Below are 72,089 nucleotides of genomic sequence, written 5' to 3' on the forward strand. Positions count from 1 at the left end.
GCTAAATCTTTCTGAAGGTTTTTTGCATTCAAACAGGGGTTCTGATTTGTCTGTTTTGCTTTTGTTTTTGTTTCTTTTTTTTGGGGGGGCAAACATTTAGATCAAAAAGGGGTTGTTCTAGCAATGGACAACCCCTTTAAGGGAACCTAATCATTAGATCTAAGTTGTATGAAATGGCTATCGGCTTGTTAGGGGAAACGAATGACCGTTTGTTTTGACCAACAATTGACCTACGAATATTTGTAATCATTCAAAAGTCTAGTTGGCTGTGTTGGATTCTTTGGACTGATGATCTGCAATGGCTGCATCATTAGCCACAAAAATCCAGCAAGTCCCGATGTGATCTGGAGTGAGTTTGTCGCCAATCGTTTATTGGCCAATTTTCATCTACCGTGTATGAGGGTCTTAGAGGTGGTACTGTCTTTGTTACCCATAGCAACCAATCAGTAGTTGCTTTCATTTTACCAGCGTTATTTCAAAAAGGAAAGCTCCCTTATGATTGGTTGCTATGGGTAACACAGTTTTTCTTTTAGACAGATTTGATAAATGAGGCCCATCGTCTGCGAAATATGACACTATAAGCAAGATGAATGTAAGCTAAATGTGGTCCGTGGAGTGGACTACCTACATGATTCTACCTCATGACTGCAATTCCTTTCTCTATGTCATGTGTCAGCGCTGCATGTTATGTGTAATGGCCATGTGTGTATCCATACTAGGCAGATATGTCACTATCAATGGGTCAACACTCCTATTCATTAGGAAAGAATGAGAAGAGAGGCTGAGAGGGAGGAGGACAAGGAGGGCTGCACACCAGGGAGGAGGACAAGGAGGGCTGCACACCAGGGAGGAGGACAAGGAGGGCTGCACACCAGGGAGGATGACAAGGAGGGCTGCACACCAGGGAGGAGGACAAGGAGGGCTTCACACCAGGGAGGAGGAGAAGGAGGGCTGCACACCAGGGAGGAGGACAAGGAGGGCTGCACACCAGGGAGGATGACAAGGAGGGCTGCACACCAGGGAGGAGGACAAGGAGGGCTGCACACCAGGGAGGAGAACAAAGAGGGCTGCACACCAGGGAGGAGGACAAGGAGGGCTGCACACCAGGGAGGACAAGGAGGGCTGCACACCAGGAAGGAGGACAAAGAGGGCTGCACACCAGGGAGGAGGACTGCACACCAGGGAGGAGGACAAGGAGGGCTGCACACCAGGGAGGAGGACAAGGAGGGCTGCAAACCAGGGAGGAGGAAAAGGAGGAATGCACACCAGGGAGGAGGACTGCACATCAGGAAGGAGAAGTAGTGCTGCACATCATGAAGGACTGCACATCAGGAAGGAGAATGAGGAGGGCTGCACACAAGGGAGGAGGAGAAAGAGGGCTGCACACCAGGGAGGAGAAGAAAGAGGGCTGCACACCAGGGAGGAGGAGAGGGTTGCACAACAGGGAGAAGAGAGTTGTACAAAAGGGAGGAAGAGAAAAAGGGCTGCACAACAGGGAGGAGAAGGATGGATGCACACTAGGGGGGAGAAGGAGGAGGGATGCACACTAGGGGGGAGGAGTGCTGCACACCAGGGAGGAGTGCTGCACACCAGGGAGGAGGAGGAGGGATGCACACTAGGGGGGAAAAGGAGTGCTACACACCAGGGAGGAGGAGGAGGGATGCACAGCAGGGAGGAGGTCTGCACTCCAGGGAGGAGGAGAAGGAGGGCTGCACACCAGGGAGGAGGAGAAGGAGGGATGCACACTAGGGAGGAGAAAGAGGGCTTCGCACCAGTGAGAAGGATGAGTGCTGCTCACCAGGGCGGAGAAAGAGGGCTGTGCACCAGGAAGGAGAAGGAGGAGGGCTTCACACCAGGGAGGAGGGCTGCACACAAGGGAGCAAGAAATGGAGGGCTGCACATCAGGAAGGAGGAGTGCTGCACACCACTGAGAAGGATGGATGCACACTGGGGAGGAGAAGAATTGCTGTACACCAGGGAGGAGGAGAAGGAGTGCTGTACACCAGGGAAGAGGAGTGCTGTACACCAGGGAAGAGGAGGGCTGCCACCAGGGGGGAGGACAAGGAGGGCTGCCCTCCAGGGAGGAGGACAAGGAAGGCTGTACACCAGGGAGGAGGAGGGCTGCCACCAGGGGGGAGGACAAGGAGGGCTGCCCTCCAGGGAGGAGGACAAGGAAGGCTGTACACCAGGGAGGAGGAGGGCTGCCACCAGGGAGGAGAAGGAGGGCTGCCACCAGGGGGGAGGACAAGGAGGGCTGTACTCCAGGGAGGAGGACAAGGAAGGCTGTACACCAGGGAGGAGGGCTGACACCAGGGAGGAGGGCTGCCACCAGGGAGGAGGAGGAGGGCTGCCACCAGGGAGGAGGAGGAGGGCTGCACACCAGGGACGAGGAAGAGGGCTGCCACCAGGGAGGAGGAGAAGGAGGGCTGCACACCAGGGAGGAGGACAAGGAGGGCTGTACTCCAGGGAGGAAGAGTAGGAGAGCTGCACACCAGGGAGGAGGTCTGCACTCCAGGGAGGAGGACAAGGAGGGCTGCACACCAGGGAGGACAAGGAGGGATGAACACCAGGGAGGAAGAGTAGGAGAGCTGCACACCAGGGAGGAGGTCTGCACTCCAGGGAGGAGGACAAGGAGGGCTGCACACCAGGGAGGACAAGGAGGGATGAACACCAGGGAGGAGGAGAAGAAGGGCTGCAAGTACAAGTAGGAGGAGGGCTGCACACTAGGGAAGGAAAAGGAGAGCTGAACACTAGGGCTGAGGAGAGCGGCACACCAAGGAGGAGCAGAAGGAGGGCTGCATTATCAGGCAGGAGAAGGAGGAGGAAGGCTGCACAATAGGGAGGAACAGGACAACATGAAGAAAGGACTGGATACAAGGAGAGGCGGGGACGTAGTCTGAATGACACGCAGTGCAGGAGATGACCACCAGGGGGCGCAGGAGACACTGAGTCATGCACACACATGGAGGGACGGACTGGCTCATCTCCGCCTCCCGGGGGTGGCTTGAATGCAGTCGGTCGGTAGGAGGGAGTCATCACCGGCCGGGCGTGAACCTCAATCGAAGGAGAGGCACAAACTTCTCGGCCGGAGCATCAGGGGCTTAATGGGAAAGTGATAAGAACGCAGGCGGAGACTGAGCCCGTGGAAGCTCCCCTCGCCCCCCTCTATTTGAGGGGGGTCCCCGGAGACTACACTACCCCCTTGTGGGACACAACAAGGTGAGCACTGGGGGTCGGTGGTGGGCGGCTCTGTGTATCCTTGTGTGTGTGTGCTGTGTATTGTAGTCATTGATGAGGGGCTCAGCACAGGGTAGGGTGGGATTCTCATGTTCCCGTGAGCACTTAGTCACCGGGGCTACATGTATGGCCTCACCTGTACACATGGGCACAGGGCGTCAGGAAACTTCATGCCCCATTGTATGGTGATGCCAGGCCGTGCTGTGGTCCTTTATGGCCAGGAGCCCTAGAGGTGTGAGAGCCATGTGCTCCTATAAGGCTTTGGCCACTATATATAAACACAATGGCAGTGAAAGTGGTCACGACTTTGCTCCTTTCAAATCGATGGTGGTCACCAAAAACCCCAAACCTTCTGGATCTCACCCACATTTCCTACCATTGGTTGTGATGCCAGCAGTGTCATATTGAGACTGTCACGCGGCCATAGACTACTATGGGCAAAAACTGCCGAAAGCCCCTTTATAGGTCAAGCCATGTTCCCATCTAATGTGTACGGGGGCCTGAGGTCAGCGGTGTCTGGCTGCGCCTTGCTACCCTTCTAGTGTAAACCACATGAACGCACGGGAAAATCGAGCATCCATGTGTACGTGCAAAAAGTGGTCTAGCCCCAGTCTGCCCAGGGCTGAAAAACCAGTAAAGTAAATGAGATTTTACCAAAATCACCCACACATTGCCGCAAAGTATCCTCTTGGTAACTCTATGTGCCGATCAATGCGAGGGTGAAATCTGCCCCAAAATCTGCATGAATTCACAGCAAAATCCGCAACAGACTTTTGCTTCTCGCCCTTATGCTTCCATAGAAGTGCAGAATTTGTGATTTATTATTTTATTTATTATTGCACCTAAGTTGATGTCACTTGTCCCAGTGCGTGCGACTTCCTCATGTGAGACAGAAATGCGTGACCTGTGGCACCTAAAGACGCACAATAAAGTAGTGTCTTTCACAGCACTGGTAGGATCCATAGTATAAATCATCCAGACTGCTAGTAGTGCCGCCACTCCTGATGTCAGCGCCATTTATCCTTGATGTACAGTCTTTCACGCTCCATCTCTGTAGAAGAGCTGACAATCCGCTTGTAGGTTTTCCTCCATTTCCCTGTGCTAACCTGCAGTTCACATTTCTGCCAAACTTAGGTCTTAGGATATTATCTAGGCCAAAACATTCAGTGTACCACCTCCCCCTCCGCGCCGTGTTCCCGGCAGGTTGCGGCTTGTCTTCTCTCTGGAAGTATTGCACATAGCTCTCCTGTTCTCCTAGCTGCAGGGCACGACGGGGGATGTCTGAGACCACCCCGAGATCTGAGACGTTCAGATACCGTGCCTGTGGACCAGTGACTACTGCAGTATGTGGTCTGTAAAGACCGTCCGATGTAAGGGGCTACTTATTTATTACTATATGCCATATTTGTGTCATTCTCTATATCGCCATCAGCTTCTGTAGCGTATCACAATACTATGGTCGCACATTGTAAGTTACAAAAGGCAAAGTGATGCACACGAGCAATGGGTTACGAGGTAGATCTGTCTATATCAATACTGTCCTTGTGACCTCCTTATCTCATTGCGCCAGGAAAACCACAAACCTTTTTTTTTTTTTCTTTCAATGGGTTTTCCCATAGATACAGTAAAAATTTCTGGACCAATTTCTTGGCAGGATGAACTCTGAATAAAATATGCATTATTATTTTTTTTTTTAACATGATTTTTCCGTATTTATTTGAATAGGTGAAAAATGCTGAAATAATTGACACGCTCCAGATATGAAAGTGCTTCAAATCTGCAAGGAAAAAAAATAAGCAGCGTGTGCATGAGCTTTCAGACTTCTCATTAGCTTTGCTGGGCCAGGGTTGTGGAGTCAGTAAGCTAAACCTCCGACTCTTCAATTTCTACGACTCCGAGTCCACAGCCCTGGCTGGGACAGTAAATTGCAGCAGTTTTCGTGCAGAAGTTTCTGCTGCAAATACTTAAAAGGGAACCTGTCACTTGAAAAAACACTATTAACCTTTTGATATGGGGTTAATCTGCATTTTAATAGCGTTGTGAAACTGCCAGGCGCTTGTACTTACGGTAATTTCCTCCCAGCAGTTGGGCTCTAACTTTATTCAACTCGGCTGTGTTCCGGTTTCAGTCCCGGGGACAGTGACGGCCGGGTTCAGTCGCTAGTCTGAGTTTAGAGAGCGGCGGCTGTAACCACTCCTCCGGCCCTGACTGACAGCTCACTCATCATTAGAGCTGGCTGTCAGTCAGTGCCAGGGGCCAGTTACAGCCGCCGCTCCCTCTACACAGAGTGTTGGCTATACCTGTGTCGTTGCCACCCCTATGACTAAAACCTGAACGTTGCCAGTAGGAATAAAGTTAATTTCCTCCTGGTAGCTGGGCTTTCAGTGAGGCGGATGCGCAGCTCTAGAACACTGCCTGCAGATTAGTGGGTTTTTTTTTTTTTTTTCACCTGACCGGTTCCCTTTAACGTGTGGACATACAGGTATTGTGCATGGTCTAATAGGAGTAAGTGTATGATTGCTTTCAAATAGGGGTTTGAAGGTTCCATGTGGTTTCATCGCATTTTACATAAAAGATAGTGCAGTGTTATTTCTGGAGTCAAAATGATATAATCCTCTACTATAGGGTCAGTTGGTTGCCATTGCGATCTGTACATTGGATCTGCCACAGCATTACTACATCACATTGTGGCTCGGGAGATCTATTCCCTTTTTTTTTTAAATTTAATAGTAATGTTTTCTTTGGATCTCCGCAAAAGAGATAATCTTCCTTTTTGCATGAGTGACATTGGATCTCCTCATGAAGTGATTGGGGCCATCTGAGGATTTGTGGTACCAATATTAGCCAGACGTGCCATGACTTCCTGCATTCTACATTTAAAATATAAAAAAATGTCAAATGATAGCAGTAGTGGATGGAAGCTGGATTTTTCCATAACTTTAGGCATCAGTCTCGCTTCTTAGAACATAGTGGAGAGCAGTATATGAAACTACCTAAGATGGTGCTGAAGGCTAGGCTTTGTCTATAAGGCCTCCTTCACACATCCTAGTTTCCAGTACATTTGGTATCCTTTTTTTTACATACCACACGTACGCATTATAACCTATGGGACTGCTCACACGTCCATTTGTTTTTTTCCTGGCAGCACGGGTGACAAGGGCCAATACAAGTCTTTGGGTCAGTGAAAAACATGCACAGAACATTGATGGTGTCTGTGTACCGTCCGTGGTTAACATTACAAAATATGAGAAGCTTTGTAATTCGTTATCAATGTACCGGTTTCTTCACGTATGTGCCTTATATGCCCGTGTGAAGGAGGCATTGGGCCACATTCACACACTGAGTATTTGAGGTTTTTTACCTCAGTATTTGTAAGCCAAAACATGGTGGAACAATCAGAGGAAAAGTCTAAGGCTACGTTCACATTTGCGTTGTGTGCCGCAGCGTCGGCGCCGCAACGCACAACGCAAACAAAAACGCGGCAAAACGCATGCACAACGCTGCGTTTTGCGCCGCATGCGTCCTTTTTTCTATTGATTTTGGACGCAGCAAAAATGCAACTTGCTGCGTCCTCTGCGCCCGGACGCGGGCGCCGCAGTGAGGCATGCGGCGCAAAACGCAAGTGCACCGCATGTCCATGCGCCCCCATGTTAAATATAGGGGCGCATGACGCATGCGGCGACGCTGCGGCGCCCGACGCTGCGGCGCACACCGCAAATGTGAACGTAGCCTAATAGAAACATGTCACAACTTCTGTATTTATCACCCACTCCTGGTTTTGGCTTACACATACTGAGGTAAAAAACTGACCAAATACTGAACATGTGAACATGGCCTATTAGAAACACGTCACCACTTCTGTATTTATCACCCACTCCTGGTTTTGGCTTACATATACTGAGGTAAAAAAACTGAGTATGTCCACAGGATAATAGAACAGAGCAGCCTAAAGGCACGACTCCATAGAATCCACACTCCCTTGTAAAGACTGTACTAAATAAAAAGGTATCTGTAACCATATGGCAAACTAAAAATAAAAAAAAGGCAACAAATGGAACAATCTCGGAAGCAACAGGAATAAAATGGCAAAAACTGTCCATGTGTGAGCTGGTGACAGGTCATCTTTAGATGACTGCAAGGCATGCTTCTTGTTTCCCCAACAAGCAAATGCAGCATGTGCTAGGTATGGCCATTTTTAACGTCTTACTGCCAGATTTCCTGTAGAGAAAAAGGCATCTGCCGAAAAGAATCCAGTGTTGGCACTTGGCAGTGAAAGAAAATGCAGATTTCATTAAATAAAAAAAACAATAGATTGCACAATACAAAAAACTCCTGGGTGCTGTGATTCAGATGCCTATCTAGTGACTCTTCTAAAATGAGTCAGCCAAGATTGCTTTTCATATATAATGAAGGTCCCTCATCTGGGTCTCGCACCCACTCCCATCTCGCTGTATCCCGCTGCCTCCTAAGTAACCCATTTAAGCAGATCTGTCACCACATTTCATAGAACAAACTGTATATGTTATTAAATACATCTATTAGACCTGAAGAGACCGGTGTGTTCACTTTGAAAATCCATGTTAGTAAAGCTGTGTGTTTGTTTCTGAACATTTGAGGTTGAAACAAGTCTGCATTTAGTGTCTAGTCATACAGCAGACTGTGTGTCGGATATATTCCCATATAATCGGTTTTATTGATAAGCGAAACCTTTTCTTTAAAGGGGTTATCCACTATTCAGACAACACATTCTCAATTACCATATCCCCCCAAGTAAAAACGGCCTGTACTCGCAATTGGCGCATGACATTGTCACATGATCCCGGCAGCCAGTCAGCTAGATGAAGTCACAGCTGCTGCTTCCATTTCCTCAGGATGACAGTTTTGTCGTAATGAAGTTAGTGTGAAGCAGGCCATTAGTGGCTGCTGGACTCGTGTGGCATAGCAATGTCACGTGGGCCCCAGGACAGCAGACGCCAACATTGCTGCAGGGACGGGGTAGTACAGGCTGCTTTTCTTTTGAATTTGTGGAAAGTGGTAGTTGAGAAGGGGGTGACTGAGTAGTGGATAACCCCTTTAAGTGAAGTATAGTTGAGAATTCGTATATAACTGACATGCAGTACTCTTCACTCATGTGAAGTTACACTCGAGGCCCCTGACTTGTACGGAATATATTAATGTAGGTTCAGTCTGGATCTGCAGTAATTTGGAACAATCTCTGTGTATAGTTGTGGCCAAAAGTTTTGAGACTGACACAAATTTTGATTCTTGCAAAGTTTACTGACTCATTGTGTTTAGACTTTTTTTTTTTTTTTTTTTTTTACATCAAATGTTTCTATGGTTACTGAAGTACATTTATAAGCATTTCAAGATATTTAAAGGGAACCTGTCAGCAGGATTGTGCAGAGTACCCTACAGACAGTGTCAGGTTGGTGCCGTTATACTGATTAAAATGATCCCGTGGCTGTTGTTTAATCGTTATTTTCAGTTTTGAGCGGATATACCCGTGTCCCGGGGCGGCCTGTGGGGGGTCTTCATGTGGTGCTCTGGTTAGGTATTCAGCAGTATGGCTTCTGACAGGTCACTGATCCCTCACTGACCTGCTCCCTAGTTTTCATAATGAATATCTGTACAAACTATAAAAAAAAAACCCTTCTTAGGGCAGGCACCAGCTGTGTCACTGGCGCTGCAGCGTAATCACATGTGTAATGTGTATATAATTATTATTATTTATTGTTATAGCGCCATTTATTCCATGGCGCTTTACAAGTGAGGAGGGGTATACATAATAAAAACAAGTACAATAATCTTGAACAATACAAGTCATAACTGGTACAGTAGGAGAGAGGACCCTGCCCGCGAGGGCTCACAATCTTCAAGGGATGGGTGAGAATACAGTAGGTGAGGGTAGAGCTGGTATATAATTATTATGGTTGAGGTTGTCCTGATATTTACAAAAAAAAAAAAAAAACTCTACCGTATATGCCACAAAAAAACTGGGAAAACTTAATGACTCGTATAAGCCTAGGGTGGAAAATGCAGCAGCCATCGTTAAATGTCAAAAATAAAAATAGATACCAATAAAAGTAAAATTAATTGAGACATCAGTAGGTTAAGTGTTTTTGAATATCCATATTGAATCAGGAGCCCCATATACATACAGTTCATGATGACCCCATAAGATACTCCATACTAAATACACCCCATATAATACTGCACAAATGCTGATCATGGCCCCATAAGATGCTCCATACAGTCATTTGCCCCATGTAATGCCCCATATAATGCTAATTATAGACCCATAAGATGTTCCATACAGTCATTTGCCCCATGTAATGCTAATTATAGACCCATAAGATGCTCCATACAGTCATTTGCCCTGTAATGCCCCATGTAATGCTGATTATGGCCCCATAAGATGCTCCATACAGACATTTGCCCCATGTAATGCCCCATATATTGCTGATTATGGCCCCATAAGATGCTCCATATAGTAATTTGCCCCCCTTCCACTGCCGCTACGTTCCCCGTCCACTGCACTGACTGCTCAGGCAGAGGGCGGCGCGCACTAATCGCGTCACCGCGCCCTCTGACCTGAGCGTCCCTGCAGGGGATGCAGAAGACGCAGCGGTGGAACGGGGAGCAGGTGAATATAGTGCACTGCTTATACTCACCTGCTCCTGGCGCTGTCCCTGCTTTGCTTTCCCGGCGCAGGCAGCTTCTTCCTGTAGTGAGCGGTCACATGGTACCGCTCATTACAGTAATGAATATGCGGCTTCACCCCTATGGGAGTGGAGTCCATATTCATTACTGTAATGAGCGGTACCATGTGACCGCTCACTACAGGAAGAAACTGCCGGCGCCGGGAAAGCAGGGACCGCGCCAGGAGCAGGTGAGTATGCTTAGACAGCTGCCACTCCACCTCTCCTGCCGACCCCTGGGAATGACTCGAGTATAAGCGAGAGGGGCAATTTCAGCCTAAAAAATATGGGCTGAAATTCTCGGCTTATACTCGAGTATATACAGTATTTGAAAATGACACCTGTCGTGCCTGCGGGGCCTTATATGACAGAAAATATCCAAAAGTGACACCATTCTAAAAACTGCACTCCTTTAAACCTTAAAACCACATTGAAGAAGTTAACCCTTCAGGTGCTTCACAGGAATTAAGGCAATGTGGAGATATTTCCATTGACAAATGACTGCGATAAGGGGGAACATTTTACGCAACATTTTGGATAACAGTTATCCGGCACTCTATGCTGAGCACTTACATTGGGATTTCCATCTAAATCTGCAGCTTTAAGTCTCCTCATCTCGACATGCTTAACATGTCACTCTCCGCAAGGAGAAACAATATTTCTTGGATCCCCATCTAAATCTCTGAATGACATGATTCAGATGAAACTCCTGAGATATATATTCACTATAATGAGGCAGCAGAGTTACTCTGGACTCTTTCTGGCCTCTGTTCAGCAGTGTCCTTCTTTTCAGAGGTGCACAAAACTGTGGCCGACGGCACTTTTATGCAATCCTAAAAAGACACTGCCGGATCACAGGTCCTATGGCATCCACAGTGCCTCCATCTGCCTCACTATAGGAAATCTTTTGCTGTGTATTTCAGAGATTTACGCGGAAACCCTAGTGTAAGCACTCAGCGTAGTCCGCAGGATACATGTGAGCTGAACCTTACTGCGATCTTTAGGAGGCAGAATGAACCAATCAACAGCAGGTGAAGAATTGTTTTTATTTTTTTACGCTGTTCCTTGTGCGGTATAAGTGATTAAACGGCTTTATTCTTTGGGTTGGTGTGATTGCAGCGATACCAGATTTATATTGGTTTTTATCTTTAGCTGCTGTCACACGCTAAAAGAAGCTTTTGCAGAAACATGTTTTTGAATTGCCATATTTTGACAGCTATATTTTTTCCAAATTTCTGCTGAACATGTTAGGGCTTGTTTTTTGCAGGACAATTTGACGTTCTTATTGGTACCATTTTTGGGTACATGATATTGATTGCTTTCTATTCCAATTTTTTTGGAGGCAGAATAAACAAAAAACAGCAATTCAGGAGTACTTGGGGCTCCTTTTGCATCAATTAGCGCATCAATGCGGCATGCCATGGAGGTGATCAGCTTGTGGCACTGCTGAGGTGTTATGGAAGCCCAGGTTGCTTTGATAGCAGCCTTCAGCTCGTCTGCATTGTTGGGTCTGGTGTCTCTCATCTTCCTCTTGACAATACGCCATAGATTCTCTATAGGGTTAAGGTCAGGTGAGTTTGCTGGCCAATCAAGCACAGTGATACTGTTTAGAAACCAGGTATTGGTATGTTTAGCAGTGTGGACAGGTGCCAAGTCCTGCTGGAGAATGACATTTCCATCTCCAAAAAGCTTGTCGGCAGAGGGAAGCATGAAGTGCTCTAAAGTTTCCTGGTAGACGGCTGTGCGGACTTTGGTCTTGATAAAACACAGTGGACCTACACCAGCAGATGACATGGCTCCCCAAACCATCACAGATTGTGGAAACTTCACACTAGACCTCAAGCAGCTTGGATTGTTTGCCTCTCCACTTTTCCTCCAGATTCTGGGACCTTGATTTCCAAATGAAATGCAAAATTTACTTTCATCTGAAAACATCTTGAGTAACAGTCCAGTTCTTTTTCTCCTTGGCCCAGGTAAGATGTTTCTGGCGTTGTCTATTGGTCATGAGTGGCTTGACACAAGGAATGCGACACTTGTAGCCGATGTCCTGAATGTCTGTGTGGTGGCTCTTGAAGCAATGACTCCAGCAGCAGTCCACTCCTTGTGAATGTCCTCCCCCCCACCCCCAGTTTTTGAATGGCCTTTTCTTAATCCTTTCAAGACTGCAGTTATCCTGATTGCTTGTGCACCTTTTTCTACCACAATTTTTCCTTCCACTCCACTTTCCATTAATATGCTTGGATTCAGCACTGTGTGAACAGCCAGCTTCTTTAGCAATGACCTTTTGTAGCTTACCCTCCTTGTGGAGTGTGTCAATGACTGCCTTCTGGACATCTGTCAAGTCAGCAGTCTTCCCCATGATTGTGGAGCCTACTGAAACACACTAAGGGACCTTTTTAAATGTTTAGGAAGCCTTTGCAGGTGTGTTGTTAATTCAAATGTACTGAGATAATGACTTTTAGGTTTTCATTGGTTGTAAGCCATAATCCTCAACATTAACAGAAATAAACACCTGAAATATATCACTCTGTTTGTAATGACTCTATATAATTTCACTTTTTTTGTATTGAAGTACTGATATAAATTTAACTTTTTGATGATAGTCTAATTTGTGAGAAGCACCTGTATATCATTTTTTTTCTTCTTTTGGTGCTTTACACAATAAAAACAATTTTATACAAAAAAAAAAAAGTTTTTGCATTACTATATTCTGAGAGCTATTACTTTTTTTTAATTTTGCACTGATGGAACTGTATGGTTGGGGATAATGTTGAGAGTTGTAGTCAGCCCCCGTGGTCTACATAGTGTAGAATAAAATAAGGTGAATAATATTTTTTAACACCTGAAGCCATTGTCCCTTGTAAATAAGCTAAAAATAAACAATATCCCTCACCTGTCCAAAGTTGAAAGAATCCAGAGTGTCCCATGCCGTAATCCATCTGTGCGACATTTGCTCATCAGTGTGAGCTGGAGAGAATGATTTGTTGCAGTGAGAGCGGACCCATGAACTGCGCTGACCTTCGTGATATCATCACAGTTCACCGTGAGATTGTTTTCGAGTTCACGGTGTAGTAAAATGAATGGTGTCATTCAAAATTCATTCAGTGCTGCACTGACACAAGCCCCTTAGAGCGTGTTTTGGGCATTGTCTAAGGGGCTTCATGTAGCCTGGTGACCTGGATGTCATCCGACCTTGGATCACCATGAAAATGATCGGGCACCTGCGATGACGACATGGGGGCGCTGATTGGAGGGGAGAAGGAGCTCCCTCCCTCTCGCTGCCTTCTAAATATTGAGATCGATATAGCATGGTAAGGCTGGGGTCACACATGCGTGTTTTACGTACGTAAGAGCGCATAAACTACGTCCGTAAAACTCGCATTACATACGGCACAATGCTTCTCAATGGGGCTGCTCCTATTAGCCGTATATTACGGTTCAGTATTATACGGCTTTCTACGGCCGTACAAAATCGCAGCATGCTGCGTTTGTCAGCGTACTGCGCAAATAATACGCCAATGAAAGTCTATGGGGGCGAGAAAAATACGGATTCCACACGGACCAGCAGTGTGACTTGCGAGAAATACGCAGCGCTGTTAGTGAAAAGTCGGAAATTCAATTGCCGGCTTTTTCCTTCTCCTGCACAAACCCGACAGGATATGAGACATGGTTTACATACAGTAAACCATCTCATATCCCCCTTTTTTTTGCATATTCCACACTACTAATGTTAGTAGTGTGTATGTGCAAAATTTCAGCGCTGTAGCTGCTAAAATAAAGGGTTAAATGGCGGAAAAAATTGGCGTGGGCTCCCGCACAATTTTCTCCGCCAGAGTGGTAAAGCCAGTGACTGAGGGCAGATATTAATAGCCAGGAGAGGGTCCATGGTTATTGGCCCCCCCGTGGCTAAAAACATCTGCCCCCAGCCACCCCAGAAAAGGCACATCTGGAAGATGCGCCTATTCTGGCACTTGGCCACTCTCTTCCCACTCCCTGTAGCGGTGGGATATGGGGTAATGAAGGGTTAATGCCACCTTGCTATTGGAAGGTGACATTAAGCCAGATTAATAATGGAGAGGCGTCAATTATGACACCTATCCATTATTAATCCAATTGTAGGAAAGGGTTAAAAAACACACACACACATGATTAAAAAGGATTTTAATGAAATAAACACAGCGGTTGTTGTAATAATTTATTGTTCTCGCAATCCATTTGCAAACCCTCGCTTGGCAAAATAATTAACGCACAAAATACATACCTTCTGATGTCAGATCACGTCCAACGATGTAATCCATCTGAAGGGGTTAACTAATATTACAGGCAGGAGCCCTGCTAAATGCAGCGGTGCTCCGTGCCTGTAATCCCCAGCGAATGAATGAAATGTAGGTCATTGACCTACATTTCCTTCAGTCGCGGTGATGCGCCCCCTGGTGGATGTCCTCATATGACCTGGAGCGTGGGAAAAAGTTCCCAGGCTGCAGTTCATGAGAACATCCACCAGAGGGCGCCTCACCGCGACTGAATGTAAGTATAGATCACTGCTTTCCTTTCAGCACCCGGGGATTACAGGCACGAGCGAGTGGTTTATCGCAGCTCTGCCTGTAATATTAGTTAACCCCTTCATATGGATTACTTCGTGGGACATGATCTGACATCAGAAGGTATGTATTTTGTGCGTTTATTATTTTGCCAAGCGAGGGTTTGCAAATGGATTGCGAGAACAATAAATTATTACAACAACCGCTGTGTTTATTTCATTAAAATCCTTTTTATTCATGTGTGTGTGTGTTTTTTAACCCTTTCCTACAATTGGATTAATAATGGATAGGTGTCATAATTGACGCCTCTCCATTATTAATCTGGCTTAATGTCACCTTACAATAGCAAGGTGGCATTAACCCTTCATTACCCCATATCCCACCGCTACAGGGAGTGGGAAGAGAGTGGCCAAGTGCCAGAATAGGCGCATCTTCCAGATGTGCCTTTTCTGGGGTGGCTGGGGGCAGATGTTTGTAGCTACGGGGGGGCCAATAACCATGGACCCTCTCCTGGCTATTAATATCTGCCCTCAGTCACTGGCTTTACCATTCTGGCGGAGAAAATTGCGCGGGAGCCCACGCCAATTTTTTCCGCCATTTAACCCTTTATTTCAGCAGCTACAGCGCTGAAATTTTGCACATACACACTACTAACATTAGTAGTGTGGAATATGCCAAAAAAAAGGGGATATGAGATGGTTTACTGTATGTAAACCATGTCTCATATCCTGTCGGGTTTGTGAAGGAGAAATGCAAAGCCGGCAATTGAATTACCGGCTTTTCACAGATATCGCGCTGAATGAAATCTAAATACAGAATATGTATATATATGTGTCTCAATGATATATATATATATATATGTATATATATATATATATATATATATATATATATATATATATATATATATATATATATATATATGTATATATGTATATATATATATATATATATATATATATATATATATATATATATATATATATATATATATATATATATACTGTATATATGTTTTAATGAACATTTGAGCACATAAATCCATTAGATGTCGGTTTTGCAAGCCTGCGCGAAAATCTCGCAGTACGGATGCCATACGGATTACATACGGAGGATGCCATGCGCAAAATACGCTGACACACCCTGACTACGGATCAATATTTTGGGAACATTTCTCCATATTACGGCCGTAGTACGGACGTATAATACGTGGCGTATTGTCTTACGCCATGTGTGACCCCAGCCTCAGGGCTCACTCACACTGCTGTATAACAAGGCCAGGTGCTATGCAATGTTTTATCGGATAGCACTCAGCCCAATGTTGATCTATGGTGCAGAGGAGATCAGCGATTTCCCCCCCCCCCCCCCCCCCCCCCCCAATGTCGAATCGGCATGAGAAAATAATTGCAGCATGCTGCGTGTGCATCCAATAATCGCATCACACTCTCCCATGCAAGTCTATGGGTGCGTGTGAAACATCGGACTGCGCTAAGATGTCATCCCAGTGCAGTCCAACATTTGTGGTTGTTGGCAATGGTAAAGATGGAGAAGTTACTGTCCCCATCTCCGCACCAGTGCTGCAATGCTCTCATGCGACAAATTCGAAGCCCAGTGCAATAACACTCAGCTCAATCTCTGACAAAGTGTGATCTGAGTGTCATTAGTATAATAGGCCGGATTCACTTCCTTGAGAGAATATAATGCCATTGTGAGCGAGCCCTAAAACGGACACGCTGACCAAACTCTGACACTGACTAAAAATAGTGATGACACTCAGACCACTTTATTTTCTTTGCATAAAAGAATAATCACTGACATCTGAATAAGCTCTTACAGTTCTTCAGCTTCCATTTCATAGGCAGCCCTTTACTACACCTCTTGGGTGAATTGGAACTCCAATTGGGAGTCCTATCTTTTCATCCATCATCCTGACCTCACAAATGCTAAGAAGTTCACACTGACATTTTCCAAAGTCTAACCAGAAGAAGAGTGAAGGCTTTTATACCTGCAAATGGGGCTGAACTTAAATGGGTCATCCACTACTTTAACCATTTCTTAAATGCTGTAGTCACCCCAAGTAAAATAAAACCCTTAATCGCTCACATTTACCTTGGACAAAACGTGTACATGAGAGAGATGAGCATAACACAGTAGTGGCTGCTGATTAGCTCGTGTGCTCACGTGATATTAACGTCAGTGGTCACTAATGGGCTGCTACGTTCATGTCTCTTTTGGAAGTCCAAGTTTTGTCCAACAATAGTGTGGTCTTGCCTCCAGAGCATATTTTAAATTAAAGATGAGATGTAATAACTGTAATGTTTGCCCTTTCGATCGCGCTACAAAGCTGTTTGTGGTTCTAACAGTACAGCAGAGTTGTGCAGGGTCCCATTACAAACACATCTGCAGCTCTTAACTCATAATGCCGTTAGCTCTGCTGCAGAGCTGTGCTTGATTACAAGTGCGGGCTCATTCAGACATTGTTTTGTTTTTGTCATACAGCTATCTGTTTATGGATACTACTTGTACCTATGATAGTTTATGGGATGGCTCACATGTCTGATCCACCCCGCCCTCTTCGGACTGAGTGTTCCACACGAGCAGATGCCTGTCTGTTTTTCATGGATTGTTTGATAAAAGCTTCAGAAACTGCCATCAAATTTTTTTTTTTTCTCTCCCATCTGAGAAAAACTGATGATTCCTTGAGCATTGACCAAACGCTGACATTTTGACAAAAAAAAAAAAACTGGTCAAACTCGGATTGTTTTGCATATGAGAAAAATTACTGACATCTGAATGAGTCTTTCCACTTTTTCAGCTTCCTTATCACAGGCAGCCAGTGTGCATAAATGTGATCATGTGGCAACTAGACTTGTGCGACCTCGCTCAATACAAGTAATTGAATCTGTTATCCTTCTGACCGATTTCCCTTTAAAGCTAGAGATTATAAATTAACTGCTTCTTGATTACCCATGGACTATAAACGTCCCGGTTGTAAGTCTTTATACTCTGTAGTCCCGTTATAAAACGCCATTGCGGGAGCGGAGAGGTAGCTGTCAGACACAGCCAGACTCCTCATAGAGAAGGCAGAGATGGTTTATTACCATCTGTCTTCCCAGTATATGCAGTAATGGGAAGCGTTAAAGATGCTTTCTCGTCTGGCCAGAGTGATCTTCTGATTGCTGCTGTATGGAGGGAGTAGGTGCTGCTGGATCCTAGGTGACATAGCTTACTGACTGCGTAGCACAGCTGACTGAAGGAGTTAATCAGCCGCACTCAAGTGGATGCAAAGTGAAACATTTAATTCTTGTATGGAAAAATCACACAACAAATAAAGTAATGTCAAATTGGTGAATGACAATACGTTAAGCAGCGAGTAACGTTTCGACCTAGTCCTGGTCTTTTTCAAACATCGCTAAACTTAACCATAGGCAAGAGAATATAATTGTTGCTCCCGGATTGAAGGGAAAAATGAGGGGGAGGCTTAGACTCCTGGTAGTTGAGTTACTGCCACTCTGTTTCTCAGGCGGGGGGAGAGCTGGGGTATGGGTCCCGGTGGCCAAACAGGCTGTCCTGCAGAGTGTCCTAGCACAGCTGACTAAAGGTACCTTCACACGAAGCGACGCTGCAGCGATAGCGACAACGATGGCGATCGCTGCAGCGTCGCTGTTTGATCGCTGGAGAGCTGTCACACAGACCACTCTCCAGCGACCAACGATGCCGAGGTCCCCGGGTAACCAGGGTAAACATCGGGTTGCTAAGCGCAGGGCCGCGCTTAGTAACCCAATGTTTACCCTGGTTACCAGCGTAAAAGTAAAAAAAACAAACAGTACATGCTCACCTGCGCGTCCCCCAGCGTCTGCTTCCTGACACTGACTGAGCTCCGGCCCTAACAGCACAGCGGTGATGTCACCGCTGTGCTTTCACTTTCACTTTAGGGCCGGCGCTCAGTAAGTGTCAGGAAGCAGACGCTAGGGGACGCGCAGGTGAGCATGTACTGTTTGTTTTTTTTACTTTTACGCTGGTAACCAGGGTAAACATCGGGTTACTAAGCGCGGCCCTGCGCTTGGTAACCCGATGTTTACCCTGGTTACCAGTGTAAAACATCGCTGGTATCGTTGCTTTTGCTTTCAAACACAACGATACACAGCGATCGGACGACCAAATAAAGTTCTGGACTTTATTCAGCGACCAGCGACATCACAGCAGGATCCTGATCGCTGCTGCGTGTCAAACGAAACGATATCGCTAGCCAGGACGCTGCAACGTCACGGATCGCTAGCGATATCGTTACAAAGTCGTTTAGTGTGAAGGTACCTTAACATATCAGTCCCAGTTACTTTTTTTATCTGATTTTTTTTCCCTGTATTTAAATGTAAGACCCCCACAAAAGTTTTTATGACCTTGAGGATGGAGCACAATATGTGAAATAAATGAAAAATAAAGTAAAGAGCAAGAAACAATAAATACTTTTTAAAACTTGCTGCTGCTCTAAATCAGTTACTAGTTCTACTTGTACTGAAAAAGTATATTTTAGTGGACCTTTTGTGGTCATAAAGTGAAAGGGAAAAAAAACATGTATCTCCTTTATTTTTCCACCAGTACCTCCTGAAATCGTAAAAAAAAAAAAAAAAATAACATAAAAAATTAGGTCCTATGTATCCCGAAAAGATAACAAAAAGTGTTTTGAATATCTGAGCGTGACAACGTTTTACATCCTTTAAAACCACGTGTAACATCCATGTCCCACCTGGTTGCATTCATGTCATTTTGATCCACATTGGAACTTTCATAGCCGCCCGTTAGTTACGTAACGTTGGGTGGCCACACAGAATGTATACTGGCTTAGGATAGATTTGCACGTTCCTTTAACGACTGGTATAATTGGCCCAACCACAGGTCTCATGACCTTATCTCCATATTCATATGTAAGGCCTGTCACCTTTTAGGGTCTGGGCGTGTGAATTGCAGACGGTGACTCTAGCCTTTATTGGGCAGTGTGCCGTTTATGGCAGGTTTGTATATGAGTCGACGTCTGTGTTCTCTTCCTTTTTCCCTGCAGACTTTTTTTTAGTGTGGTTTACTGTTGCAGAAATGATACCATACTTTTTTTTTGTTCTCATCTATACAACAAATTTCATGTTGTAAAATACTGTGAAAATCTGGTTTATGGCAGCCACAAAGGACTGAAAATTCCCAAGGTTGCCTTCCACCAGCTATTTTTTCGTAGTGATGGCCAAATTGACCAAGCTTACGCAAGTTTGTGAGTTTTCGGGCCCATGTTCCAGGTGTGACTGCAGTCTGTGCACTGTACGGCGTACACATGCTGTCAGCCATTTGGCATAGTTCTGACCATCAGGCTTGTTTCCGCGTGCTGCAGTTTTTTCCACACTCCTCGTAGACTTTTCTCAGACTTTTATCGGTCTATATGCTGTACACATACATAGATATGGAGAACAAGCTGATCATTGTTCAAATGTCTAGGCCTCTTTCACACTTCATTCTTTCTTTTTCTGTCACAATCCGTTGTTTTGTGAAAAAAAACGGATCCAGCAAATGTTTCTGCTGGATCCGTTTTTTTCTCATAGACTTGTATTAGCGACGGATTGTGACGGATGACCTTCCGTTTCATCCGTCGTGCACTGGATCCGTTGTAAAATCGCTGTCCATCGGGCGGGGACAACGCACAGAGGAACGTTTTTTCTGTACGTTGCAAAATCGCTCAGCGACATCCTACGCTGTCCGTCGTTGGCTATAATGGAAACCTATGGACGCAGGATCTGTCGCTGACTGTCAAACACAGGAATCCAGCAACGGCTGCTGTCTTTTTAAAATTGGCATGCGTGGAAGAATTTACAGTCAGGGAAATTCTCTCTCTTTTTACTATTGATGCTGCCTATGCAGCATCAATAGTAAAAAGATATAATGTTAAAAATAATTAAAAAAATAAAAAATCGTGATATTCTTACCTTCCGGCGAGACTGCTACGTCATTGCTCGCAGTGCATTACTGGGAACGGGAGCTGCCGGCAGCATCGCGAGGAGCGGGAAGGCTGCGGGGGATGCCAGAAGGTAAGAATAGCACGATTTATTTTTTTTTATTTATTTTTTTTAATTATTTTGAACCTGGGTTGTGTTGTGTACACATTTTCGCAGTGGAAAAACGCGGCGGACGCATACACAACGTGTGCACATAGCCTCGACGGATCCGTAAAAAAGAAAAAAAAAAATGGACCCAGTGCATCAGTTTTTTACAATTTGCACAGGATCCGTCTTTTCAACATTTTGACAGATTGTGACTGTTTGTAATAAAAAAAAACAAAAAAAAAACGGAAGTGTGAAAGAGGCCTAAGAGTTCTTAACTCTCCATACCTTATACGACTTATACGGTCGTTTTCTCGGCTTATGGAGTGTGGTGATCAGAAGGAAGCTGTATGGAAACTGATGACCATGTGCTGCTGAGGATCGTTTAGGGGAATTTACTCCACTACGGTATATAAAAAGTCAGGTGATTTCTACTTCCTTGTATCATCAAAAAGCAGAATTCTTCAAGTTGTACGCACTAAATAAATTCTAAGGGTATGTGTACATGATGTCTTTTAGTTGCCGGCATAGCTGTTGACTATACAGAATGTTCATGGTGTTTGCCTGAATTATTATTATTTTTTTATACGGCTGTGTAGATGAACTATTGAACAGCATCGAAACTGCCTCAAGAATGGATCGGCCACTTGTTAGCTGCTTCAGAGCTTTCAATGCCTGAAGAGGTTAAAAGAAAGACAAAAAAGACAGAACATGTCTTTAACATTTTTCAAACTTTTGTGAGGGTGGATTTTGGGTGCAATCAGCCTGAAAAAGATGCCACGTTCACACACCCTAAGGATGAAACTCTGCCCACGTGCGACAGCCAGTAGCCGTATGATTGTGTCTCATAACTCTGTGCCCATTGGCTGATGCAGAGGAGCAGAGTTTCAGCCTCCAGGCCTCCTCACACTGGCAATAATTTGTGAACAAGCATACATATGAATGCTCATTCTTGATCACTGATCCATGTAAACATGCCTCTGATCAGCTGACGTACAAACAAAATAATCCTGCGTGATCTTTTTAACGATTATGTCCCCATATACCATAGTTTATTTTGACTTGTGTCAAAGGGCCTTAAACAAGCCCCCATCCACTTGTAGATGGCACAAATAGCATTGCATTATGGGCAGGAATCTGTCTATATACATGACTGTCATGTTGCTTGTCTGCACAGGTGGGACCACGTTTACATTGTTAGCCAGGTGGGAGTCTGTAATCGAAAATAGTAATTTATAAAGAAACCTGCTCCGATTACTCCCCCTCTGGTTCTGTCTCCTAGTATTAATTGTGGGGCTGATGCAGAACAACACGTGTCGCATTCTATTCTAGTAGGGGCTCTGCTATGTGCCAGCGTATCCTCACTGGTAGGGAGAAAATGTCCGATGCATCACCACTCTTAGTAGTTCAGCCCCATAAATCCCAGTCTGGCAAATGCAGTAGTTTTAAGAGTTCTCTGATGATGCACGAGGAGCTGATATTAGGGTTAATTTCAGCATTATGCATGTGAGGGAAAAGGATTGTGTATTGACATGCCCACACCTCTGCGTGACAAAGAGTAGTGTCACTGGGTGAGGATGAATCACTGCTGCCTTTAGGAGGATTCCTTATATTGCTGAGGAAATGCACTTCTGTCCTGGGGAGTCCTCATGTACAGTGAGGCTGTCTATACACCGATCCACCTGCAGGGAGTTTGTATGTTATCACCGCTTTTGTGAGGGTTTCCTCCAACACTGCAAAGGACATTCTGATGGGGAAATATAGATTGTGAGCCCCTATGGGAACAGCCTTGATGTCTGTAAAGCGCTGCCGAATATAATGCTGCTATATAAGCAAAGCATACTAAATAGTATGGCAGATAAGAGATGAAAATCTAAGGATAGGGGATAATTTACTGACTGCTAGAACCCACAGTGATTCTGAGTGGGGATGTGCAGAGCTTTGTCTGAATGGAACGGTGGTTGAGCATACACACCTCACTTCATTCATGGTCTACAGGACAACATGCTCACACACCTCGCTTCATTCATGGTCTACAGGACAACATGCTTACACACCTCGCTTCATTCATGGTCTACAGGACAACATGCTCACACACCTCACCTCATTCATGGTCTACAGGACAACATGCTCACACACCTCACTTCATTCATGGTCTACAGAACAACAATATGCTCACACACCTCGCTTCATTCATGGTCTACAGGACAACATGCTCGCACACCTCACTTCGTTCATGGTCTACAGGACAACATGCTCACACACCTCACTTCCTTCATGGTCTACAGGACAACATGCTCACACACCTCGCTTCGTTCATGGTCTACAGGACAACATGCTCACACACCTCGCTTCGTTCATGGTCTACAGGACAACAACATGCTCGCACACCTCGCTTCATTCATGGTCTACAGGACAACATGCTCGCACACCTCACTTCGTTCATGGTCTACAGGACAACATGCTCGCACACCTCACTTCGTTCATGGTCTACAGGACAACATGCTCGCACACCTCACTTCGTTCATGGTCTACAGGACAACATGCTCACACACCTCACTTCGTTCATGGTCTACAGGACAACATGCTCGCACACCTCACTTCGTTCATGGTCTACAGGACAACATGCTCGCACACCTCACTTCGTTCATGGTCTACAGGACAACATGCTCGCACACCTCACTTCGTTCATGGTCTACAGGACAACATGCTCACACACCTCACTTCCTTCATGGTCTACAGGACAACATGCTCACACACCTCACTTCGTTCATGGTCTACAGGACAACATGCTCACACACCTCACTTCCTTCATGGTCTACAGGACAACATGCTCACACACCTCGCTTCGTTCATGGTCTACAGGACAACATGCTCACACACCTCGCTTCGTTCATGGTCTACAGGACAACATGCTCGCACACCTCGCTTCATTCATTGTCTACAGGACAACATGCACACACCTCGCTTCGTTCATGGTCTACAGGACAACATGCTCACACACCTCACTTCGTTCATGGACTAGTGGACAACAACATGCTCGCACACCTCACTTCGTTCATGGTCTACGAGACAAGTTGGTTGGGTATTTGTTTTCATGACATCACATCCACTTTGTTTGATCTGTTATCAGAAAAAGAAAAAATAGTGGACAATCCTTTTTAAGAAAAATAAGGTCATGAGCAGCTGCAGTATCCTGAGACTATTTAAAGAATCCCATCAATCCATGTTTGACTTGTTGACCACCATCTAAGGCCCCATTCAAACGTCCGTACGTGTGATCTGTATTTTTCACATAATACTTTACCATTATAGTCCCGTGAAGCTATTCCCCTCTGAGTCATGTCAGGTTTTGTTCTCTGGCCCGAACCACTTTCACACAATCAAGTATATGGGTCTGTGAAAAAGAAAAAAAAACGGACAGCATGTATTATATTCTTGATTAGAGGCTGATGATAAATGCCGACATTTTGACCAAACATTGATCAAAAACATTATTAAACTTGGTGAGCTTTTCAAAACAAGCAGACATCTGAATGAGGCCTAACACTGATGCAGACGTAATGGCACCAGGTTACTGGGCTGATCAGCTGCCTGCTTCCAGACATTATTTTCAGCCATTGATAGAGCCTCAAGATGTGAATATAGAAGACTTTCCATATGACGTGTGCAAAAGAGTAGAGACCGGTAAATGTTTTTTTTATATGGAGGGTCTCTAAGCCAGACTCTAATATAAAAGTGACTCTATTGCCAAATACCCTGCGGAAAACTCTAGTCCAGTAGGGAACACACTGACCGATGCGTTCCTGCCGCCTCCCATAGCAGAGGTGTTATTTCCCCATTTTTCAGCATTAAAGCTGCAGTGTGCTAATTCTGGAACTGTGCTGTCTGCTTCCTCGCTGCAGTTATCACATGTGCCAGGCTTTCCGACTGCTGCCAAATTTAGCAAGGTGGCTGGTGTACTAGTGGAATATTGGAAGGCTTCCATACCTGTATGGATGGAGGTTTGGATTGAAAACCGTTTTCCTCCAGTTTGTCAGTAACACCCATTACATGATGACTGAATTATGTGTGAGTGTACTGCACCCCACAGCGTCTCCTGGAGTCACGGAGGCAGCAGCGAGACCGTACCTGTTTGGAATGTTATTCATGTTGGTGTCATTCCTCAGACCCATATACCGTAACCTGTGTGAATGTGATATCTCGTTCTTGTATTTATTATGTCAGCCTATTTTATATAAAAATGTTTTAATTTTTGTAATCATCAACTTCCCCATTTCTGTGGTTTTCTTAGTAACCGCTGAATAGTTTCTGATTGACTGTGACCTAACAGACCAGTAATAGGAAGATAGGTGTCCACGGCACTGCTGGGGCTTGTAGTGTTATTGGTCATCACTGATGCGGATGGATGATGGCATGGTTGATCAGGCACGACGAGCTGGTACAGTTGTCACATTAGATTTGCTTCAGTGTGTCTCCACAGGGACAGGAACTGATGTGAATGAATAAATCAATTCTTTAATTCTGTATAGTGGATTTCTTTATGTCCTCTGTGTTGTTACCCTTGATCTCTCCCAGACGTCTTCTCCTTTCACTCTTGCCGTTCCTTCTTGTGTTCGCTATCAATCAATAACTCACTGTTCATCGCCATTCTACTTGCTAATCACGTCCATTTTACCACCTGTTGTTCCTTCATTCCTCCTCTCACCCTTCTCCTTCCCATGCCAACCTCCCCCTTTTTTTTTTTTTTTTCTTCTTTCTCTTTCTTCCTCTGATTTTGCCTTCACAGCACATTCCAAGACTTTCAATTAACTCTCCCCCACATCCACATTTCTGCTTTATGATGGTTGGGAGGGAGAGGATCACAGGATGTTCACCAGATGGGTCATGACCTCATTTAGGGGTATCATAGACACCCAACTACATTAATTGCATTTCAATCAAGAAAATTAACCTCCGGTCTCCTGGGCTGGCAGATCTCCTCTGCCTGCTCCTGACGCATTCTTGGGTATTTTGCATTACCTCGTCATAATACTTACATACTACTCTTTGTTCATGTAACAGATGGGCGGCACTAAAAGTAAACCACGAGAAGGTGGGCCACGGAGCCGCAGTCTGGATATTGCCGAAGGATCGCATACACCTTTCCCCTCTCTCTCAGCTTCTCAGACTCCGAGCAAGAGCCTTGACTCGCATCGTCCTTCGAACCAACCTTTTGGGGGCAACTGTGATCTTACACCATTTGGAGGGGTCAACTTTTCAGACTCCATTACTTCACCCCAAAGAACTGGACCATTATCAGGTGCGTATATGGGATTTATCATGAAATAATGGCAACACAAGGAGTACCATATCTGGAGATCCTCCAGTATGTGATGACGCGTGTATGAATATTTCTGTCTACTGAGTAATATTCTGTGGCTTCCTCCTATATTGGGAATAAAGGGGTTCTCTGTTTTGGTTGCTCCTACATGGAGTCTCTTCACAATAAATCAATGATAAAGTGTCGTCCTACTATGATGTCGAGTGAACAGTTTGATCTACAGAGAATATTGACGGTATGGGCCGACCTCGGGCACTAAGCTGATCAGCGGCTTGTTCATCAGCGGTCGTTAAGGCTAGGTTCACATTGCGTTAGTGGGTGATCGCTAACGGACAGCGTTGCACGGCGAAAATGTCGCAATTAACGCCGTGCAATGGGTCCGTTAGCGCACCCATTGACAGCAATGTTGTTTCAGCCTGAAGCGCATCGCTAGCGTGTGCCTTTTTCGGTTCGCGCTAGCGATGTGCCGCTCTTTTGTGGCGCGCCTCGAACGCTGCTTGCAGCGTCCGCGGCGCGCCCGAGGTCCGTTCCCCGCTCTCGCAGATCGGGGATCTGCAAGAGCGGGGACGTTAGCGCGACCCCTAAACGCGGCCCCTACAAATACATTGCGTTAGCGCAATCCGCTAGCGCTAAACGGATTGCCCTAACGCAATGTGAACCTAGCCTAAGTGACCTGATTGCACAGGCTGACCAAGCTTCATATGCACACTGAGTTATCTGTAATAGGCTGCGATTGTTCTCGGCAGCTCTAGTCCTATTTACGTAGGACAATGTGCTGCCAAGAATTATGATCTTTTGTGCAGCATAAAGATCATTTCACCCGATGAATGAGCGTCTTGCTTATTCATTGGATGTTCGGATGTCTGGAACACTCATTCATGATAATCTTGCTGAGTAAAGCGCCTTAACGAGGACCTATCACCATTTCAAAAGTGCCCAGTTTCCCAGTTTGTGCTATTATTTTAGTCTCTCTACTCTGTTAAAGGAGTTGTTCACTACTAGGACAACCCCTTCTTGATCAAAATGTTTGGCCCGATAAAATAAGAGTATACTCCCCTCCCATGCCGGCGCCATTCCCTTGGTGTCAGCACTCGCTCTCCCCGGGACTCTCGTGCGGTGTTGTGACACGTGACTGTCACACTGACTGCTGATTGTGTGCTGTCCCCGCCTTTGGACAAATCAAACATGAAAAGGAAGCCAGCGATCAGCTTCAGCCCAGACTTCCTCTTCATGATTGATTTGTCCAAAGTCGGAAAGTGACGCCGCCGCTGATTGGGAGCCAGCGTCACCTGTCAACACCGCACAAGAGCCCTGGAGAGAGCAACTATGGGAACAGCGTCAGCACCGGAGGGAAGAATAGGCTTTAGTATTTTATCTGGGCCAAGCGAGGGGTATAACAAGAAGTTGTCCAAGTAGTGAACAACTTCTTTAAGTATTTTGAATGAGGCTATAGACTGCAAACCTCTGAAATTTTAAAGGGGTTAGCTGGTTTCTAAAATGTAAAGCTTAATAGAGATGAGCGAATCCTTCTTGAATTTTACAAAGATCTACATTCTGGAGAATATGGATTTCTTGTAATTTGCTTCACGTGAATTCAGCGAAATGGAGACCTATTGTGTCCACAATTTTGCTAAACAGTACGAGCCGGCAAAAGGTTAAGAAGAAAAACCACCAAACAAAAAAAGCCATACTCTCCACACAGGTCACCTCTCTGTACGCCTCTGTTCCCTTCCCGGTCATCCATGCCTCTCACATTGCATCTCCGACCCAGCGTTTACTCTAGGCCGGGACTTCCGGCTGCGAGGAGTTGACTGCACATGCATCGGGGCCTACTTGCGGCAGGAAGCCCTGACCCAGAGTGAACACTGAGCCGTAGATGAGACGTGAAGGAGGAGCTGCCTGAGAGGCGAGTGTAGGGTGAGAATAAATTTTTGTTTATCATTTTGTTTTTATTATGCACTGAGACTTGGAGAGACTCCAGAGCATAAGGCAGATTGCATTTGTATAGAATAACTTCTCAGCTGATCGAATTTCATAGAAAAATCTGTGTGAACAAGTGAATTTGAATTTTGTCTTATCTGACTTGTCTCCACTTAATAGTACTAATAGGATTGTCCCCTACTTGATATTCCCTTTTTAACAGCTCAGGTCCAGGAGGTAAGTATGTAGGTTTTATCTTATAATGGACAGTGGAGGTGATAAAAGCTGTCGTCCTATAGTGGAAAACCCCTTTAATACAATTCATGAAAGGGAAATCTGTCTGTAGGATGAACCCTCCTAAGCCTTCTCTATGGACTTGTATGTCATAGATATCAAGGTATCATTTTATCCAGCTTACTGTGATCTGATGTCTTATTGCAGAGAAATCTAGTTTTTCTTATATGTAAATTAGCTGTTCAGGGCTATGGGCCAAAAACTGATCTATATGAGAATCTGCCGCAGAGATTATAAATAAAAGGGGGAGTTACCAGTGTGAGAGATGTAATCGCCGCTCTCTGCTCTCCTGATCTCAGTGCAGAGCTGTGTGTGATTATACCTGACACATTGGCAGGTTCCTCTCAGCTTCCATCTCACACGCACACAGGGTTGCAGTATTGTTGCAATACAGCAGAGCTGCAGATGCTAACGTGTTTGTAAGAAGACTGTTCAGTTCTACTGTTCTCTATTAAATACACCGCACACTGTTCATGCCCCTTTTTCATTTAAAGTGAACCTGTCCGCAGGATTTTGCTCAGTAAACTACAACCACTGTCAAGTTGGCAGTGTTACACTGATTAAAATGATACCTAGGCTGAAAAAATCAGTCTTGTGGTTCTTGTGCAATCAGTGTTAGAAGTTTTCAGTTAATGATATGCCCGTGCCCTGGGGTGGGACTGTAGGCAGAGTCTTATCTTCCTGCTCTAACCCTCCTCTGGCGCCGGCACTCCGGAGCGTGCAGCCGCACAGCAATACATGGAGCCTTAGCCAGAGAAACCAAGGAAAGACCTGACCACAGGACACGCCGAAGCACAAACAGTCTGCCTCTATGAGGAACATGTTTGCGCTTCGTGGTTGTCAGTGGGCTGGTCTTTTCTTGGTTTCTCTGACTTAGAGCAGGAAGATAAGACTTTGCCTACAGTCCTGCTCCGAAGCACGGGCATATCATTAGCTGAAAATTTCTAACCCTGATTACACAAGAACCACACGACTGATTTCTTCACCTCTTCACCCCAGGTATCATTTTAATCCGTATAACATAAATCTGACTGGCAGGTTCCTGCTGATGGGACACTTCCTGTTTGGACAGTAAAGGTCTTTTGGTAAAGCATATTTGATAAAGTACAACCCAAAAATGTAGTGTACTGTTTACTCTACAGTGCTTGAAACCTATGAAATACATAATGGATACAGAGGTTGTGAGGAGAAGGTAGTGCGTCCTGCTACTACATATCCTATAAGGCCTGTCTGTCTGACTGTCTGCATTACAGCCCTGGTCTGGTAATCAGCTGAGGGAAAGGGGAATCAAGTAGCCGATTATGGTGATTTCTTTGTAAATATGTACAAAGCACCTATTAATGATTCACTGGTGTGTTATTTGCAATTCATTATGTCTCTAGGATAATCCCCTCCAAAACTGCCTGCATTACTGTTAGGATCAGTACCACTATGAATAAGAATAATAAGAGCAATTTTGTTAAATGTTTCAAATCACTAAAAGTTTATTTATAAATATCCTCTTACTTAAAGGGAACCTTTCCTTTTTTGGGTGTGTTTTGTAAACTGTGGAGCTCCTCCAGTTAGTGCTGCTCCACTGATTCTGGAACAGGTTTTCTTTTTTTCTTCTGTGCCCCTCCATTCCAAAGTTATGTCCACCCCTGAAAATACAAATGCATCATTTCCTTTCATCTGATTGGACATATACCATACAACTCATACTGGCCAATCAAAACATTTCCACACCCACATACTTTATGTGGTTTACACCCAGTTGGTTGAAAAGAAAATTTGCACTTCTTTTCAATGTTATAACGTTCACAACATGACACTTAAAAGTGTTGTCCACTGCTCTGACAACCCCTTCTCAATCGGAGTGTTTGCTCATTAAAATAAAACTACCTATGCTCCCCTCCCTTCCTGGCGGCGCTCCAGCGGTGTCTGCACTCACGTCCCCAGGGCTCAGGTGAGGTTACGTCACGTAAATGTCGGCTTCACTTTCCCACCTTTGGACGAATATAACATCAACAGGAAGTCTGGGCTGCGGCTGGTCTGACTTCCTCTCAGTGTTCGGTTTGTCCAATGGCGGGGACAGTGAAGCCAGAGCTGATTGGTCGCAGGGCTCATGTGTTGGAATACGAGTGCGGACACCTCTGGAATGGCCCCGGCAAGGGAGGAGAGTATGAGGCCACGTTCACATAGTGAGTATTTAACATCAGTATTTGTGCCACTCCTGGATTTGGGTTGTAATCGGAGAAAAATAGAATAGAAATGCATCCCCACTTCTGTGTTTATCACCCACTCCTGGTTTTACCTTACAAATACTGAGGTAAAAAACTGACCAAATACTGAACGTGGCAAATTGTTTTTAGTTTAACAGGGGGCAAACGCACAGATTGAGAAGGGGTTGTCTGAGTAGTGGACCACCCCTGTAATATGTAACAGTTCAAGTGGAAGAATAGTCCTCATGTTGACCATGTGTTATACACAGTCCTATTCCTAAAAGATCTGTGCTCGCTGGTTTTGGAATGGGAAATATGCACGATCTTTGCAGACCTGTTATGGAGGGAATAGTATTGTCACTGGTTAATTCCTAGTACATCTGCAAATGCATTTTGTAACTTATTAAGGGTCATTTGCATTTTCGTTAATGGCCAAAATTGCAAAGTGCTTGTAAAAACAAACAACCTTGCATTTTTACTTGTTAAAAATGCTGCTCCTTCATGCAGTGTACAGCAAGGGCTGACTGCAGGAGCAGCACTGCTATGGAAGGGAGTATAGGTGGCTTTCAGCAGGGGTTGTTTAACCCCTTCACCCCCGGAGCTTTTTCCATTTTTCCGTTTTCGTTTTTCGCTCCCCTCCTTCCCAGAGCCATAACTTTTTTATTTTTCCGTCAATTTGGCCATGTGAGGGCTTATTTTTTGCGGGACGAGTTGTACTTTTGAACGACATCATTGGTTTTAGCATGTCGTGTACTAGAAAACGGGAAAAAAATTCCAAGTGCAGTGAAATTGCAAAAAAAGTGCAATCCCACACTTTTTTTGCTTGCCTATTTTGCTAGGTTCACTAAATGCTAAAACTGACCTGCCATTATGATTCTCCAGGTCACTACGAGTTCATAGACCCCTAACATGACTAGGTTATTTTTCACCTAAGTGGTGAAAAAAAATTCCAAACTTTGCAAAAAACAAAACAAAATTGCGCCATTTTCCGATACTCGTAGCGTCTCCATTTTTCGTGATCTGGGGTCAGGTGAGGGCTTATTTTTTGCGTGCCGAGCTGGCGTTTTTAATGATAGCATTTTGGTGTAGATACGTTCTTTTGATCGCCCGTTATTGCATTTTAATGCAATGTCGTGGCGACCAAAAAAACGTAAATCTGGCGTTTCGAATTTTTTCTCATTACGCCATTTAGCGATCAGGTTAATGCTTTTTTTTTATTGATAGATCGGGCGATTCTGAACGCGGCGATACCAAATATGTGTAGGTTGGGGTTTTTTTTTATTGATTTATTTTGATTGGGGCGAAAGGGGGGTGATTTAAACTTTTATGTTTTTTTTATTTTTTTCACATTTTTAAAAACTTTTTTTTTTTTTACTTTTGCCATGCTTCTATAGCCTCCATGGGAGGCTAGAAGCAGGCACAGCATGATCGCCTCTGCTAAATAGCAGCGATCTGCTGTTCGCTGCTATGTAGTAGAAAATCAGGTGTGCTGTGAGCGCCGACCACAGGGTGGCGCTCACAGCTACCGGCGATCAGTAACCATAGAGGTCTAAAGGACCTCTATGGTTACAATGGAGGAGCATCGCCGACCCCCGATCATGTGACGGGGGTCGGCGATGCGCTCATATCCGGCCGCACGGCCGGATGCGGTAGTTGAATGCCGCTGTCTGCGTTTGACAGCGGCATTTAACTAGTTAATAGCGGCGGGTGATCGCGATTTCACCCGCCGCTATTGCGCGCACATGTCAGCTGTAAAAAACAGCTGACATGTCGCGACTTTGATGTGCGCTCACCGCCGGAGCGCACATCAAAGCGGGGGTCCCGACATGTGACGTACTATTCCGTCACATGTCGGGAAGGGGATCATTAAACGGCAATAATGCATAAAAAAAACAAACTCCATCCACTCTCATTGTTGATCCTATGAAATACTATTTGGTCTCATATTGATGGTGTCCCAGGAGATCAGCCATATCCTTCTCACCAAACCAATGAAGATTAAAATTGAGACCTTGCTCCAAAAGTGATCATTGTATTCCAAAGGGGCTCATTTACAGTCTCCCCTGGTGTAAGGAGGAGGTCTTTGATCACTGGGTGTTGACCAGTAGCACCTAGGGGCCCGGTTAGCTTTCAAACAATCGGACACTGTCTCTGTTCAAAGATCATCTAAACTGGAGAGTGCTGGTTGCCCAACTCCAACGGGTTCCTGTGGTATGTCCCAGTATGAACACAGCGGCACATCTGAGTCCCGCCACAAACTGGTCTCTTAGAATTATGTCAGGGGGTCCTACACCTACATCATCCTGCCTCACAATCGCAGCGTGGATTTCTTGCAGCGCGTTCATGTATTGGGTCACAGTCTCCCCCTGACTTTGAACATGACTAAACAAGCACATGTTTAACTCCCCCCAACGTCCGTGGGGTCCCCATGCATCTCTTCTAGGATTTGTAACACCTTGGCAAACGTGTTTCGCTCATGCTGGGGCCGTAGCATGACAGAGCACCTTGCTTCTCTGTCCAGGGCCATCATGGCAATCTCTGCCTCCATTGCGGGAGTCATGGGGTGCATCCTCAACATAACCCTGACCCGTTCAGTCCAGTCCCACAGTAGGGTGCTGTTTCCTGTAAATGTTGGGTGATTACTCAACATTGTCCCCAATGAGATGCTGGCCCTTGGAGCACCCCCATCTGCTTGGTCTGCCACCTCTGCCTGTGGACTGCATCCTGCCGACCACGCCAAGTGTAAGCAGTTTGCGGGATGCAGTGACAGGAGGCAGATCAAGGGTTAACAGGTTTTAATAAAACAGGGAGTTATTCCACACAGGGAGATAGGTAAATGGGAATCAACGTAGGAGTAACTTAACAAGCAGACGTTTTCCTGTCAAAAGAGGTCCTGGAGCAGACGATGGCGCCAATAGCCGTTGGCACAATGTAGATCTGGTGGGTTCCTGAAGAAGGCGATGATACGTGCCCAGGTGGCAACGTTGAGTCTTTGAAACAACCTATGGAGTCCTCAGTAAGGAGACTCCGGTGGCTGGCAAGGTATAGGCCACAGTCCTGTCAGAATTAGGCAAGGCTCGACGAACATGCACGGGGGATTCGGGAAACAGCAGTACCCGGTCACACAGCACTGACCGTTACAGAGCGATTGGCACCTCGATGTCCGGGAGCCGACCTGCACACATCGGGCTTCTCGTCGGTCTCTGCAGTCTGTCTCTCACGGCCGGGCGCGCACCTCTGCAGTTAACGGCCCCGAAGCAGGAGCTCTGGCTCTCCTCAGTCGTGCGCTGCACCTTCCCACCAACTCTGTCTGTTCTCGCCCGTGCGCTGCCCCTGGTAACGCTTAGCCACGCCCCCTGTCAGCCCGTGCAAAGATCGGTCCGGTAGCCTAAACTTTCCCCCGGACAACAGAGGAGACAGCCTCATCAGTTCCGGCACGCAGGTACCCGCGGTGCGGTCGTCCCCTTTACACTGGTATAGACCCAACTCCAACAGGTTACTGTGGTATGTCTCAGTATGGACACATGAATAAGAAAATATCCAGCACTCAGAGTAAGACTAAGGAACCATAATATCTGGGTGGGTTCAATGGTGGCTTGCGCAACTGTTGCGAATAGTGGGTTCAGATCAACTTACCCCCTTCCTGGATCGCTCCCTTGGGGTCTTATAGCCTTGGCATCCATATTGAAGGTGTTTGTCCACTTATCCATACTTGCTGCTCCAGCAGTGATCCTGTAAATGCGGAATACTGGAAAATTAAATTTATTAGACCTATAATATTACAATAAAAAGTCCTTGTAACGTACTTCGGGGCGATAGGGACTTTCATCTTCGTCAAGCATAGCGTGCATGCAAATATTAATAATTTAAATACAAATTTTGAGGGCTACAGTGTTCAGGGCACATACATCAGTGCTTTTCTAAATCTTGGTCGTGAAGGTGAGTACTGCATATTTTCATATCTTCATGCTTCTCACCAAGACATCTAGCTGCAGCAGGAGCCTCCCCCTCTCTATAGTGAGACACAAAAGTCACAAGACCGAACCCCCTTGGCTAAGCCCCCGCTCTTAGCTTATGTTACTTAAAAATGAGACCAGTTAGTAGGAATAACTTCTGTATTCTCTGCAGATTTTCTACAAGGCTGTTGGGATTTTTTTGCTGTTTTCTGCGCCATCGGTTGTAACTGGGTTATGTCTTGTACTAAGGAGTTCTGTCGTTACTGACTTGTTTGGTGGGGCTTATAAGCCAGATATATTAAATTACTGTCTTTTCACACTTCATTCTGTTCTCTCTGTAGGGGGCGTCACCACCTTTGTAGCCCTTTATGATTATGAGTCTCGGACAGAAACGGACTTATCTTTCAAGAAGGGGGACAGATTACAAATCGTCAACAACACGTGAGTAGATCATGTTTGGCCTCATTATTTAGAAGACATCTAGACTCCTACGCAGAGTTGCAGCATTAACATTTCTGTGGCTACTTTATTTTTTTTTTTTCTTATGTGCTTTGTGTGCTTTTCATCCAGGTTCCAAAGATAATCAGTAACTTCTTGTATAGTATCGTCAATAGTGTATTCTTCAGATAGTTCTGCCCTAATAATTGCTTGTCTGGCAGTTCCCTAATATATTAGCATCCTGTCCTCTTCCGGCAGGCTCTCTGATGCACTGATGAGAACGAGTTCTTATTTACCGCACAGCATATACTGCCTGCATGTTCCAAAAACTACAAATTGTATCCAGCAGCACCACAATGGGAAAAATAATATATTTATTTCATATGCATTAAAAATGGCATAGAAAAAAGTGTGAGCAGATCCTAGGAGCCCGCCCTTCGCGTTTTGGAACGCAAGTCTGTTTTTTGAGACATTGCTTTGATTAAAGGGAATCTGTCAGTAAGTGTTTGATTTTTAATCTGAGTGCAGCATGATGTAGGGGCAGGGAGCTTGATTCCAGGGATGTTACTTGCCCAGTAGCTTGCTGTAGTTTCAATACAATCAGTGATTTATCAGCAGGAGATTATCACTGCCGGCCCAGGTGTCTCGTGTAACTCTGCCACCACCACTGATACTGATTAGCAGCTTGCTGACACTGTACAGTGTATACATTAAGGGTTCTTTCACACTGGGTTCAGGCACCCGTTCAGTATCTCTGTTGGGACTTGTGTCCAAACTACCCGCCCCGCAAAACCGGTTTCGGGAGTATGCACCGGTGAGGCCATAGCCTATATTGGTGCCGAAAAACATGCGCTCTGTCGTGCATCATTTTTGTGCTTGTACATCTTACACCCAGACGCAGTCTACTACGTCGGCACCATTATTGTCTATGGCGCCGTCGGCACATAGGCATGAATCCCATTTTGCACAGGGTTCGCACTTGAGCCCTGATGGAGCCACTGAACGAGTGCCTACAGCACCCTAAGCTGACTTTCATGGTGGGCGGGGGTTACACCGAGCTCAACATTCTGAGCACTGCTACATCTACAGCAGAGAAAACGGAGATTCTATCAAAACTGCACCAGGCAGACCAGTAAGTGATACATTGCTGGAATCAGGCTCTCTGCCATTACATCATGCAGCTCTGAGATTTCATAGTAAAAACCTGCTGACAGATTCCCTCAAAGAATCTCATGGTTCGAAACCTTTTAAGTTTTTTTTTTTTATATAGATAGATACAGATGTGTTGTTACATAAGATTTCAAATTTTTGGGAGTTCCTCCGCTTTCTCAGCATGGGAGTTTTCTTCCTATGCAGCACCCTCAGATGAGAAGCCTACTGTTACTAATAAATATATACAGTGTATATATAATATTTTTATCTTTATTATGAGCGGAATCGCACATCTTTGATTCGAGCGGTGTGAATAGGTTGCACATTATAGGCCCTGACAGAAATGTGATGCCCCCTGCTGCATTATGTTAGTGATACTGTTGCTAAAATAGTGTTTCCTAGAATAGCCCTATGGAAGTGGATTGTTATTTAAGACCATCTCTGGTATATTCCTGCCAGCACATGTAAGCGAGGTGCAGTGTTGACAGGCGTGCTCTTCTGCGCCAAATGGAACATCAAAGAACATAAGGTAATTCTACTGTAGTCATGGAGGGGACACTCACCACTTCAGCCATTGACAAACCTACATGTAGCTATTGACTTGAGGAGGAAGAAGGATTGGACATGTTGGATATGAACATGCCCGACCATTTGTTCCTATGGCTTAGTCTCCTTTCTCGGTTAGAAATAAACATAGACACTTGACCAGGTTGAGCCTGCATGTTTATGGCAGAAAGGTGCTTCCTCCCCACCTGTCTCTGTACTTCCTGCCGCAGCGATGAGATCCTGATGTGGACATGTGACCACTGCAGACAGTCACTGGCTGTATAGCAGGCCACATATTATTGGTATATCATTTTGGGAGCGAATGTGTGGTGCGGGCTCAAACTCTCCATACTGGGCAGTTGGCGGTTGTGTTATATATCTGGCTCCTGCTGCCAACTGCAAAGAGCAGGGCTTTACATGGCACTATTGCATCTAGAAACCGTTCTGGTGCTCCCCCCCCAAACTACCTCGACACACTCGATACGTTTTGTAATATGTAATAAAAATTGCTGAGGTGTCGCATTCTAAAACACAAAGCGATCGAGTGATTGGGAGACTAAAAAAAAAAAAAAGTATAATTTTAAAAATAAAATTAAAGAAGAAAAAATATACACCTTATATATTCCTCTGGAAAAGAGCATATATATTGAACGCCGTCTGCCAATAAGTAAAAAAATTAATTACCGGTAATTAAAAATTTACATATTTTGTATGGCCTCGTCCATACAAACCTGATTTATCAAAATATTTTTTAAAAAAAAGAAAAAAACGAAAAAAAACTGGTAAGATAATCTCCATTAAGAGAAAAATAAAAACTCCAGTATTTCCAGTTTTCAGTATCTGCATCTACCCCTAAAAATTAAAAAGCAGTTGATTTTGTCTTATGTTCCATAAAATGGAATTGATAAATACTCCCCCCGTTCTTCAGTATGATGTGTTAAAATGAATGGTGTCAATCAAGACTATAGATCGTGCCATGAACAGCTATGTCCAGCGGAGGGAGAAAGGTGGGAATGGGTTAATTATATTTAAAAACAATTTTATTTTTTTAACTATCCATTTAAATACCTTTATCAAAGACGCCCTCAAAAAAAATTATATATATATATATATATATATATATATATATATATATATATATATATATATATATATATATATATATATATATATATATATATTCATATGACATATACAGTCATGGCCAAAAGTATTCACACCCCTGCAATTCTGTCAGATAATACTCAGTTTCTTCCTGAAAATGATTGCAAACACAAATTCATTGGTATTATTATCTTCATTTAATTTGTCTTAAATGAAAAAACACAAAAGAGAATGAAGCAAAAAGCAAAACATTGATCATTTCACACAAAACTCCAAAAATGGGCCAGACAAAAGTATTGGCACCCTCAGCCTAATACTTGGTTGCACAACCTTTAGCCAAAATAACTGCGACCAACCGCTTCCGGTAACCATCAATGAGTTTCTTACTATGCTCTGCTGGAATTTTAGACCATTCTTCTTTGGCAAACTGCTCCAGGTCCCTGATATTTGAAGGGTGCCTTCTCCAAACTGCCATTTTTAGATCTCTCCACAGGTGTTCTATGGGATTCAGGTCTGGACTCATTTCTGGCCGCCTTAGAAGTCTCCAGTGCTTTCTCTCAAACCATTTTCTAGTGCTTTTTGAAGTGTGTTTTGGGTCATTGTCCAGCTGGAAGACCCATGACCTCTGAGGGAGACCCAGCTTTCTCACACTGGGCCCTACATTATGCTGCAAAATTTGTTGGTAGTCTTCAGACTTCATAATGCCATGCACACGGTCAAGCAGTCCAGTGCCAGAGGCAGCAAAGCAACCCCAAAACATCAGGGAACCTCTGCCATGTTTGAGTGTAGGGACCGTGTTCTTTTCTTTGAATGCCTCTTTTTTTCTCCTGTAAACTCTATGTTGATGCCTTTGCCCAAAAAGCTCTACTTTTGTCTCATCTGACCAGAGAACATTCTTCCAAAACGTTTTAGGCTTTTTCAGGTAAGTTTTGGCAAACTCCAGCCTGGCTTATTTATGTCTCGGGGTAAGAAGTGGGGTCTTCCTGGGTCTCCTACCATACAGTCCCTTTTGATTCAGACACCGACGGATAGTACGGGTTGACACTGTTGTACCCTCGGACTGCAGGGCAGCTTGAACTTGTTTGGATGTTAATCGAGGCTCTTTATCCAACATCCGCACAATCTTGCATTGAAATCTCTTGTCAATTTTTCTTTTCCGTCCACATCTAGGGAGGTTAGCCACAGTGCCATGGGCTTTAAACTTCTTGATGACACTGCGCACGGTAGACACAGGAACATTCAGGTCTTTGGAGATGGACTTGTAGCCTTGAGATTGCTCATGCTTCCTCACAATTTGGTTTCTCAAGTCCTCAGACAGTTCTTTGGTCTTCTTTCTTTTCTCCATGCTCAATGTGGTACACACAAGGACACAGGACAGAGGTTGAGTCAACTTTAATCCATGTCAAATGGCTGCAAGTGTGATTTCGTTATTGCCAACACCTGTTAGGTGCCACAGGTAAGTTACAGGTGCTGTTAATTACACTAATTAGAGAAGCATCACATGATTTTTCGAACAGTGCCAATACTTTTGTCCACCCCCTTTTTTATGTTTGGTGTGGAATTATATCCAATTTGGCTTTAGGACAATTTTTTTTGTGTTTTTTTTTCATTTAAGACAAATTAAATGAAGATAATGCCAGAGAATTTGTGTTTGCAATCATTTTCAGGAAGAAACTGAGTATTATCTGACAGAATTGCAGGAGCTTCACAATATTTTTCTGTAATATCACTCGAATTACAGTAATCTAGAATAAAAACCAAAAAATAAAATAGAAAGCTTTAGCCGATAATCTTCATCAAGACCCTAGAATGGTGTGTGTACATCTCCTATGTAGAACTGTGTCTCCATGGTTAACAGACTGCAAACAAGCTCTGAGTATTCTGATCCTTTAGTCTCGTGTTCTCACTTTTTGGAACCTCCAAAGAGCATGTTCATGAGAATTGGGAAGTAGCACATAACTGCAGAATCTGGGTACTGAGGATTTCTTTGTGTGGTGTCTTCTTGGAAGCATACAGGTCTGCTATAGAAAATTCTCGATTTACAATCTGGAAAGTTGCTTATTTATTTATTTACTTTTTTTTCAAATAAATAACAACAAATAAAAATTGTTGCAAGGTTGACATTGCCTTTAACATTTGCTTGAGGAGTATTGGGGTATGCGCCCACTGTCAGGAATCGGCAGCACTTTGGACGCAGCAGATACCCGCTTGTCCAAAATGCTGCCGGCTTTTGAACGCAGGTGATTCCGTATGTGTACATTGAACCGTGCGGAATCTTCGCAGCCAGTACATTGTACGGGAAATCTATCTTGCGGAGACTGCTGAGTGTCTCCGCAAGATAAATAGACATGCTGCAGTCTATAAAGATGCACCGCGTGTGCGTCTCCGCAGGGAAGCCGGAGGTGTCTGTGGATTCATGGTGGACATGGGGTTTCATAAAATCCCATCCACTATACTGTAACATTTGGATGCTGCGCATGTACGGAGCTCCAGCATGCAGCGTTTACTGACCGTGGGAATATACCCGTACTTTCTTTTCTTTTTTTTTTTTTCTATTATGGTTTTTTTTTTTTTTTGCCTAAATTCAAGTCTTACCCGTTAGTGTTAGTTTTTCCATTCTAATCTTTTGTCGTCGTTTTGGCTCATGCTGGGCGCTCTCTTTCACAATCTTGCGCTGCTTCTCTGTCACCATGTATGATCCCGTGTTTCTTTCTCTCACATGCTGCACCACAGGAGACCAGACATCAGGTATGTGGCTAGATGGCTACTGCATGATCCAGTCTGTTCATTGTGTGTCCTGTAAGCATTTTTGCAAGCCGTGTATAGAACTAAAGTTTTCTCTCCTGCAGGGAAGGTGACTGGTGGCTGGCTCGTTCACTGAGCTCAGGACAGACGGGCTATATTCCCAGCAACTATGTGGCTCCTTCTGACTCCATCCAGGCCGAAGAGTGAGTAGTTGAGAGATGAATGGCCGTCTCTGCTGTCTACCACCCTCCCTTACATATATGCTCAGTGCTCTTATTTTTCTTTAGTTTGCCTTTTCAAGCTAAGTGTTGTCTTTTCAGGCCATTTAAATATGGTAATAATGGCATAAATTGCCTTTTTTTTTTTTTTTTTTTTTAACGGAATCTATCAGCAGTATTTTGCTATGTAATCTAAAGGCAGCAGGGGATCGAGGCTGAAACACAGAAATTGGGGATGTGTTACTTAAGGTACCGTCACACTCAGCGACGCTGCGGCGATATAGACAACGAGCCGACCTAAACTAGATCGCTGGAGCGTCGCTGTTTAGGTCGCTGTAGAGACGTCAAACACAGCAACTCCAGAACGATGCAGGAGCGATCCAGTGACGTAACGGCGACTCACTTCTCGTTCTCGCTGGTTATTAGCTCCATGTCAAACAGCCGGAGTGTACCGACTGGCTAGAAGGAGACGCTGCGACGCCCCCTATGCTCGTTGCTGGCGCTGTTGCTTTTGATGTCAAACATGACGATACACAACGACCTGGCGAAGAAATAAATTTCTGGACTTCTAGCTCCGACCAGCGATGGCACAGCGGGATCCAGATCGCTGCTGCGTGTCAAACACAACGAGATCGCTATCCAGGACGCTGCAACGTCACGGATTGTTGTCGTTCTCTTTGTAAAGTTGCTGAGTGTGACGGTACCTTTAATGTGAAGGATTTATCACTAACAGAATAACAGCGCTGGACTAGTCAGGCAACTAAGCACCCCGCTGTCTTTGGATTTTGAATACGGTGTAGATGGTGTTGGCTCTGAATTTAAATGCTCAGATTGTGTCACGACGGCTGCACCCAGTAAGCTAAGTTGTACAATGTTGGATTAAGCTTCTTTGCCTACATCGCGTTGTTTTCTTATGTAGCAAAAACCTGCTGACAGATTCCCTTTTGCACATTAACCTACAGACAGTGTCAGGTCGGCGCCGTTATGCTGATTACAATGACACCTTGGTTGATGACATCCGTCTTGTGGTTGTTTAATCTTTATTTTCAGTTTTGTGTTAATGATATGCTCGTGCTCCGGGGCGGTCTGTTGGGAAGTCTTCATGTGGTTTCTTATTAGGTATTCACCAGTATAGCTTCTAACAGGTCAATGACACCTCAGTGATCTGCTCCCTTCGTTACTTAATGAATATTATATGTACATACTGGGGGAAAAACAAAAAACCCTTCTGCGGGCAGGCACCCGGCATGTCACCAGCGCTGCAGCATAATCGCATGTGTAATGTGTATATAACTATTATGGTTGAGGTTATTCTGATATTAAGAAAAAACATCCATTTGAAAATGTGGCCGCCACACCTGCACAGTAGCAGGTATCAGTGTATATAGAGATGATCCAATAGCTGCTACTGTGGAGGCGCTGGCAGCGCCATCTTGCTAGAGGAAAAAAAAAATTCTCCTCCAAGATGGCGTCGCCGGCGCATGCACACAGTAGCAGCTATCGGCTCACCTTTATATACACCGATAGCTGCTACTGCGCAGGCACAGCGGGCGCCATTTTCAAATGGATTTTTTTTTTTATCAGGATAACCTCAACCATAATAATTATATGCACAGTACATATGCATTTATGCTGCAGAGCTGGTGACACGGCTGGCACCTGCCTGCAGAATTTTTTTTTTTTTTTCAGTATGTAAATATAATATTTATGTAAACTGGGGGCAGGTCAGTTATGGATCAGTGACCTGTCAGAAGCCATACACATGAATACCTAATCAGAACACCACATGAAGACCCCCCCCCCCCCCCACAGGCCACCCCGGGGCACGAGCATATCATTAACTCAACACTGAAAATAAAGATTAAAGAATAATCACAAGACGGATTTCATCACCCAAGGTGTCATTGTAATCAGTATAAGGGCGCCGACCTGACACTGCCTGTAGGTTACTGTGCACAATCCTGCTGACAGGTTCCCTTTAATATGCTGTTGTTGGAGACCTTCAGTTTATCAGTGGTGACATGTCATAGGGAGCATAACGTTGTCCTTAGTTGTCTTCTTGTGGAACCCTCTTGAGACGGTTTTCTTACTATGGGTCAGTAAGGCTAGGTTCACATTGCGTTAATGGGTTAACGCTAACGGACTGTGTTGCACGGCGAAATTGTCGCAATTAACGCCGTGCAACGGGTCCGTTAGCGCACCCATTGACAGCAATGTGATTTGTCTCTGTAGCGCATCGCTAGCACATGCCATTTTCGGCACGCGCTAGCGATGTGCCGTTCTTTTGTGACGGGCCTCGGACGCTGCTTGCAGCATCCGAAGTGCGTCCGAGGTCCGGTCATCCCCGATCTGCGCTAGCGGGAATGATGAACGCGAACCCTAAAGAAACATTGCATTAGCACAATCCGCTAGCGCTATGCGCTTAACGGATTGCCCTAACGCAATGTGAACCTAGCCTAAGGCAACCAGAGTTCATGTGGCATTATTTGTTTCTCTGTGGGTTATCCATGCAGAAGGGAATTATTTTTATGATTTTACAGTATATGTCATTTCAACCATTTAAAGGAGCACTCCAAGCTAAACTGATTTACTGTTAAGTTCGTGCAGGGCTTGAGGGTCCAGTATACGGAATAACAGTGTCAAGATTTGTTTCTTAATAGGAATTATCCTTCCAAAGACCGATAAGAGCTAAATGTATTAGATTAGATATTAGAAGAAACTTTTTTGACAGTGAGGGTGATCAATTAGTGGATCAGTCTGCCACGAGAGGTGGGGAGTTCTCATTCAATGGAAGTCTTCAAACAGAGGCTGGACAGACTTCTGTCTGGGATGATTTAGTGAATCCTGTTTGAGCAGGGGGTTGGACCAGATGACCCAGGAGATTCCTTCCAACTCTACCATTCTATGATTCTATGTGTGACGAATAGTGTCTCACTAATTGAACCCAAAATAGGAGTCCGGTTCAAGCCGTTCTCACTCCAGAGAGATGATAGGACTGACAAGGGTGATGGAGACCTTTAGCTGTAGATATTGAATGGAGTGACAGGGTGTATTTTTGACCACTTCTTCTTAGTTCTAGTGGTTTATGGCGATCGTTGGATCATCTGTACCAGTTTACTAGAACCTTAAGGAGCTTCACTTTATCCTCTTGCTTCCCACTCTTTTATAGTCCTTTTCTGTCCAATATAATTCTCCTAGAATTTGGTATATGCTAACCTCTCTAAGTCCCACCAAATTTAGTGACATCAACTATACTCCCCTGCAGGTGGTACTTGGGCAAGATTACCCGTAGAGAGTCTGAACGACTGCTGCTGAACCAAGAGAATCCACGAGGAACGTTCCTGGTGCGAGAGAGTGAGACCACCAAAGGTAAAGTGCACCACTGTACATGTAGTAGGAACATAAATAAGGGCTACATTTTGGGGAGTGCATTCAAAAAGCTTCATAACTGCGAGTCATTATTTGTGCCAATGTTTAATAGGAGAGGTGAATGAGTGACACTTACTGATCTGGACAGATGACGAGGGGCTGCCAGTGTGTGCGTTACATGGCCACTGATCGGTTAACTTCTACTAGCCGGTTCACGCAGAAGTAACCGATGTGCAGTAAACGCTCTGTAATAGCTCAGTGCACATCGGCTGCCATTGTTCTTGGCAGTGCGGAATCCTCTTTACACAGGATGATAATCTTTTGCACTGCGCAGACAATCTTTTCACAAGTGGTTTGTAAGGAAAGGTTATCGTGAAACGAGCATTCTTAAGAACGCCGTAGGCTCTTTCATATTCAGCTGTGAGGAGGACGGTGACTGAACCCCAGTGCTGGATCTTGTATTATTCGAGACCTGGGAGGGAGAAGAGATTATTTTTTAATTTTTATTGCTAACTTTGAACAGTGGAGGTTGTGTGTGGGGTTGGGGAAGAAAGGGGGCAGCTGTGGTAAATGCACGGAGAATCCTGGAAAACAAGTGGAGATATGTAATCTCTGGTTCCTCCTTCACACATTTCATCCTCGGCTTCTCTCTTTCCTCACCACCCTTCTGTCAGGTCTGCCTCTGGCAGAACAGGGAGGGGGCACATTTCGGATAGGAGGGGGGATCAGCAGTAAGTGGGTCAGTGAGATGAATATCCATGTTACCCGTAGCAACTAGAAGCGATGTGTTTGCTCGCGGCCTCAGGGCTCCTCTTTCCTGTTTCCCTCTTGTGCATGGAGCTAGGGGGAGACGCTGTGCAGTTTCATCCCGAATATATTCCTTTTCATGGTGCACGGTAATGGGAGGCTGAGGCTGACATGAAGCCACCGGCTATTCCCTCACATCCTCGTACAACAGTTTGCTTCGTGTGATTCTTCAGGAGTCTCGACTCTGTCTCGTGCTATTACCCTATTTTACTTTGATGTCTCCTCTTAGAAGGGGAGTAGATTTGACAGTGCCCACCGACGGCTCGGGCTCTCCTGTGTATCTATTTGTGGGCCGTTCTTCACCTTGCACCGGTTTACTGCATTTGTCACAATACATTTTTATTCTCCTTTTCCACGCACTATATCTTTCTGACGTTCCTGTTCTCACTGTGTGGGAACATCACAGTAAGAAAAGAACTCCTAAATAACCAAAGTAATAACCCCAATAACGGGCCGTATGAGCAATTGGTGATCACATTTTAGGTATTGATTCTTTAAGGCAATCAAGGAGTGAAAATGGCTGTAATAAATGAGATGCATGGAGATGCTGCTCTTGTATTTTTTGTTTTCAGCTGCCATTAATATTGTTCAGAACCTAGTCTGGACTCCGCTATATCCACTGTATCATCCTACCATATATATGTGCGATTGAGTAGATGGAAATGCATCAATCAGAAGAGAAGTATTACGTTGTCTTATATTCCAGCTATATGGTCTTAAAGAAAACTCCAGAACTCTATTACAACTGGCTTCTGATGACACAAGCAATGTGCTCAAATGGTGCACGATGCCAAAAAATCCCCAAACTTGTTTTGTTCACGTACTCCTATTATATTAATGAGGAGAACAATGTATGAACGAAAATATAAAATGCAGTATGTTTTGCTGTTTTTGGATATTTATAATTATAATATATTTTGGATTTTGTTTATTTTTTATACTTATGATGTCAGTATGAATCTTCAACTTTACCATTTGAGGTTAATAATTTCACACAAAAAAAGAACATGAACCCAGTCTAACATCCTTCAAATGTCCAGACATTGTTAAAGAGTTTGTCTCTTTTCCAAAATATAAGGGATATGTTAGTTCCTGAGGTCCAACTGCTGGGACCCCAGAGATCTCATGAACAATGTGGTTAAAAAAAACAAAAAAACTAATAAGACAATGAAAAAAAATGGAAAGTAGCACAAAATAGGTGGAGAAATGCTGCAACATCAAATCTCATTGTGGTAACCTAGCCTAAAAGAAGACATGTCACTAGATTAAAAGTGGCCAGATTTTTGCTCTTACTTTATTCCTCTTGCTGCCCTGAGTATTCAGGTGTTTTGTTTTGTTCCAGAGACTTGGAGCTTTTTATTTTGTTCTGATTTATCTGCTGTTGATCCATCAAGTCAATCAGTACTCGTTTAAAAGTCTTCTAAACCAGCCGAATCATCCCATGTAACATGGCTTTTAGGATGGGTCTGCACAGGACATCTTTTCACACACACTTTTTTTTCCTTACATGATTATAGTGGTGTAATAATTAGTTCAAAGATCTTTCCCGGTATAGACGTAAGACTCACTGGCCTGTAATTCCCTGTCTCCCTCTTCTTTCCTATTTTGAGGATAGGGACAATATTTGACTTTCTCCAATCTTCTGAGACTTCTCCTTTTTCTACAGGATTTTTCAAAGATTCTTGCTAGTGGTTCTGCAATTTCCTCTAACTCTTTCAGTACCCTAGGATGTAATTCATCTGGGACAGGAAATTTAAATACATTTAAAGTAGCTAAGTATTCCCTCACCATCTCTCTGTTTATAGAGTGTGGATTCTCTTATTCCTTTGACACCTCGAAGATCAGTTGATGTTACAATTGCTTTCTTAGAGAACACAGATGCCAAATAGTAATTTAAAAATTCAGCCTTCTCAGCATCATTTTTGACCACTACACCCTTTTCATCCTGTAAAAATCCTTTTAGTTTGTCAGTAAAACTAGAATATACATTATATTTTGCAACAGTAACTTTTGTCTGTTATCTGAGGATATGAGAGGGCTATGTAATAAGTGACTCTAACCTGGATTGAAAACTTATTTTGAATAATGTAACTGTGGGTTTTCTTTCTGGCACCTCCCAATGTTGTCACTGTTCAGGTCCCAGTGCTCACTTATACTAGAACTGGGACCTCAGCCAAATATATTCTGTTTGTCTCCTCGGAGCAAGACAGAGCTGCAGCAGTTTCTGATTGAAAGTCCTAAAACCAGTGGGATGGTTCTTCTTCTTTGGCGTGAAGAGCCAGTGCTGAAGGCTAGAAGTATGCAGTGTGACATGGTTACATAGTGTGAATGGTGAAGATGAGGTGACAACCTAATGGTTAAAGTGTGATACTTGTGATGTGTTAAATGTTATGATGCACGTATCTTGTGTATTGACCTGTCTTATTAACACTACTTGTTTTCCTGTGTGGAATATTCTTGTATCTGCAGGTGCCTATTGTCTCTCTGTCTCCGACTATGATCCCAACCGTGGTCTAAACGTGAAGCATTACAAGATCCGGAAATTGGACAGCGGTGGTTTCTATATTACGTCTCGAACTCAGTTTAGCAACCTTCAGCAACTGGTGGCTTATTACAGCAGTAAGACGAACATGGGGCGCATAGGTGGCAATAGAGGGTGGTGTAGCAGAATGCCTAATACATAGGCTAGAAAATATATTGGGGGAGATGGGCCAGAATTCTGGTGCAATTTGTAATCGTTGTGTCAAACTAATGAAATTGTCCTTTGCCAACTTTAAGATTTTAAAAAGGAAGAAAAACATTTGGTGTTAGTTTGCAGGAGGAACTTTAGTGAAGTTTGTTTTGAGCCTTGTCCTGGAGGTACCTAACATTGTTTATAAATGAAGCAGTAGATTGTGTCTAGTCCTGTGTTAAGGAAGGTGAAACTCTGGATGAAGATTTCTGGCGGGTTGTCGTGGTTCAGTGGAATAGTTTAGTTGCTTTCCCCTATTGTCTCTTATGTGAGCTCATTGCTAGTTCACATCTAAAGGGACGTTCCTCCACAGCACCCTTTGGTCTTCTGTTGCCTTTGAAGTGGATATAAAGAAATATTTGTTCCTCCATCCCGATATCTCCAGACACACTATAAACAAATGCTGTAGGGTGGTAATTGCTTCACACTTGGTGGCATTTTTTTTTTCCTCTTTGTGTTTTTGGAATAGGATATGTTGGTGTTTATTTCTCAACACAGTCATGAGCAGGAGAGAGGTCATCCAATGCTTACCACTTCCTTTTTGTACTTCTGTACTTTGACAACCAGTGGTATTTCCAATGTGTAAATTATTACTATCTTCTGCCATAGATTAAGGGTATGTGCACACGTCCGGAAAGTATGCAGAAATTTCCTGAGAAAATCCTGAGGTTTTCCGCAGGAATTCTGCATGAGTTTTTATCGTGTTTTTTTTGTGCGGATTTTTTGTGTTTTTTTTCCCTAGGTTCCCAATGCGATAATGTAGTGGGAAATCCGCATAAAATCCGCAAAATGAATGAACATGCTGGGTATTTTTCCGCATGCGTTTTTTTGCGGGAAAAAACGCAACATGTGCACAAAAATTGCGGAAACCATTAAAAATGATGGGATGCTTAATGTATGCGTTTTTTTTAAGCGTTTTTGCAGTGGAAAACCGCCGAAAAAAGCGCAAAAAATAGGCGAATAATCCGGAACGTGTGCACATACCCTAATTGTGATAGTTTGGGGGGTATTAGCTACACCATAATCTGAAGACAACTGTACACTGGTCTTGTGGAGTTTAGCTTGTCTGACATGCTACATCAAAAAAGTGGAAATGAAGTTGTAACATTTCAAGCTCTGCATGTAAAATGCAGGCAATTGTCAGCAGTGTCTTTGCGAAACCCTGAAGTGTCTGGAGTATTCTATAGTAAAACTACTCTAACCCCTCCATTGTGCCCTTACTTGCAGTGGCTAGGTGTGCAGGATCAGTGTGCCCTTTATTGCAGAGCCTGTGCCTGCATTGTGTCAACAAAGGAGGTTTAAAGGGAAGGCGCAACCATTTTTTTTTCTCCCAACAATTTAAAAAAATCTAAAGTATTAATGTTTTAATTTAACAAGTAAATAAAATATATGTTTTGTTTTTAATTAAGTAAAATCTCAAAAATAATTTTAAAAGGTTTGATACTGACCACTTTTAAACACTAGGAGTAGCTGCTGAGATTTGCCTTGAAAACCTAGTGTAATGCTAGCTCACCTTACCACTGCCGTAAATGTGGGCTGGATCTGCTCACGTTTGACATCGCTCCTATCCTCCCCTTCTGGGTGTTTGCAAAAGGATGAAGTTTAGGTTCACAGTGAGGAGCCATTTTGATGGTGACCGCCAAGTGATACTGACAAGTACAGTGTCACCGAGGATGGCCGGCAGCTCTGATTCTGTTAGTTGGTGCTGCTTGCTGTATCATAAGCTGGGGTTAGATACATGCAGTGTATCGTGTGCTGCGCTGAGATATGCATAGAGTAGCACACTCAGGGATTAGATACAGGGCTCAGTGTAGTGTATCACACAATGAGATTGGATCTAGGGATCATCGGTGTATATCACATAGGATGGTATAGATACACAGCATCTAATGTATGTTATGTGATCCCACTTGATTCACTTCTATGGAAGCAGTGGTGTAATGTCCCTCGCTACGTACATTACACTACTGCTCCCATAGAAGTAGATATAGCGATGTCATGCATTACACTTCTACTCCTTAGAAATGTGTGACCTCGCTCTGTCTACTTCTATGGGAGCAGTGGTGTAATTTAATGGGCATTAGATGCTCGGCTCTGGGAAGGGTGGGCATCTCTATGGCGGCAAGCAGTAGCCCTGCGGTGGCGCCATATGGCGGCCACCATTCTTCTTCCGGGGTCCTGCTTCTCACTTGGCGCAGATAAAGGAAAGCCAAGATCTCCATCCGCGCCTGCCTCTATGCGATGTCTCCAGGAAAATGGCCGCAGATGGAGATCTCGGGAGATGAGATCTCAGCGCCAAAATCTCCATCTGCACATGCGGTGCCTCAGCAGCCATTTTCCTGGAGTCCACCACATAGTAAACAGTGCGGGGGCTCTGGGCTTTCACAAAATGTCGGCGGAGCCCCCGCACAACCGAACACCCTGCACCACTGAACACCAGTAGAGACCCTGGGACCCCACTTCACCGCAGCCACCACCCCCAGTAAGCAATAAGATGCCTGGATTGTAAGAAGCATCACCGTTTTATTAAAATGTGTTCTCCTCAAAATTTGGGGTGCGTCTTATAATCTGGTTCATCTTATAAACCGCAAAATACGGTAATCTCCATATAGTAAAATGGGCCCCATATAATGCACCATACAGTATAAGGGCCCCGCATCAGTATAAGGGCCCCGCATAGTGCACTGTACAGCATAATGGGCCCACATAGTCACTATGATGGGCATTAAATACACAGCTCTGCAGAGCTGAATCAGTGTGTTCAGAGCACAGCAGTGTGATTTCTCTGCTGTGCTTTAAACACTCCGATGAGTGGTAATCTGCAGCCTTGTATTGTACTAGTGATGTCAGACTGCGATTACCACACCCCGCAACCGATAATCACCTCACCCTAACTAAACAGTGACAGGGGGATAGTATAGCAAGCAGCATACCCTTTGGGCTTCACGAAAATTCAACCGATCTCCTTCCACAGCTGTGACCTAGACAGCCCAGGAGGTGTGCCCATGCCACAGTGTAGGAGATGTAGTTGCACAGTGTCTGCAGACTTCTATGTACAGGGCTTGTCGTATTTGAGGTGTGTAAGTGTTGTTGCACACCAGCAAATACAAATGGCTGTTCCATGTGGCTGCAAATTAAAAAAAAAAAAAAAAGCTAAAACAGTGAATTTAATATTGTTTTAATAATTAATACAAACCTAAAATGACAGCACCTTCCCCTTTAATAGCGACCTTAGAGCATAATAGTGCTACTTGTAGGGCTCCCTGGAACACTCAGCGGGCACTAACCAGCTTATTAGCATGTGGCTCACGGGATATTTTGTTTTCTTTGAGTTCCTCTAGATACATTTAAGCTGGGTGTGCATTCATTTTTTACTGTAATGTTTTGAAACCACAGCAATAAACAGAGACCAAAATGTGTGAACCTATCCTTGAAATAGACTTTAGAGGACCCAGATGGATCTATCACCAGTTTGGAGGGCTCTGACCTCTGGAAGATTCCATTAAGGCCTTAGTAGATCATTAGTCTTTTCTAACTAGTCCATTTGGGATGAGTTACTGAGTGCTTTAAAGGACTATTGTGATATCTGGTAGATGGAAAGTAGAAGGTTTCTGCATGTTACTGAAGCATACAGAACATTTTGATAAATGCTCTCTCATTTTTTTTTATTGTGTTTAGAACATGCAGATGGCCTGTGTCACCGACTGACTAATGTATGTCCCACATCCAAGCCCCAGACTCAGGGACTCGCCAAGGATGCATGGGAAATTCCAAGGGATTCTTTACGTCTGGAGCTAAAACTGGGACAGGGTTGCTTTGGAGAAGTATGGATGGGTGAGTACTGGATTTTATCCAGTTCTATATGGTATGTCATAAGTGTACTGCCAGGACCCTAAAGATCATGAGTATATTTCTCTGCATAGCACAATCCAGACCTGATGCTGAGCAGGAACACTCATGCTGTTGGTCATCGCACAATGGTTTATTGGGATCTTTAATATGCCTAAATAAAGCTGAAGAGGCTTTGGTCACTTCATTCTAGTGATTGGTTGGGGTCTATTGTTGGAGACCCCTTACTATTCAGTATGTAGTAGCTCTACATCATCTATGGGAATATCCCCCTTTCACCCTTGGCATTCAAAATCTTTGAATGTGCCGAAAGACTATTGTGTTTCTCTGTACTCAATGTGAGTAGATGTTGATCTAGCGCCATCATTTGACACAGTAGATTTGTCTTGCTGTTAGGTACTTGGAATGGAACCACACGGGTGGCCATAAAAACTCTCAAGCCTGGAACTATGTCCCCTGAAGCGTTCCTCCAGGAAGCCCAAGTTATGAAGAAGCTACGGCATGAGAAGCTTGTCCAGCTCTATGCGGTAGTGTCAGAAGAGCCCATCTACATTGTTACAGAGTACATGAGTAAAGGTTGGTATTGACTGACTACATGGATATTGCTCCATGTTGTGTGGCAGAGCGTTCATCCAGTGTCTTACTACTTCCATGTCTGTGCTCTCAGGCAGCCTCTTGGACTTCTTGAAGAGTGATATGGGCAGCTACCTCAGGCTTCCGCAGCTTGTAGACATGTCTGCACAGGTACGTCTGGTAACTTCACATGAGCCAATCCATGTCTTCTGTTTGCATCTAACGCATACATTCCCCTCCCCCGTTTTGTAACAGATTGCATCTGGCATGGCCTATGTAGAGCGGATGAACTACGTGCATCGTGACCTCCGAGCTGCCAACATCCTAGTAGGAGAAAACCTTGTGTGTAAAGTGGCTGACTTTGGACTGGCACGACTAATTGAAGATAATGAATACACAGCCCGGCAAGGTATCTCCACATACCCAGAATCCCCATTCATTCCAGTCTACTTGTAATTATATACACACTCCGTGTAATTACATAGGACGGCTTGCTTATTGGCAGTGACTGGTTATTCTTTATTATTATGCCGTGCCCGCTGTGTTCTGTTTAATCAACATTCTCAGTAAGTGTAAGGCGGCGAACACAATGGATGCACGGTGCGGTCCGGTCAGCGGCTCATTGGCACAGGTCTTTCTCTGGGTTACCTTTAATGTAGCCATATACAAATGAATCAGCCTTTAATCTTATATACGTCTATTTTCATAAATTCATAGTACCACTATTATGAGCTAGTTTTTGAAGGTCATTATTGAAATGGATCAAAATGTTATGTCTAATCCATTTTGGTATCATTATTTCTAGTACAGATGTTCATAGTTGTATCGGAAATATTCACCAAACATGTAAACTAGTTTAGAATCACCTACCTTTCACTTGGTGTGGAAACTGGGCCTCAGGCCACTTTCAAGCAGGTGTAGTACAGGTGATTATGGGCACGCCACTCAGATCTCGCCTGCCCCAATACCCAAACGAGGGTGCTCCATTAAAGTTTTTTGGTTTAAATCCATACTTGCCTTCTGGACTGGCACTGCTGCTCTTTTCGCAGCCATTTGTGGCCCATTGCTATCCTGACAATCAAGGTCATGTGACTGATGCAGCCAATCAATAGATACTGATTGGTTTAGCCCTCATATCTATCTGCTTCTTCCAATTGGACAAAAATGTGAACATTGCCGCGGTCACGATACGGTCTACGTCACATGACCTGCTGGACACACAGTGCTGAGAGCGGAGCAGTGGCGTTAGTCCAAAGGCTAACTACAGGTTGTTTTTTTTTTTTTTTTTTTTTGGTAATGGTATGCTTCACTTTAAGGCCACTGGTAAGGGGTTGTTCAGTAGTGGACAGCCCCATTACCTTTAGTGATGAGAATGATTAAGCATGGACTTGATCACTATCAGTTATGCAAATCAAAGTTACTGTAAAAAAAGAGTTAAGGTACCGTTACACTAAACGACTTACCAACGATCACGACCAGTGATACGACCTGGCCGTGATCGTTGGTAAGTCGTTGTGTGGTCGCTGGGGAGCTGTCACACAGACAGCTCTCTCCAGCGACCAACGATCAGGGGAACGACTTCGGCATCGTTGAAACTGTCTTCAACGATGCCGAAGTCCCCCTGCAGCACCCGGGTAACCAGGGTAAACATCGGGTTACTAAGTGCAGGGCCTGCGCTTTAGTAACCCGATATTTACCCTGGTTACCATTGTAAAAGTAAAAAAAAAAAAAACCACTACACTCACATTCTGATGTCTGTCACGTCCCCCGCCGGCGTCCACAGGGTTAAAACTGCTTTCGGCAGGAGCGCTGCTAATATGCTCTCGCTGCTGCTGAGAGCTTCCCTGCACTGAATGTGTCAGCGCCGGTTGTAAAGCAGAGCACAGCGGTGACGCTCTGCTTTACGGCCGGCGCTGACACAGTCAGTGCAGGGAAGCTCTCGGCAGCAGCGCGTGCATTAACAGCGCTCCTGCCGAAAGCAGTTTTAACCCTGAGGACGCCGGGGGACGTGACAGACATCAGAATGTGCGTATGTACTGTTTTTTTTTTTTTTTTTTTTAACTTTTACAATGGTAACCAGGGTAAATATCGGGTTACTAAGCGCGGCCCTGCGCTTAGTAACCCGATATTTACCCTGGTTACAAGTGAACACATCGCTGGATCGGCGTCACACACGCCGATCCAGTGATGACAGCGGGTGATCAGCGACCAAAAAATGGTCCTGATCATTCCCCAATGACCAACGATCTCCCAGCAGGGGCCTGATCGTTGGTCGCTGTCACACATAACGAGATCGTTAGCGGGATCGTTGCTACGTCACCAAAAGCGTGACGTTGCAATGATATCGTTAACGATCTCGTTATGTGTGACTCAGCCTTTAGTGGTTGTTAATAATATTAATTGAAATTTTGCATATCTGATACAATTTTGCATAGGCCTGGCACACTACCTCCTTTGGTGCTTGTTATAACTTTTTGACATGTGGACAGCCTATATAATGTAAATTTTGTAAATTTGCTTTCAACAATAGGCCCTTAACCCTTTAATGACGTATGATGTACAGTTATGTCATATGCTAACTCCCGGACTTTGATGCAGGCTCAGGACCTGAGCCCGCATCTTTGCCAACAGATGAAGGTAAAAATCAATCCTTCACACAACTCCATTAACTGAAAATTGGTAACCTTACGGGGTCTCGGAAAATGACACCAGGGACATTTTTTTCCACCACTTAAATAAAACTCTGCATGTTTGATATCGCGGTAATCGTACCAGCCTGGAGAATAATATTGTCAGGTCATTGTTGCTGTGCAATGAAAGCTGTAAATCAAACCTCCCAAAAACGAATTGCAGAATTTCGCTTTTTTTTTACGCTATTTTGCTGCTTTTGGTCTTTTTGTCCCGCTTTTTAGTACTTTACTTGATTAAAATGGATGGTACAACTTGGCCCTCACACGGTTATATTGATGAAAAATGTAAAAAGTTATGGCTCATGGAAGAAGGGGTTAAATAAATGAATGCGCTAAAATGGAAAGCCGGCCGAAAAGAGGTTAACTGCAGACTCCTTAAACAAAATTCACCAGAAATTTGGTGAATTTTGTCGGCTTTTATGATATTCCCAACAGCTGTTTGAAAAGTGAGTGGAGCTTCGTCAGGAGAGGGGTGTAAATTGTGACAGAATGTACTTCTTACCTTGACCGGAGTACATGGCAGCAGTAAAATGCGCTATATTCTTTAAGAAGTGCACACCATTCAATGAATTTGGTGCAAAACACCAGTCCTGAATAATTGGGGCCTTAAATTAGTCCTTAGAAATTCCCCCGCTCCTCTCACAGAATTGGAACAGAATGAATCATGTACCTTTTAAATGACTCAAGTGACATGAGTCAGTAATGTGCTTCTTCCGTATGTATGCCTGGGAATAGGCAGGTGTGCGGGTAATGCTGAGGGGGGTGGGGATTACTTTGCTGTTTTTATTCTAGAACTCTAATCAGAAACAGGTAGATGAATGTCTTATTTCAGTACAAATACTTATGTATGGTTCTGTCTGATAGGTGCTAAGTTTCCCATTAAGTGGACGGCCCCAGAAGCTGCATTATATGGACGATTCACCATTAAATCTGACGTCTGGTCCTTTGGAATCCTCCTGACTGAGCTCACCACAAAAGGAAGGGTCCCATACCCCGGTGAGTATGAACCGTGTTTGTGGTTTCCTTCCCTAATCGTTTCCCTTATCTAATCTTCTGATTCTGATGTCATCAGGAATGGTGAACCGAGAGGTACTAGATCAAGTAGAGCGTGGGTATCGAATGCCATGTCCTCCAGATTGCCCAGAGTCCCTCCATGATCTGATGTTGCAGTGCTGGAGGAAAGACCCAGAAGAGCGTCCAACATTTGAATACCTGCAAGCCTTCTTGGAAGACTATTTCACTGCCACTGAACCTCAGTACCAACCGGGGGACAACCTTTAGGAGAGATGGGAAATGATCATGACTTCAGGGCGAGCCCTATCAAGTTTTGGCAGGCAAACCTCTACAAGACACAGATGCAATATTATCCAGGCCTGATGTTCACTTTCTTGACAGGAATCTGATGACACTAAACGGACGTTACAGAAGATGGAGCGCTCTCTGCTCGGTTAATGTTCTACGTCCATCTTGTATCTGTGGCAGAGTGTCTTGCGGTCTCCATTGCTTGTCAGTCATGTATTGAGAACTCGGCTGCTTCTGACGTTGCCTACTGATACATGTTTATCTATTTCTTCTATATAAGACAACGGTACTTGGGCAGATCTTGGGTAATCCACCCAACGTACATGGAAGTAAATCTTCCACTGCTCGTCTTGTCTCAGAAGACTTAGACACTGTACATAATTTGCTCAGGAGGGCACACCATCTACTCATCAAAGAGCGAAGTGCAAGATTTTTGATCTTGATTACTAGAGTCAATGCTTTTTGTATTCTCAGTCGTGGGAGGGTTATGGGGTCTTCCAAAATACTAAAAACTAATCTCGAGGACCAAAGTCCCACTTCTGTCTTCCATCCTCAAGGCGGGGGAGAGACTGTTGTGCTACGTTTTTGATAATAAAATGACTACACCACCTCCATAATTACTGTATCCGAATGAACCCTGAATAGGGTCCATCTTGTAACATGCCCGGACTACTTTACTCTCTTGCAATGTCTAAAGAGCATTTCTATCATGGCAGCCTTTCCTTTTTTTTCCTTGTAGGTGTTTTTTAGTGAGAAACTCTGAAAGGAAATGGTGTGTAATAACCCAGTGGGCCTTTATGTAACTGTTACATTTGTAGATCGGCTATTAGTCTTCGTGTATAATTACTGCTTAGAGTGAACCTTCAGGCTCTTATACTCGCTATACCTTGTGCGGGGTCTGACAGACGTTCTTAGGTGGTCTATGAACCCCCGCACCATGCACTGCCCCTCAGGCCCTGCACTAGGCATACATGGATCCTATCTCTTCCTCGGAAGCAGATCCTTTTTTAATTTTATTTTTGGTTGTGATTGACTAGTTTGGTGAATTCAAGCATAGCCTTTTATAATCATCCCACTCTAAAATAATCTGAGCAGGACTTTTATTCTGGTACGGATGCATTTCGGTATGGCTGTATGGGAGCTTCATGACTGACCCAGTGTTATATCACTGGCAACACTGTGGGCAATGCCAGTATTTTATGGGTTCTCTCAATTTCTCAGGGATGGGAAAGGTATGGGATTTTTATTGCCAATCATGGAGGGAGATGGGCGACCGTGACAGCGTTACACGTACCTGTTCCGGCTTTTCCATAATCCTGGCTTGAGCAGCCGGTTCAGGTCAGAGGGTGGTATATGGTTCCCTCCTATAAGGTGCCAATCTTATAGCTCTGCCTACATTATTGATAAATGTGTGTGTATATACATGTTTTTAATGGTTATATACCACTTGAGTGTGAGGGGAGAGCTTTGTATTGTGAATACTAGCCTGGATACACTGTATGTAGATCTGTTTTGTAGTATTGGTGTGATTTCCTTATTTTAGTGTCATTTGATGAGAAAGGGAAGGGTTATTCTATATGGTCTATATGGGGACCAGGCTTTTCCTTACATGCAGAATATGGTTAAACCTAGTTAAAGGATGCCATGGAATCACTCAAACTTCTATAATAAATGGGGATGTCTACCTGGAACTTTCTCACTGCATCTCTTATGTTTCAGTTGTCGGCTCCGCTTTAGGTCAAACCAACTGGCAGCTGTGCCACACTGGCATGGCTTTGTCGGGGACACAACCTGGTCCGTTTACTTTATTAACACTGGCACTACTGCTTTTTATGTCCATAGCAATAATATGCTTAATAATGGTACGGTAAATAAAGATGAAAGGAGGACACATGGCTTCTGGTTTTTATTTCTAGCCATGCAAACTCTTTGAAATCAGGTAACACTATAAAATTCTATATACATGAAGGGCCAGGGCTAGACTGTATTACTGGACGTCTGCTGTATACTATACATTGTATAGGCACCTCTGCAATAAGGCATTGGAAAACTGGTCTCTGTCCCCATCTACTGGCAGAAGGCGAAAGTACACTTCTTTGGTCGTCTACGAGCACATTTGACACCGCTGTTTACATTTTTGCATACATGTAAAATAGATCTTGGACCAGATGAGCTTGGTACATATTAAACCGGAATGCCTGAGTAATCCTGATGGTAAAATAAGCACTTTGTGTGAGAGAGGCTTTCTTCTGATTATTAAGGCTCACCAGGGTGCCAAATTTAGGTCGTAGGTGGAAGGTGTATGTACACTGCTCAAAAAAATGAAAAAAAAACACTAATACCATATTCTAGATATCCATGAAATATTCAAATTGCAAATATTCATTACATAGTGGAATGCAGAACAATGAAACATAAAATTATCAATGTAAATTGAAATGAATATCCCATGGAGGTCTGGATTTGGAATGATACTCGAAACCAAAATGGAAAAACAAATTTCAGGCTGATCCAACTGCAGTGGAATTGCCTCAAGAAAAGGAAATGATGCTCAGTAGTGTGTGTGGCCTCCACGTGCCTGTATAACCTCCCTACAATGTCTGGTCATGCTCCTGATGAGGCGGCAGATGGTCTCCTGAGGGATCTCCTCCCAGACCTGGACTAAAGCATCTGCCAACTCCTGGACAGTCTGTGGTGCAACGTGGCATTGGTGGATGGTACGAGACATGATGTCCCAGATGTGTTCAATCAGATTCAGGTCCAGGAAACGGGCGGGCCAGTCCTTAGCATCAATGCCTTCTTCATGCAGGAACTGCTGAGACACTTCAGCCACATGAGGCCTGGCATTGTCATACAGCAGAAGGAACCCAGTGCACCTGCATATGGTCTCACAAGGGGTCTGAGGATTTCATCCAGGGACCTCTAGAACATGGAGGGCTGTGCAGCCCTTTAAAGAAATACCTCCCAACACCATTACTGGTCCACTGCCAAACCGGTCATGCTGGAGGATGGTGCAGGCAGCAGAACGTTCTCCAAGGCGCCTCCAGACTGTCACATGTATTCATCCGTCAAGAGCACAGCACACCAATGTTGAATCTGCCAATCTTGGTGTTCTCTGGCAAAATGCCAATCGCCCTGCACAGTGTTGGACTGTTGGTATAACCAGTATGTTTCTGAAAGTTTGATCAGACACATGGATGTTAGTGGCCTGCTAGAGGTCATTTTGCAGGACTCTGGCACTGTTCCTCCTTGCACAAAAGAGCACCAACCCAGAGAACGGAAATCAAGGAGAAAGAGAACCAAAGCCAAGGACTTCATGCAAATATATCTTTATTAAGACAATAACAGAACATTATATCAAAGAAAAAAATTTTTTATTTAACAAGAATATTAAAAAATATATATATTTCATTACATCAATTCATAAAAGAATGTGCAACGTGAGATAAAAAGGTGCAGGTAATCAATAGGGAAAAATTGATAATACATAATATCTATATCTCATGACCGGAATAAAAATAAATAACAAACTGATCTCAGGTCATAAAAAATGAAAAAAATATTTTATATATAGAATTATGTATATATATATATATATATATAAAATAAATGAAGAGGCACAGTATATATATATATATAAAAAAGAAGGAATGAAAAACAGAGTGAAACACTAAAAGCAGAAAAATATCAGCTGCAAGGGATAAAGTGCATAAGTGCCATGGCAACAATTAAAAGGTGGGGAATTTATGTAAATACACAAATGTCCCAAAAGTGCATCAAATACGCAAACGCACTGTGAATATTATCACACAATAAGCAACACGTGACACAATAAACAATATAATAAAAAAAGAGAATTCCCCTGACGAAGGAAATAATACCGAAACGCACGTCGGGGCGCGTGTGCACGTTGAGAGTTAAGGTACAAGGTACTTAATATGTCCGGATCTATATAACTTATTTTTCCATTGCTTGATCTCCGGTTCAGCTGCATTTCTGCAGTTTTTTTAATCACGTTATATCATAAAGGCTTCCCCTTCTTTGGCACAAATCTTTTTCTCTTTTTTTATTATATTGTTTATTGTGTCACGTGTTGCTTATTGTGTGATAATATTCACAGTGCGTTTGCGTATTTGATGCACTTTTGGGACATTTGTGTATTTACATAAATTCCCCACCTTTTAATTGTTGCCATGGCACTTATGCACTTTATCCCTTGCAGCTATTTTTCTGCTTTTAGTGTTTCACTCTGTTTTTCATTCCTTCTTTTTTATATATATATATATACTGTGCCTCTTCATTTATTTTATATATATATATATATACATAATTCTATATATAAAATATTTTTTTCATTTTTTATGACCTGAGATCAGTTTGTTATTTATTTTTATTCCGGTCATGAGATATAGATATTATTTATTATCAATTTTTCCCTATTGATTACCTGCACCTTTTTATCTCACGTTGCACATTCTTTTATGAATTGATGTAATGAAATATATATATTTTTTAATATTTTTGTTAAATAAAAAAATTTTTTCTTTGATATAATGTTCTGTTATTGTCTTAATAAAGATATATTTGCATGAAGTCCTTGGCTTTGGTTCTCTTTCTCCTTGATTTCCGTTCTCTGGGTTGGTGCTCTTATGTGCTTTTTTAGTGGTCTCCACTGTCTTGTAAGCCACACTCTATAAAAATTATTATTATATTATTCTATTTATTTATTATATTTTTTAATTTTTTTTATTTTTTCTACTTTTATACATAAGTGTGGTTTAATTTCTTTGTTGTTCTCCTTGCACAAAGTAGTTGTTGCCCTGCTATGGCCCCCTCTCCATCTCCTGGTATACAGGCCTGTCTCTTGGTATCTACTCCATATTCTGGACACTCTGCTGACAGACACAGCTACCCTTCTTTGCACAGCTCACATTGATGTGCCATCCTGGATGAGCTGCGCTACCTAAGCAACTTTTGCCTCATGCTTCTGTACCTCTAGGGGTGAGAGCAATGACAAAATGTAAAAGTGACCAAAACGGCCAAAAAGTATGAGAGCAGAAAAATGGTCTGTGGTCACCCCCTGCAGAACCACTCATTTATAGGGGGTCTCTTGCTGTATACTTGTTGTCTGTTTCATTTGCACAACAGCAGGAGAAATTGATTCACAATCAGTGTTGCTTCATAACTGGACAGGTTGAGGTTGCAGAAGTGTGATTGACTTAGAGTTACATTGTGTTGGTTAGGTGTTCCCTTTTTTTTTTTTTTTGAGCAGTGTATATGGAACTCAGGTGCAAATGTTGCCCACAGTTCCCTAGGACTTGGGTCGTATAGGTGGGGTTTGGAACCACTTAAAAAAAGGATTTTTTTTTAAGTGGTTCCAAACCCCACCTATACGACCCAAGTTAAGGTGTGGGATCACATTGTTAAATGCAAGCTCGCTCTGCTAAATCGTGTTGTCATGCAACAAGTCGTGTCGCATTCCAATGTCTAGTGTACTGCAACTCCACAGCCCCCCTATACAGAATGAGGACCCTCCTCCACAGTTAGCCTATACATAATATCCTATCCAGTTGAAACCATAAATTTACATACACTACATAAAGACACATATGCATGTTTTTCTCAATATCCGACATGAAATCAGAATAAACCTTTCCAGTTTTAGGTTGGTTAGGATTACCATAATTTGCCAAATGCCAGAATAAAGAGAGCGGTTTAAGGAATTTTTATTATTTACTGCATAGTCAAAAGTTTACATACACTAAGATTACTATGCCTTTAAGCAATTCTGGACTGCCCATATGATGATATCATGTGTTTGGAAGCTTCTGATAGTTTTTTTTTTTTTTTGGCAACATCTGAGTAAGGCCAGAGTCACACTACAGTGAGATACGGCCGAGTCTTGCAGGTTAAAACCAAGCTCTGGCACCAGCACTCCGGAGCGGAGCGTGCGGCTCCATGTATTGCTGTGCGGCTGCATGTTCCGCTCTGGAGTGCCGGTGCCAGAGCTTGGTTTTAACCAGCGAGACTCGGCCGTATCTCGCTGTAGTGTGACTCCGGCCTTAGAGACACACCTGCGGATGTATTTTAAATTTAGGTCGATATGTTTTCTGTTTATTAAAAACTAGCTGAAGAGCCCGGCATTGCCTGGGCATAGTAAATATCTGTGGTTAGTTATAGCACCTCACTTCTCTTATTTTCCCATCACGCCTCATTTTCCCCCTCATTCCCCCCTAACACTTGTCATTTCGACCTCACATCTGTCATTTTCCAATCACTCCACTATTTTCCCTCACTCCTCTCATTTTCACCTCACACCTCTCATTTTCACCTCAGTATACATGTTTGTCATCTCCCTTATATATAGCATACACCTGTATGTCACCTCCCCTGTATATAGAGTATGTGTGTCACCTCCCCTGTATATAGAGTATGTGTGTCACCTCCCCTGTATATAGTATATACCTGTATGCCCACCTCCCCTGTATATAGTATATACCTGTATGCCCTCCTCCCCTGTATATAGTATATACCTGTATGCCCTCCTCCCCTGTATATAGTATATACCTGTATGCCCACCTCCCCTGTATATAGTATATACCTGTATGCCCTCCTCCCCTGTATATAGTATATACCTGTATGCCCTCCTCCCCTGTATATAGTATATACCTGTATGCCCACCTCCCCTGTATATAGTATATACCTGTATGCCCACCTCCCCTGTATATAGTATATACCTGTATGCCCTCCTCCCCTGTATATAGTATATACCTGTATGCCCTCCTCCCCTGTATATAGTATATACCTGTATGCCCACCTCCCCTGTATATAGTATATACCTGTATGCCCTCCTCCCCTGTATATAGTATATACCTGTATGCCCTCCTCCCCTGTATATAGTATATACCTGTATGCCCACCTCCCCTGTATATAGTATATACCTGTATGCCCACCTCCCCTGTATATAGTATATACCTGTATGCCCTCCTCCCCTGTATATAGTATATACCTGTATGCCCTCCTCCCCTGTATATAGTATATACCTGTATGCCCACCTCCCCTGTATATAGTATATACCTGTATGCCCTCCTCCCCTGTATATAGTATATACCTGTATGCCATCCTCCCCTGTATATAGTATATACCTGTATGCCATCCTCCCCTGTATATAGTATATACCTGTATGCCATCCTCCCCTGTATATAGTATATACCTGTATGCCCTCCTCCCCTGTATATAGTATATACCTGTATGCCCACCTCCCCTGTATATAGTATATACCTGTATGCCCTCCTCCCCTGTATATAGTATATACCTGTATGCCATCCTCCCCTGTATATAGTATATACCTGTATGCCATCCTCCCCTGTATATAGTATATACCTGTATGCCATCCTCCCCTGTATATATACCTGTGTGTGTGTCATTTGCTCAGTATTTTTACCTCAGTATTTGTAAGCTAAATTGGCAGCCTGATAAATCCCCAGCCAACAGGAAGCCCTCCCTCCTGGCAGTATATATTAGCTCACACATACACATAATAGACAGGTCATGTGACTGACAGCTGCCGTATTTCCTATATGGTACATTTGTTGCTCTTGTAGTTTGTCTGCTTATTAATCAGATCTTTATTTTTGAAGGATAATACCAGACTTGTGTGTGTTTTAGGGCGAGTTTCATGTGTCAAGTTGTGTGTTGAGTTGCGTGTGGCGACATGCATGTAGCAACTTTTTGTGTCGAGTTGCATGTGACAGGTTAGTGTAGCAAGTTGCGCGCAGCAAGTTTTGCGCATGGTGAGTTTTATGTATGGTGCGTTTTGAGTAGATGCAAGTTTTGTGTGAGACAACTTTTGCATGTGTTGCAACTTTTGTGCATGTGGCAATTTTTCCGCGTGTGCAAGTTTTGCGTGTGGCGAGTTTTCCATGAGGTGAGTTTTGCGTGAGCTTAGTTTTGCATGTGGCGAGTTTTGTGCGTGGCGAGTTTTGAGTGGCGACTTTTGTGTTTCAACTTTTATGTGGCGAGGTTGGTGTATGTGTGGTGAAATGTGCGCTGAGGGTGGTATATGTGTTCAAGCACGTGGTAGTGTGTGGCGCACTTTGTGTGTGTTCATATCCCCGTGTGTGGTGATTATCCCATGTCGGGACCCCACCTTAGCAACTGTACAGTATATACTCTTCGGCGCCATCGCTCTCACTCTTTAAGGGTACGTTCACATTTGCGTTGTGCGCCGCAGCCGCAACGCAAACCAAAACGCATGCACAACGCTGCGTTTTGCGCCGCATGCGTCCTTTTTTTAATTGATTTTGGACGCAGCAAAAATGCAACTTGCTGCGTCCTCAGCGCCCGGACGCGGGCGCCGCAGGGACGCATGCGGTGCAAAACGCAAGTGCGACGCATGTCCATGCGCCCCCATGTTAAATATAGGGGTGCATGACGCATGCGGCGACGCTGCGGCACCCGACGCTGCGGCGCACACCGCAAATGTGAACGTAGGGTAAGTCCCCCTTGTTCACATCTGGCAGCTGTCAATTTCCCTCCAACACTTTTCCTTTCACTTTTTCCCCATTATGTAGAGAAAATTGTTTGGTGAATTGGAAAGCGCGGGGTTAAAATTTTGCCTCACAACATAGCCTATGACGCTCTCAGGGTCCAGACGTGGGGACCTATCCAGGTTTGAAGTGACTTTTGGGGGTTTTCCAATATATAGTACCCCCAAAGTGATACCATTTTAAAAACACACACACACACACACACACACACACACACACACACACACACACACACACACACTCTCTGTCAGGTAGTTTATTAACCCTTCAGATGCTTTTCAGAAATTAATACAAAGTGACATGACAGGAATGAAAAATTTATTTTTACCACCTACATGTTGCTAACTTTTGAACAAGCCACTGTGGCCTGCTCACTCTAAGGCCGCTATTTGGCCGTGAATTTCCACGGCAAACATCAGGACCACACAATCATGATCTGGAGGTGCCAATGGGGATAAAGAGGAAGCCCCCACACTCTTAACCATTAAGGCCATGTGCACATGTAGGTCGGGTCCTCTGCAGGTTCTCCCGCAGCGGATTTGATAAATCTGCAGGGCAAAACCGCTGCGGTTATCCCTGCAGATTTATCGCGGTTTGTTTTGCGGTTTCCGCTGCCGGTTTACTCCTATACTATTGATGCTGCATATGCAGCATCAATAGTAATGTTAAAAAATGGTTATATACTCACCCTCTGACGTCCCGATCTCCTCGGCGCTGCACGCGGCGGTCTGGTTCCAAAGATGCTGTGCGAGAAGGCCTTTTGTGACGTCACGGTCATGTGACCGCGACGTCATCGCAGGTCCTGCTCGCACGGCAACCCTGCGACCGGACGGCCGCGTGCAGCGCTGAGAGGTGAGTATATAATTATTTTTTATTTTAATTCTTTTTTTTTTTTTTTTACACAAATATGGTTCCCAGGGCCTGGAGGAGAGTCTTCTCTTCTCCACCCAGGGTACCATCCGCACATGATCCACTTACGAAGTAAGCGGATCAATGCTTTCCTATGTGTGCAGAATCGCAGCGATTCTGCATAAAGAAGTGACATGCTGCGGAATGTAAACAGCTGCGTTTCTGCGCAGTTTTTCCCGCAGCATGTGCACAGCGGATTGCGGTTTCCATAGGGTTTACATGTAACTGTAAACGCAATGGAAACTGCTGCGGACCCGCAGCTGCAGAAACGCTGTGTTTCCGCGGTAAAAACCGCTACGTGTGCACATAGCCTAATATGAGTCATTATTGACAGCAGCATCTAAGGGGTTAAACAGATATGGATGGTGCCAACAGTCATGCAGCAAGTTGTCAGCTATAGTGTACAGCTGACTGCTGCTGGATTGTCACCTGTATGGGGAGGCTATTCTCTTATATCTCAGGTCAGTAAAAAGTATTAGCGGTCATTAAGGGGTTAAACCAGCTATTGGTACTTTTGGCAGTGTGGACAGGTGCCAAGTTCTGCTGGAGAATGAAATTTCCATCTCCACAAAGCTTGTCGGCAGAGGGAAGCATGAAGTGCTCTACAATTTCCTGGTAGACGGCTGTGCTGACTTTGGTCTTGATAAAACACAGTGGACCTACACCAGCAGATGACATGGCTCCCCAAACCATCACTGATTGTGGAAACTTCACACTAGACCTCAAGCAGCTTGGATTGTGGCCTCTCCACTTTAGGCTACTTTCACACTAGCGTCGGGAACAACCCGTCGCTGCGCGTCGGGCCGACGTTCCCGACGCTAGTGTGGTCTCCGCCGCACAACGGGGGCAGCGGATGCATATTTCCCACGCATCCGCTGCCCCATTGTGATGTGCGGGGAAGTGCGGGGAGGTGGGGGCGGAGTTCCGACTGCGCATGCGCGGTCGGAAAAAGCGGACCGTCGGGAGCAAAAAACGTTACATGTAACGTTTTTTTCTCCCGACGGACCGCTACCATACGCCCAAACGCCGCCAAACGCATTCACCGTTTGGAAATGCGTCGCAAATGCGTCGCAAATGCGTCGCTAATGTTACTCTATGACGAAACAACGTATCCAGCAAAAACTTTTGCTGGATGCGGCGTTTCGCAAAAACGACGCATTTGCGACGTATTGCAGTTAACGCTAGTGTGAAACTAGCCTTACCTCCAGACTCTGGGACCTTGATTTCCAAATGAAATCAAAATTTACTTTCATCTGAAAACAACACCTTGGAGCACTGAGCAACAATCCAGTTCTTTTACTCCTTGGCCCTGTTAAGATGCTTCTGGTGTTGTCTATTGGTCATGAGTGGCCTGACACAAGGAATGCGACACTTGTAGCCCATGTCCTGGATACATCTGTGTGTGGTGGCTCTTGAAGCAATGACACAGCAGCAGTCCACTCCTTGTGAATCCCCCCCCAAAATTTTTGAATGGCCTCTTCTTAATCATTTCAAGGCTGCAGTTATCCTGGTTGCTTGTGCACCTTTTTCTACCACACTTTTTCCTTCCACTCAACTTTCCAGTAACCCCTTAACCCCCGGAGCTTTTTTCAGTTTTTCGTTTTTTGCTCCCCTCCTTCCCAGAGCCATAACTTTTTTTTTATTTTTCCGTCAATATGGCCATGTGAGGGCTTATTTTTTGCGGGAGGAGTTGTACTTTTGAATGACACCATTGGTTTTACCATATCGTGTACCAAAAAACAGAAAACAATTCCAAATGCGGTGAAATTGCAAAAAAAAAGTGCAATCCCACACTTGTTTGTTTTTTTTTTTTTTGGCTTTTTTGCTAGGTTTACTAAATGCTAAAACTGACCTGCCATTATGATTCCCCAGGTCATTACAAGTTCATGGACACCAAACAAGTGTAGGTTATTTTTTTATCTTAGTGGTGGGAAAATAAAATCCAAACTTTGCTTGGGTTGGGTGAGGGCTTATTTTTTGCATGCTGAGCTGATGTGTTCAACGATACCACTTTTGTGCAGATTGCCCGTATGTAGTAGAATTACAGCATTGCTATGAGCGCAGAGCACTGGGTGGTGCTCACAGCAATCTGGCATCAACAACCCTAGGGGTCTCGAGGAGACCTCTGGTTGTTATGCTAATGCACCGATGACCCCCGATCATGTGACGGGGGTCACCGATGCTCGCATTTCTGGCCAGATGGCCGGAAGCGCTTGTTAAATGCCGCTGTCAAGAGTTTGACAGCAGCATTTAACTAGTTAATAAGAGTGGTCAGATCGCGATCCCGCCGGCCCCTATTGTGGACACATGTCAGCTGTTCAAAACAGCTGACATGTCCCGGCTTTGATGTGGGCTCACCGCTGGAGCCCGCATCAAAGTGGGGGTTCTGCCATCGGACGTACTATTCCATCCGATGGCAGAAAGGGGTTAATATGCTTGGATACAGCACTCTGTGAACAGCCAGCTTCTTTAGCAATGACCTTTTGTGGCTTACCCTCCTTGTGGAGTGTGTCAATGACTGTCTTCTGGACATCTGTCAAGTCAGCAGTCTTCCCCATGATTGTGGAGCCTACTGAAACAGACGAAGGGACCTTTTTAAACACTTAGGAAGCCTTTGCAGGTGTTTTCTGTTAATTATTCTAATTTACTGAGAATGACTTTTGGGTTTTCATTGGCTGTAAGCCATAATCATCAACATTAACAGAAATAAACACATGAAATAGATCATTCTGTTTGTAATTACTCTAACATATGAGTTTCACTTTTTGTATTGAAGAACTGAAGTAAATTAACTTTGATATTCTAATTTTGTGAGAAGCACCTATAGTAGTTCTGTAGTCATTTGGCTTGAGATAAATCCATAATTTTTGTAGATTATAATCCATTTCAAATATGATAAGTGTTGGGCCATTTATACAGAAATTATATTGTATAACCATAGCTCATTCACATACAGTGGCTTGCGAAAGTATACTGACCCCTCCTCCCCCTTTCCTCTCCCACTCCTTTGGGGTTACTTTTGGTCTCTGTGCTCTCTCTGATTAGTACCCCCCGCCCAGGCTGAGAGTTTTGGTGGGTTGCCCTCTCTTGGCAGGTTTGTGGTGATATCATGTTCTTTCCATATGATAATGGATTTGATGGTGCTCCAGGAGATCATCAGAGATTAGGATATTTTTTTTTTTTTTTTTTTTTATAACCTAACCCTGACTTGTACTTCTCAACAACTTTGTCCCTGACTTGCTTGGAGATCTCCTTGGTCTTCATGGTGTTTGGTTAATGGTGCCTCTTAATGGTGTTGCAGCCTCTGTGGCCTTTCAGAAAAGGTGTGTATATACTTAGATCGCACACAGGTGGACTTCCTATCACTAAGCTTGTGACTTGTGAAGGTAATTGCTTGCACCAGGAATTTTTATGGGCTTCATAGCAAAATGGGTGAATACATATGCACGTGCCAATTTTTAGTTATTTGATCCCATAAATTTAACGTATGCCAATATTTTTCTCACTTCACCAACTTAGACTATTTAGTGCTGATGCAGCACACACAAATCGGATTACAAAAATATTTAAACAGGATGAAATGTAACAAAACAGGCAAAAAGCCAAGGGGGTGAATACTTTCAGAAGCCACTGTAAGCAAAATGTGTGCACAGTCTGGTCTGCACAGCAGTCAGCCATATCCATCTAATGCAGGAGGGCCTGTTTCACCTACCGTATTTTTCAGACCGTAAGATGCACTTTTTTCACAAACATTTTTTGGGGAAAATGGAGGTGCGTCTTATGGTCGCACTATACTTATTAATCCTGGCGGTGGTCCCGATGCAGCTGTGTCGGGGCTCTGTGGTATGGCGGCAGCGGGGCTCCGCCGGCATTTCGTCAAAGCCCGGAAGCCCCCTGCAGCTCTTTCCGGAGGCCTCCGTGTCGCAATGGAGCTGCGGGGGCTTCCGGGTTTTGACAAAATGCCGGCGGAGCCCCGCTGCCACCACACCACAGAGCCCCGACACAGCTGCATCGGGACCACCGCCAGGATTAATAAGTATATTGCAACCATAAGACGCACCTCCATTTTCCCCAAAAATGTTTTTCCTGCGCGCAGCACAGAGAGCAACTGCCACCCCTGCACAGAGCCCTGCCGCCCCACAGAGCAGCAGCACCACCGCACCAGCCTGTGATTTCCCGGAGGCCACAGCACCAGCCTGGACCACCGAACAACCTCTGTGACTACTCCTCCGCCGGTACCGAAATTCCTCCCCAGTAAGCTGAATTTGGACTGTAAGGGTATGTTTCCACGGTCAGTAAACGCTGCTTGTTTGACGCTGCAGCGTCAAACAAGCAGCGTCCAGATGTTCCAGCATAGTGGAGGGGATTTTATGAAATCCCGTCTCCACTATGCGTGGAAACCCGCACGCGGCGGCCCTGCGACTCCGGACATGCTGCGCGTCTTTTCAGAATGCAGCATGTCCGTACACCTTGCGGGGACGCAGCGTCCCCGCAAGGCATATCACAGGGCCCTATGGCGAGGGGTGCGATGATCCCGGATGTGTACTGTACACATCCGGCACCATCGCGTCCCATTAAGGGGGCGGGGCTTAGCGCCGAGCGGCTTCGCCGCTGCGGCGATCCCGCCGGCGAAACGGACCGTGGAGACGTACCCTAAGGCTAAGTGCACACGTCGCAGAATTGCCGCGGAAATTTCCACGGCAATTCTGCAACTCCTGCCACGGGTATATCGCATGCGGAATTGGCATGCATATTCCTGCTAAAAAAAAAAAAAAAAAGCATAATTAGCTTGCAGAATGCTAGCGTTTTCCAGCGATCTGTAGCATCGCTTTGAAAACTGATTGACAGGTTGGTCACCCTTGTCAAACATAGTGTTTGACAAGTGTGACCAACTTTTTACTATTGCTGCTGCCTATGCAACATCAATAGTAAAAGATATAATGTTAAAAATAATAAAAAAAAAATTTAAAACAATGGTTATTCTCACCTTCCGAAGGCAGCCGGTCTCCTCAGCGGCTTCCGTTTCTATAGATGCTTTGTGTGCAGGACCTTCGATGACATCGCGGTCACGTGACCGCGACGTCATCGCAGGTCCTTCACACAAAGCATCTATAGGAACAGAAGCGGCCGCGTGCACCGCTGAGAGGCGGGAAGACTCCGGGGGCCATCAAAGGTGAGTATATCACGATTTTTTATTTTCTTTTTTTTTTTTTTAACAATTATATGGTGCCCAGTCCGTGGAGGAGAGTCTCCTCTCCTCCACCCTGGGTACCAACCGCACATGATCTGCTTACTTGCCGCATGGTGGGCATAGCCCCATGCAGGAAGTAAGCAGATCAATGCATTCCTAGGTGTGCGGAATCCCAGCGATTCCACAAATTTAATGAACATGTTGCGTTTTTTTCTGGAATGCGATTCCGCTCAGGAAAACAACGCAGCATTTGCACAATAAATGCAGATTGCATTCTATTAAATAGAATGCTTAATGTGAGCGTTTTTTTTCGCGGTTTTATAGCATTTTTATAGCGAAAAACCGTGAAAGATCTGCTACGTGTGCACACAGCCTAAGACGGACCCCAATTTGACTTTTTTTTCCTATTTTCCTTCTGAGAATTTGGGGTGTGTCTTATAGTCCGAAATATACGGACAGTACCTTCAGTTTTTTTACATGGTTTTTTTTAAAAATGTCACAGAAGATAATACCCCTTTAATTTTTAGTGAGGCCCCTAGACTGTCCTACTTAACGAATGTGGCCCTTGGACCATAAAAAGTTTTGCACCCCTGGTCGACATAGACCCTTGAGTTTGATGTGGGGATTTTTGGTCCTGCAAATGCACTGTAGCTGGAAGAGTCTATAATGTCACTAAAGGTTTTCTCTCTCCCATTAGTTCCCACACCAAGAGTCAACCACATACATCCCTGCATTGCTACACCTCTGTTACCATTCACACACTGCAGGCAAGGTGGGTCCTCAGTCAGGTCATGGGAGTGTCTGGCCAAGGGGTGGCGTGCCTAGTAAATGGGTAACTCCGTGCTTTCTATTCACTTCTGGAAACCTGCTGTGTAATTCCCGCACAGGGGTGAACTTTGATAAGAGAGGGCAAGTCTTATCTACACTGTGAAAGTATATACAGAGTTTAGTAAGTGTAGTGATAACAGCAGTGATATTCCGCCTGTCCTTTATAGAAATGGCAAAACGCACGGCCTATAACGGACCTCCAGAAGAGTTGAGTTGTGGCTTCTCCCATCATATTTTCAGATTGCTAAACATTTGTTTTTATGTAAAGATCTTATGGCTTCTAGGGCTTTCCTTTTTTATCTTTAGGCAGTCAGAACTGATGGAAAAGTGGTGAACCTTGTGCACCATCTATAACCAGAGGGGAGGAAATGTCTAATATTATCTGATGCCACTTGATGGAGAACCCAGTCCACATGAAGTATCTGCCTTTCATCATTTCTCCTGCTCTAGAGCGTGCATTGTCCTCAGTCCAATCAAGGCCCATTCAGACAACCGTACTTTAGTCTGAGCGCTGTCCCAGTCCACAGCCCACCGCACACAGACCAAAACGGTCCAATTTATGTGAATGAGCGACAAGATTTGGATGGATTGGGGCAAATGAAACACACAGAACTCCTACTTTATGAAAATAGCCAATCTTCAGTGTGACGATCACAATATACCCCAACTAATCTAAACTGGGTTTGTAAAAAAAACTAATCAGACACGTTGCAAAAACACTTATTATCGGAATCATTAAAGGGACTATCAGCACAGAATAACTTTCCAAACCTCGCACCGGCACTCGGTGCTGGGAGCGGATCCTCTCTCTCCATGGTGTGGTCGTGGGGAATGGGAA

General features: G+C 44.3%; 1 protein-coding gene and 1 long non-coding RNA gene across 2 annotated transcripts; one reads left to right on the forward strand and one right to left on the reverse strand.

Annotated features, from left to right (window-relative positions):
• Positions 1–2,566: 2,566 nt before the first annotated feature.
• Positions 2,567–57,657, forward strand: SRC (SRC proto-oncogene, non-receptor tyrosine kinase). The gene is made up of 12 exons (XM_077251603.1): positions 2,567–3,219; positions 25,621–25,858; positions 34,592–34,691; positions 40,340–40,438; positions 43,719–43,822; positions 47,099–47,248; positions 51,039–51,194; positions 51,606–51,785; positions 51,877–51,953; positions 52,038–52,191; positions 55,337–55,468; positions 55,545–57,657. Exons 2-12 carry the CDS (start codon positions 25,621–25,623, stop codon positions 55,751–55,753), a joined length of 1,599 nt encoding a protein of 532 aa, XP_077107718.1. The 5' UTR covers positions 2,567–3,219; the 3' UTR covers positions 55,754–57,657.
• On the reverse strand, positions 8,165–33,866 carry LOC143765182 (uncharacterized). Its single transcript, XR_013213336.1, has 4 exons — positions 33,430–33,866; positions 29,600–29,733; positions 23,864–23,953; positions 8,165–8,870 (listed from the first exon to the last, which is right to left on the reverse strand). It is a non-coding gene; the product is annotated as an uncharacterized LOC143765182 (long non-coding RNA).
• Positions 57,658–72,089: the final 14,432 nt, after the last annotated feature.

Source organism: Ranitomeya variabilis, chromosome 4, assembly GCF_051348905.1.
Source record: "Ranitomeya variabilis isolate aRanVar5 chromosome 4, aRanVar5.hap1, whole genome shotgun sequence".
Taxonomy (NCBI): domain Eukaryota; kingdom Metazoa; phylum Chordata; class Amphibia; order Anura; family Dendrobatidae; genus Ranitomeya; species Ranitomeya variabilis.

What these genes read in the sequence shown, in the direction of transcription:
- SRC (XM_077251603.1), top strand. Translation starts at nt 25,621, where the DNA reads ATGGGCGGCACTAAAAGTAAACCACGAGAAGGTGGGCCACGGAGCCGC. An exon ending in CTTTGGAGAAGTATGGATGG is followed by an intron (nt 51,195 to 51,605) that starts GTGAGTACTGGA and finishes TCTTGCTGTTAG; the next exon opens with GTACTTGGAATGGAACCACA. An exon ending in TACAGAGTACATGAGTAAAG is followed by an intron (nt 51,786 to 51,876) that starts GTTGGTATTGAC and finishes CTGTGCTCTCAG; the next exon opens with GCAGCCTCTTGGACTTCTTG.